Here is a 72,089-nt window from a genome sequence, read left to right as displayed (position 1 = left end):
GATCGTGGCCTCATTCGAGAAGAGACGCGTTTTCACTCCCTCCTGCAGGGAGGACACGCCTTCCTTCGAATATCTGATAATATCGACGTTCGTGCCCCATACGGCTAGACGCAGTTGCACTTCGTTTAGCAGAGAGGGATTGTGCATATCTCCGTCACTTGTAAAAGAAGGAATCGCCTACCTCCAATGTTTATGGGGAGCATATGGGGTAGGCGCTTTGCGCGAGCCCAGGATTAAGATTTACGCTAAGGCCTGAGAATACCGCGATCGTGGCCTCATTCGAGAAGAAACTTGCGTTTCCACTCCCTCCTGCGGGGAGGACACGCCTTCCTTCGAATATCTGATAATATCAACGTTCGTGCCCCATATGGCTAGACGCATTTTCACTTCCTTTAGCAGGGAGGGATTGTGCATATCTCCATCGCCTGTAAGAAAGAATCGCCTACCTCCAATGTTTACGGGGAGCATATGGGATAGGCGCTTTGCGCGAGCCAAGGATTAACGCTAAGGCCTGAGAATACCGCGATCGTGGCCTCATTCGAGAAGAAACTTTCGTTTCCACTCCCTCCTGCAGAGAGGACACGCCTTCCTTCGAATATCTGATAATATCGACGTTCGTGCCCCATACGGCTAGACGCATTTTCACTTCCTTTAGCAGGGAGGGATTGTGCATATCTCCGTCACCTGTAAGAAAAAATCGCCTACCTCTAATGTTTATGGGGAGCATATGGGATACGCGCTTTGCGCGAGCCCAGGGTCAAGATATACGCTAAGGCCTGAGAATACAGCGATCGTGGCCTCATTCGAGAAGAGACTTGCGTTTCACTCCCTGCTGCAGGGAGGACACGCCTTCCTTCGAATTTATAATAATATCGACGTTTGTGCCCCATACGGCTAGACGTGTTTTCACTTCCTTTAGCAGGGAGGGATTGTGCATATCTCCGTCACCTGTAAAAGAAAGAATCGCCTACCTCCAATGTTTATGGGGAGCATATAGGATAGACGCTTTGCGCGAGCCCAGGATTACGATTTACGCTAAGGCCTGAGAATACCACAATCGTGGCCTCATTCGAGAAAAGACTTGCGTTTCCATTTCCTTCGGCAGGGAGGACACGCCTTCTTTCGAATATCTGATAATATCGACGTTCGTGCCCCATACGGTTAGACGCATTTTCACTTACTTTAGCAGGGAGGGAATGTGGATATCTCCGTCACCTGTAAAAGAAGGAATCGACTACCTCCAATGTTTATGGGGAGCATATGGGATAGGCGCTTTGCGCGAGCCAAGGATTAACGCTAAGGCCTGAGAATACCGCGATCGTGGCCTCATTCGGGAAGAAACTTTCGTTTCCACTCCCTCCTGCAGGGAGGACACGCCTTCCTTCGAATATCTGATATTATCGACGTTCGTGCCCCATACGGCTAGACGCATTTTCACTTCCTTTAGCAGGGAGGGATTGTGCATATCTCCGTCACCTGTAAGAAAGAATCGCCTACCTCCAATGTTAATGGGGAGCACATGGGATAGACGCTTTGCGCGAGCCCAGGATTACGATTTACGCTGAGGCCTGAGAATACCGCGATCGTGGCCTCATTCGAGAAGAAACTTGCGTTTCCACTCCCTCCTGCAGAGAATACAGGCCTTCCTTCGAATATCTGTTAATATCGACGTTCGTGGCCCATACGGCTAGACGAATTTTCACTTCCTTTAGCAGGAAGGGATTGTGCATATCTCCGTCACCTGTAAGAAAAAATCGCCTACCTCTAATGTTTATGGGGAGCATATGGGATACGCGCTTTGCGCGAGCCCAGGGTCAAGATATACGCTAAGGCCTGAGAATACAGCGATCGTGGCCTCATTCGAGAAGAGACTTGCGTTTCCACTCCCTGCTGCAGGGAGGACACGTCTTCCTTCGACTATCTGATAATATCGACGTTTGTGCCCCATACGGCTAGACATGTTTTCACTTCCTTTAGCAGGGAGGCATTGTGCATATCTCCGTCACCTGTAAAAGAAAGATGCGCCTACATCCATTGTTTATGGGGAGCTTACGGAATAGACGCTTTGCGCGAGCCCAGGATTACGGTTTACGCTAAGGCCTGAGAATACCGCGATCGTGGCCTCATTCGAGAAGAGACTTGCGTTTCCACTCCCTCCTGCAGGGAGGACACGCCTTCCTTCGAATATCTGATAATATCGACGTTCGTGGCCCATACGGCTAGACGAATTTTCACTCCCTTTAGCAGGGAGGGATTGTGCATATCTCCGTCACCTGTAAGAAAGAATCGCTTGACTCCATTGTTTATGGGGAGCTTACGGAATAGACGCTTTGCGCGAGCCCAGGATTACGGTTTACGCTAAGGCCTGAGAATACCGCGATCGTGGCCTCATTCGAGAAAAAATTTGCCAGAATATCTGATAATATCGACGTTCGTGCCTCATACGGCTAGACGCATTTTCACTTCCTTTAGCAGGGAGGGATTGTGAATATCTTCGTCACCTGTCAGAAAGCATCGCCTACCTCCAATGTTTATGGGGAGCATATGGGATAGACGCTTTGTGCGAGCCCAGGATTACGATTTACGCTAAGTTCTGAGAATACCGCGATCGTGGCCTCATTCGAGAAGAAACTTGCCTTTCCACTCCCTCCTGCAGGGAGGACACGTCTTCCTTCGACTATCTGATAATATCGACGTTTGTGCCCCATACGGCTAGACGTGTTTTCACTTCCTTTAGCAGGGAGGGATTGTGAATATCTCTGTCACCTGTCGAAAAGAATCGCCTACCTCCAATATTTATGGGGAGCATATGGGATAGACGCTTTGCGCGAGCCCAGGATTACCATTTACGCTAAGGCCTGAGAATACCGCGATCGTGGCCTCATTCGAGAAGAGACGCATTTCCACTCCCTCCCGCAGGGAGGACACGTCTTCCTTCGACTATCTGATAATATCGACGTTTGTGCCCCATACGGCTAGACGTGTTTTCACTTCCTTTAGCAGGGAGGCATTGTGCATATCTCCGTCACCTGTAAAAGAAAGATGCGCCTACATCCATTGTTTATGGGGAGCTTACGGAATAGACGCTTTGTGCGAGCCCAGGATTACGGTTTACGCTAAGGCCTGAGAATACCGCGATCGTGGCCTCATTCGAGAAGAGACTTGCGTTTCCACTCCCTCCTGCAGGGAGGACACGCCTTCCTTCGAATATCTGATGATATCGACGTTCGTGGCCCATACGGCTAGACGAATTTTCACTCCCTTTAGCAGGGAGGGATTGTGCATATCTCCGTCACCTGTAAGAAAGAATCGCTTGACTCCATTGTTTATGGGGAGCTTACGGAATAGACGCTTTGCGCGAGCCCAGAATTACGGTTTACGCTAAGGCCTGAGAATACCGCGATCGTGGCCTCATTCGAGAAAAAATTTGCCAGAATATCTGATAATATCGACGTTCGTGCCTCATACGGCTAGACGCATTTTCACTTCCTTTAGCAGGGAGGGATTGTGAATATCTTCGTCACCTGTCAGAAAGCATCGCCTACCTCCAATGTTTATGGGGAGCATATGGGATAGACGCTTTGTGCGAGCCCAGGATTACGATTTACGCTAAGTTCTGAGAATACCGCGATCGTGGCCTCATTCGAGAAGAAACTTGCCTTTCCACTCCCTCCTGCAGGGAGGACACGTCTTCCTTCGACTATCTGATAATATCGACGTTTGTGCCCCATACGGCTAGACGCATTTTCACTTCCTTTAGCAGGGAGGGATTGTGAATATCTTCGTCACCTCTCAGAAAGCATCGCCTACCTCCAATGTTTATGGGGAGCATATGGGATAGACGCTTTGCGCGAGCCCAGGATTACGATTTACGCTAAGGCCTGAGAATACCGCGATCGTGGCCTCATTCGAGAAGAGACGCATTTCCACTCCCTCCTGCAGGGAGGACACGTCTTCCTTCGACTATCTGATAATATCGACGTTTGTGCCCCATACGGCTAGACGTGTTTTCACTTCCTTTAGCAGGGAGGCATTGTGCATATCTCCGTCACCTGTAAAAGAAAGATGCGCCTACATCCATTGTTTATGGGGAGCTTACGGAATAGACGCTTTGTGCGAGCCCAGGATTACGATTTACGCTAAGTTCTGAGAATACCGCGATCGTGGCCTCATTCGAGAAGAAACTTGCCTTTCCACTCCCTCCTGCAGGGAGGACACGCCTTCCTTCGAATATCTGATATCGACGTTCGTGCATCATACGGCTAGACGCATTTTCACCTCCTTTAGCAGGGAGGGATTGTGGATATCTCCGTCATCTGTAAGAAATAATCGCCTACCTCCAATGTTTATGGAGAGCATATGGGATAGACGCTTTGCGCGAGCCCAAGAATACGATTTACGCTAAGGCCTGAGAATACCGCGATCGTGGCCTCATTCGAGAAGAGACGCGTTTTCACTCCCTCCTGCAGGGAGGAAACGTCTTCCTTCGAATATCTGATAATATCGACGTTCGTGCCCCATATGGCTAGACGCATTTTCACTTCCTTTAGCAGGGAGGGATTGTGCATATCTCCATCACCTGTAAGAAAGAATCGCCTACCTCCAATGTTTACGGGGAGCATATGGGATAGGCGCTTTGAGCGAGCCAAGGATTAACGCTAAGGCCTGAGAATACCGCGATCGTGGCCTCATTCGAGAAGAAACTTTCGTTTCCACTCCCTCCTGCAGGGAGGACACGCCTTCCTTCGAATATCTGATAATATCGACGTTCGTGCCCCATACAGCTAGACGCATTTTCACTTCCTTTAGCAGGGAGGGATTGTGCATATCTCCGTCACCTGTAAGAAAGAATCGCCTACCTCCAATGTTTATGGAGAGCATATGGGATAGACGCTTTGCGCGAGCCCAGGATTACGATTTACGCTGAGGCCTGAGAATACCGCGATCGTGGCCTCATTCGAGAAGAAACTTGCGTTTCCACTTCCGTCTGCAGGGAGGACACGTCTTCCTTCGAATATCTGATAATATTTACGTTCGTGCATCGTACGGCTAGACGCATTTTCACCTACTTTAGCAGGGAGGGATTGTGGATATCTCCGTCAGCTGTAGGAAAGAATCCCCTACCTCCAATATTTATGGGGAGAATATAGGATAGGCGCTTTGCGCGAGCCCAGGATTAAGATTTACGCTAAGGCCTGAGAATACCGCGATCGTGGCCTCATTCGAGAAGAAACTTGCGTTTCCACTCCCTCCTGCAGGGAGGACACGCCTTCCTTCGACTATCTGATAATATCGACGTTTGTGCCCCATACGGCTAGACATGTTTTCACTTCCTTTAGCAGGGAGGCATTGTGCATATCTCCGTCACCTGTAAAAGAAAGATGCGCCTACATCCATTGTTTATGGGGAGCTTACGGAATAGACGCTTTGCGCGAGCCCAGGATTACGGTTTACGCTAAGGCCTGAGAATACCGCGATCGTGGCCTCATTCGAGAAGAGACTTGCGTTTCTACTCCCTCCCGCAGGGAGGACACGCCTTCCTTCGAATATCTGATAATATCGACGTTCGTGGCCCATACGGCTAGACGAATTTTCACTCCCTTGAGCAGGGAGGGATTGTGCATATCTCCGTCACCTGTAAGAAAGAATCGCTTGACTCCATTGTTTATGGGGAGCTTACGGAATAGACGCTTTGCGCGAGCCCAGGATTACGGTTTACGCTAAGGCCTGAGAATACCGCGATCGTGGCCTCATTCGAGAAGAAATTTGCCAGAATATCTGATAATATCGACGTTCGTGCCTCATGCGGCTAGACGCATTTTCACTTCCTTTAGCAGGGAGGGATTGTGAATATCTCTGTCACCTGTCAAAAAGAATCGCCTACCTCCAATATTTATGGGGAGCATATGGGATAGACGCTTTGCGCGAGCCCAGGATTACGATTTACGCTAAGGCCTGAGAATACCGCGATCGTGGCCTCATTCGAGAAGAGACGCATTTCCACTCCCTCCTGCAGGGAGGACACGTCTTCCTTCTTATATCTGATAATATCGACGTTTGTGCCCCATACGGCTAGACATGTTTTCACTTCCTTTAGCAGGGAGGCATTGTGCATATCTCCGTCACCTGTAAAAGAAAGATGCGCCTACATCCATTGTTTATGGGGAGCATTAGGGATAGACGCTTTGCGCGAGCCCAGGATTACGGTTTACGCTAAGGCCTGAGAATACCGCGATCGTGGCCTCATTCGAGAAGAAACTTGCCTTTCCACTCCCTCCTGCAGGGAGGACACGCCTTCCTTCGAATATCTGATAATATCGACGTTCGTGGCCCATACGGCTAGACGAATTTTCACTCCCTTTAGCAGGGAGGGATTGTGCATATCTCCGTCACCTGTAAGAAAGAATCGCTTGACTCCATTGTTTATGGGGAGCTTACGGAATAGACGCTTTGCGCGAGCCCAGGATTACGGTTTACGCTAAGGCCTGAGAATACCGCGATCGTGGCCTCATTCGAGAAGAAATTTGCCAGAATATCTGATAATATCGACGTTCGTGCCTCATACGGCTAGACGCATTTTCACTTCCTTTAGCAGGGAGGGATTGTGAATATCTTCGTCACCTGTCAGAAAGCATCGCCTACCTCCAATGTTTATGGGGAGCATATGGGATAGACGCTTTGTGCGAGCCCAGGATTACGATTTACGCTAAGTTCTGAGAATACCGCGATCGTGGCCTCATTCGAGAAGAAACTTGCCTTTCTACTCCCTCCTGCAGGGAGGACACGCCTTCCTTCGAATATCTGATAATATCGACGTTTGTGCCCCATACGGCTAGACATGTTTTCACTTCCTTTAGCAGGGAGGCATTGTGCATATCTCCGTCACCTGTAAAAGAAACATGCGCCTACATCCATTGTTTATGGGGAGCTTACGGAATAGACGCTTTGCGCGAGCCCAGGATTACGGTTTACGCTAAGGCCTGAGAATACCGCGATCGTGGCCTCATTCGAGAAGAGACGCGTTTCCACTCCCTCCTGCAGGGAGGACACGCCTTCCTTCGAATATCTGATAATATCGACGTTCGTGGCCCATACGGCTAGACGAATTTTCACTCCCTTTAGCAGGGAGGGATTGTGCATATCTCCGTCACCTGTAAGAAAGAATCGCTTGACTCCATTGTTTATGGGGAGCTTACGGAATAGACGCTTTGCGCGAGCCCAGGATTACGGTTTACGCTAAGGCCTGAGAATACCGCGATCGTGGCCTCATTCGAGAAGAAATTTGCCAGAATATCTGATAATATCGACGTTCGTGCCTCATACGGCTAGACGCATTTTCACTTCCTTTAGCAGGGAGGGATTGTGCATATCTCTGTCACCTGTCAAAAAGAATCGCCTACCTCCAATATTTATGGGGAGCATATGGGATAGACGCTTTGCGCGAGCCCAGGATTACGATTTACGCTAAGGCCTGAGAATACCGCGATCGTGGCCTCATTCGAGAAGAGACGCATTTCCACTCCCTCCTGCAGGGAGGACACGCCTTCCTTCGAATATCTGATAATATCGACGTTCGTGGCCCATACGGCTAGACGAATTTTCACTCCCTTTAGCAGGGAGGGATTGTGCATATCTCCGTCACCTGTAAGAAAGAATCGCTTGACTCCATTGTTTATGGGGAGCTTACGGAATAGACGCTTTGCGCGAGCCCAGGATTACGGTTTACGCTAAGGCCTGAGAATACTGCGATTGTGGCCTCATTCGAGAAGAAATTTGCCAGAATATCTGATAATATCGACGTTCGTGCCTCATACGGCTAGACGCATTTTCACTTCCTTTAGCAGGGAGGGATTGTGAATATCTTCGTCACCTGTCAGAAAGCATCGCCTACCTCCAATGTTTATGGGGAGCATATGGGATAGACGCTTTGTGCGAGCCCAGGATTACGATTTACGCTAAGTTCTGAGAATACCGCGATCGTGGCCTCATTCGAGAAGAAACTTGCCTTTCCACTCCCTCCTGCAGGGAGGACACGCCTTCCTTCGAATATCTGATAATATCGACGTTCGTGCCTCATACGGCTAGACGCATATTAACTTCCTTTAGCAGGGAGGGATTGTGAATATCTCTGTCACCTGTCAAAAAGAATCGCCTACCTCCAATATTTATGGGGAGCATATGGGATAGACGCTTTGCGCGAGCCCAGGATTACGATTTACGCTAAGGTCTGAGAATACCGCGATCGTGGCCTCATTCGAGAAGAAACTTGCCTTTCCACTCCCTTCTGCAGGGAGGACACGCCTTCCTTCGAATATCTGATAATATCGAAGTTCGTGCCTCATGCGGCTAGACGCATTTTCACTTCCTTTAGCAGGGAGGGATTGTGCATATCTCCGTCACCTGTAAGAAAGAATCGCTTGACTCCATTGTTTATGGGGAGCTTACGGAATAGACGCTTTGCGCGAGCCCAGGATTACGGTTTACGCTAAGGCCTGAGAATACCGCGATCGTGGCCTCATTCGAGAAGAGACTTGCGTTTCCACTCCCTCCCGCAGGGAGGACACGCCTTCCTTCGAATATCTGATAATATCGACGTTCGTGGCCCATACGGCTAGACGAATTTTCACTCCCTTGAGCAGGGAGGGATTGTGCATATCTCCGTCACCTGTAAGAAAGAATCGCTTGACTCCATTGTTTATGGGGAGCTTACGGAATAGACGCTTTGCGCGAGCCCAGGATTACGGTTTACGCTAAGGCCTGAGAATACCGCGATCGTGGCCTCATTCGAGAAGAAATTTGCCAGAATATCTGATAATATCGACGTTCGTGCCTTATGCGGCTAGACGCATTTTCACTTCCTTTAGCAGGGAGGGATTGTGAATATCTCTGTCACCTGTCAAAAAGAATCGCCTACCTCCAATATTTATGGGGAGCATATGGGATAGACGCTTTGCGCGAGCCCAGGATTACGATTTACGCTAAGGCCTGAGAATACCGCGATCGTGGCCTCATTCGAGAAGAGACGCATTTCCACTCCCTCCTGCAGGGAGGACACGTCTTCCTTCTTATATCTGATAATATCGACGTTCGTGCATCATACGGCTAGACGCATTTTCACTTCCTTTAGCAGGGAGGGATTGTGAATATCTTCGTCACCTGTCAGAAAGCATCGCCTACCTCCAATATTTATGGGGAGCATTAGGGATAGACGCTTTGCGCGAGCCCAGGATTACGATTTACGCTAAGGTCTGAGAATACCGCGATCGTGGCCTCATTCGAGAAGAGACGCATTTCCACTCCCTACTGCACGGAGGACACGCCTTCCTTCGAATATCTGATAATATCGACGTTCCTGCCTCATGCGGGTAGACGCATTTTCACTTCCTTTAGCAGGGAGGGATTGTGAATATCTCCGTCACCTGTCAAAAAGAATCGCCTACCTCCAATGTTTATGGGGAGCATATGGGATAGACGCTTTGTGCGAGCCCAGGATTACGATTTACGCTAAGTTCTGAGAATACCGCGATCGTGGCCTCATTCGAGAAGAAACTTGCCTTTCCACTCCCTCCTGCAGGGAGGACACGTCTTCCTTCGACTATCTGATAATATCGACGTTTGTGCCCCATACGGCTAGACGCATTTTCACTTCCTTTAGCAGGGAGGGATTGTGAATATCTTCGTCACCTGTCAGAAAGCATCGCGTACCTCCAATGTTTATGGGGAGCATATGGGATAGACGCTTTGCGCGAGCCCAGGATTACGATTTACGCTAAGGCCTGAGAATACCGCGATCGTGGCCTCATTCGAGAAGAGACGCATTTCCACTCCCTCCTGCAGGGAGGACACGTCTTCCTTCGACTATCTGATAATATCGACGTTTGTGCCCCATACGGCTAGACGTGTTTTCACTTCCTTTAGCAGGGAGGCATTGTGCATATCTCCGTCACCTGTAAAAGAAAGATGCGCCTACATCCATTGTTTATGGGGAGCTTACGGAATAGACGCTTTGTGCGAGCCCAGGATTACGATTTACGCTAAGTTCTGAGAATACCGCGATCGTGGCCTCATTCGAGAAGAAACTTGCCTTTCCACTCCCTCCTGCAGGGAGGACACGCCTTCCTTCGAATATCTGATATCGACGTTCGTGCATCATACGGCTAGACGCATTTTCACCTCCTTTAGCAGGGAGGGATTGTGGATATCTCCGTCATCTGTAAGAAATAATCGCCTACCTCCAATGTTTATGGAGAGCATATGGGATAGACGCTTTGCGCGAGCCCAAGAATACGATTTACGCTAAGGCCTGAGAATACCGCGATCGTGGCCTCATTCGAGAAGAGACGCGTTTCAACTCCCTCCTGCAGGGAGGACACGTCTTCCTTCGAATATCTGATAATATCGACGTTCGTGCCCCATATGGCTAGACGCATTTTCACTTCCTTTAGCAGGGAGGGATTGTGCATATCTCCATCACCTGTAAGAAAGAATCGCCTACCTCCAATGTTTACGGGGAGCATATGGGATAGGCGCTTTGCGCGAGCCAAGGATTAACGCTAAGGCCTGAGAATACCGCGATCGTGGCCTCATTCGAGAAGAAACTTTCGTTTCCACTCCCTCCTGCAGGGAGGACACGCCTTCCTTCGAATATCTGATAATATCGACGTTCGTGCCCCATACGGCTAGACGCATTTTCACTTCCTTTAGCAGGGAGGGATTGTGCATATCTCCGTCACCTGTAAGAAAGAATCGCCTACCTCCAATGTTTATGGAGAGCATATGGGATAGACGCTTTGCGCGAGCCCAGGATTACGATTTACGCTGAGGCCCGAGAATACCGCGATCGTGGCCTCATTCGAGAAGAAACTTGCGTTTCCACTTCCGTCTGCAGGGAGGACACGTCTTCCTTCGAATATCTGATAATATCTACGTTCGTGCATCATACGGCTAGACGCATTTTCACCTACTTTAGCAGGGAGGGATTGTGGATATCTCCGTCAGCTGTAGGAAAGAATCCCCTACCTCCAATATTTATGGGGAGAATATAGGATAGGCGCTTTGCGCGAGCCCAGGATTAAGATTTACGCTAAGGCCTGAGAATACCGCGATCGTGGCCTCATTCGAGAAGAAACTTGCGTTTCCACTCCCTCCTGCAGGGAGGACACGCCTTCCTTCGACTATCTGATAATATCGACGTTTGTGCCCCATACGGCTAGACATGTTTTCACTTCCTTTAGCAGGGAGGCATTGTGCATATCTCCGTCACCTGTAAAAGAAAGATGCGCCTACATCCATTGTTTATGGGGAGCTTACGGAATAGACGCTTTGCGCGAGCCCAGGATTACGGTTTACGCTAAGGCCTGAGAATACCGCGATCGTGGCCTCATTCGAGAAGAGACTTGCGTTTCCACTCCCTCCCGCAGGGAGGACACGCCTTCCTTCGAATATCTGATAATATCGACGTTCGTGGCCCATACGGCTAGACGAATTTTCACTCCCTTGAGCAGGGAGGGATTGTGCATATCTCCGTCACCTGTAAGAAAGAATCGCTTGACTCCATTGTTTATGGGGAGCTTACGGAATAGACGCTTTGCGCGAGCCCAGGATTACGGTTTACGCTAAGGCCTGAGCATACCGCGATCGTGGCCTCATTCGAGAAGAAATTTGCCAGAATATCTGATAATATCGACGTTCGTGCCTTATGCGGCTAGACGCATTTTCACTTCCTTTAGCAGGGAGGGATTGTGAATATCTCTGTCACCTGTCAAAAAGAATCGCCTACCTCCAATATTTATGGGGAGCATATGGGATAGACGCTTTGCGCGAGCCCAGGATTACGATTTACGCTAAGGCCTGAGAATACCGCGATCGTGGCCTCATTCGAGAAGAGACGCATTTCCACTCCCTCCTGCAGGGAGGACACGTCTTCCTTCTTATATCTGATAATATCGACGTTTGTGCCCCATACGGCTAGACATGTTTTCACTTCCTTTAGCAGGGAGGCATTGTGCATATCTCCGTCACCTGTAAAAGAAAGATGCGCCTACATCCATTGTTTATGGGGAGCATTAGGGATAGACGCTTTGCGCGAGCCCAGGATTACGGTTTACGCTAAGGCCTGAGAATACCGCGATCGTGGCCTCATTCGAGAAGAAACTTGCCTTTCCACTCCCTCCTGCAGGGAGGACACGCCTTCCTTCGAATATCTGATAATATCGACGTTCGTGGCCCATACGGCTAGACGAATTTTCACTCCCTTTAGCAGGGAGGGATTGTGCATATCTCCGTCACCTGTAAGAAAGAATCGCTTGACTCCATTGTTTATGGGGAGCTTACGGAATAGACGCTTTGCGCGAGCCCAGGATTACGGTTTACGCTAAGGCCTGAGAATACCGCGATCGTGGCCTCATTCGAGAAGAAATTTGCCAGAATATCTGATAATATCGACGTTCGTGCCTCATACGGCTAGACGCATTTTCACTTCCTTTAGCAGGGAGGGATTGTGAATATCTTCGTCACCTGTCAGAAAGCATCGCCTACCTCCAATGTTTATGGGGAGCATATGGGATAGACGCTTTGTGCGAGCCCAGGATTACGATTTACGCTAAGTTCTGAGAATACCGCGATCGTGGCCTCATTCGAGAAGAAACTTGCCTTTCTACTCCCTCCTGCAGGGAGGACACGCCTTCCTTCGAATATCTGATAATATCGACGTTTGTGCCCCATACGGCTAGACATGTTTTCACTTCCTTTAGCAGGGAGGCATTGTGCATATCTCCGTCACCTGTAAAAGAAAGATGCGCCTACATCCATTGTTTATGGGGAGCTTACGGAATAGACGCTTTGCGCGAGCCCAGGATTACGGTTTACGCTAAGGCCTGAGAATACCGCGATCGTGGCCTCATTCGAGAAGAGACACGTTTCCACTCCCTCCTGCAGGGAGGACACGCCTTCCTTCGAATATCTGATAATATCGACGTTCGTGGCCCATACGGCTAGACGAATTTTCACTCCCTTTAGCAGGGAGGGATTGTGCATATCTCCGTCACCTGTAAGAAAGAATCGCTTGACTCCATTGTTTATGGGGAGCTTACGGAATAGACGCTTTGCGCGAGCCCAGGATTACGGTTTACGCTAAGGCCTGAGAATACCGCGATCGTGGCCTCATTCGAGAAGAAATTTGCCAGAATATCTGATAATATCGACGTTCGTGCCTCATACGGCTAGACGCATTTTCACTTCCTTTAGCAGGGAGGGATTGTGCATATCTCTGTCACCTGTCAAAAAGAATCGCCTACCTCCAATATTTATGGGGAGCATATGGGATAGACGCTTTGCGCGAGCCCAGGATTACGATTTACGCTAAGGCCTGAGAATACCGCGATCGTGGCCTCATTCCAGAAGAGACGCATTTCCACTCCCTCCTGCAGGGAGGACACGCCTTCCTTCGAATATCTGATAATATCGACGTTCGTGGCCCATACGGCTAGACGAATTTTCACTCCCTTTAGCAGGGAGGGATTGTGCATATCTCCGTCACCTGTAAGAAAGAATCGCTTGACTCCATTGTTTATGGGGAGCTTACGGAATAGACGCTTTGCGCGAGCCCAGGATTACGGTTTACGCTAAGGCCTGAGAATACTGCGATCGTGGCCTCATTCGAGAAGAAATTTGCCAGAATATCTGATAATATCGACGTTCGTGCCTCATACGGCTAGACGCATTTTCACTTCCTTTAGCAGGGAGGGATTGTGAATATCTTCGTCACCTGTCAGAAAGCATCGCCTACCTCCAATGTTTATGGGGAGCATATGGGATAGACGCTTTGTGCGAGCCCAGGATTACGATTTACGCTAAGTTCTGAGAATACCGCGATCGTGGCCTCATTCGAGAAGAAACTTGCCTTTCCACTCCCTTCTGCAGGGAGGACACGCCTTCCTTCGAATATCTGATAATATCGAAGTTCGTGCCTCATGCGGCTAGACGCATTTTCACTTCCTTTAGCAGGGAGGGATTGTGCATATCTCCGTCACCTGTAAGAAAGAATCGCTTGACTCCATTGTTTATGGGGAGCTTACGGAATAGACGCTTTGCGCGAGCCCAGGATTACGGTTTACGCTAAGGCCTGAGAATACCGCGATCGTGGCCTCATTCGAGAAGAAACTTTCGTTTCCACTCCCTCCTGCAGGGAGGACACGCCTTCCTTCGAATATCTGATAATATCGACATTTGTGCCCCATACGGCTAGACATGTTTTCACTTCCTTTAGCAGGGAGGCATTGTGCATATCTCCGTCACCTGTAAAAGAAAGATGCGCCTACATCCATTGCTTATGGGGAGCTTACGGAATAGACGCTTTGCGCGAGCCCAGGATTACGGTTTACGCTAAGGCCTGAGAATACCGCGATCGTGGCCTCATTCGAGAAGAGACTTGCGTTTCCACTCCCTCCTGCAGGGAGGACACGCCTTCCTTCGAATATCTGATAATATCGACGTTCGTGGCCCATACGGCTAGACGAATTTTCACTCCCTTTAGCAGGGAGGGATTGTGCATATCTCCGTCACCTGTAAGAAAGAATCGCTTGACTCCATTGTTTATGGGGAGCTTACGGAATAGACGCTTTGCGCGAGCCCAGGATTACGGTTTACGCTAAGGCCTGAGAATACCGCGATCGTGGCCTCATTCGAGAAGAAATTTGCCAGAATATCTGATAATATCGACGTTCGTGCCTCATACGGCTAGACGCATTTTCACTTCCTTTAGCAGGGAGGGATTGTGAATATCTCTGTCACCTGTCAAAAAGAATCGCCTACCTCCAATATTTATGGGGAGCATATGGGATAGACGCTTTGCGCGAGCCCAGGATTACGATTTACGCTAAGGCCTGAGAATACCGCGATCGTGGCCTCATTCGAGAAGAGACGCATTTCCACTCCCTCCTGCAGGGAGGACACGTCTTCCTTCTTATATCTGATAATATCGACGTTCGTGCATCATACGGCTAGACGCATTTTCACTTCCTTTAGCAGGGAGGGATTGTGAATATCTTCGTCACCTGTCAGAAAGCATCGCCTACCTCCAATATTTATGGGGAGCATTAGGGATAGACGCTTTGCGCGAGCCCAGGATTACGATTTACGCTAAGGTCTGAGAATACCGCGATCGTGGCCTCATTCGAGAAGAGACGCATTTCCACTCCCTACTGCACGGAGGACACGCCTTCCTTCGAATATCTGATAATATCGACGTTCCTGCCTCATGCGGCTAGACGCATTTTCACTTCCTTTAGCAGGGAGGGATTGTGAATATCTCCGTCACCTGTCAAAAAGAATCGCCTACCTCCAATATTAATGGGGAGCATATGGGATAGACGCTTTGCGCGAGCCCAGGATTACGATTTACGCTAAGGCCTGAGAATACCGCGATCGTGGCCTCATTCGAGAAGAGACGCATTTCCACTCCCTCCTGCAGGGAGGACACGTCTTCCTTCGAATATCTGATAATATCGACGTTCGTGCATCATACGGCTAGACGCATTTTCACCTCCTTTAGCAGGGAGGGATTGTGGATATCTCCGTCACCTGTAGGAAAGAATCCCCTACCTCCAATGTTTATGGGGAGAATATAGGATAGGCGCTTTGCGGAAGCCCAGGATTACGATTTACGCTAAGGCCTGAGAATACCGCGATTGTGGCCTCATTCGAGAAGAGACGCATTTCCACTCCCTCCTGCAGGGAGGACACGTCTTCCTTCGAATATCTGATAATATCGACGTTCGTGCCTCATGCGGCTAGACGCATTTTCACTTCCTTTAGCAGGGAGGGATTGTGGATATCTCCGTCACCTGTAAGAAAGAATCACCTACCTCCAATGTTTATGGGGAGCATATGGGATAGACGCTTTGCGCGAGCCCAAGATTACGATTTACGCTAAGGCCTGAGAATACTGCGATCGCGGGCTCATTCGAGAAGAAACTTTCGTTTCCACTCCCTCCTGCAGGGAGGACACGCCTTCCTTCGAATATCTGATAATATCGACGTTCGTGCCCCATACGGCTAGACGCATTTTCACTTCGTTTAGCAGGGAGGGATTGTGCATATCTCCGTCACCTGTAAAAGAAGGAATCGCCTACCTCCAATGTTTATGGGGAGCATATGGGATAGGCGCTTTGCGCGAGCCCAAGATTACGATTTACGCTAAGGCCTGAGAATACCGCGATCGTGGGCTCATTCGAGAAGAGACGCGTTTTCACTCCCTCCTGCAGGGAGGACACGCCTTCCTTCGAATATCTGATAATATCGACGTTCGTGCCCCATACGGCTAGACGCATTTTCACTTCGTTTAGCAGGGAGGGATTCTGCATATCTCCCTCACCTGTAAAAGAAGAAATCGCCTACCTCCAATGTTTATGGGGAGCATATGGGATAGACGCTTTGCGCGAGCCCAAGATTACGATTTACGCTAAGGCCTGAGAATACCGCGATCGTGGCCTCATTCGAGAAGAGACGCGTTTTCACTCCCTCCTGCAGGGAGCACACGCCTTCCTTCGAATATCTGATAATATCGACGTTCGTGCCCCATACGGCTAGACGCATTTTCACTTCCTTTAGCAGGGAGGGATTGTGAATATCTTCGTCACCTGTAAGAAAGAATCACCTACCTCCAATGTTTATGGGGAGCATATGGGATAGACGCTTTGCGTGAGCCCAAGATTACGATTTACGCTAAGGCCTGAGAATACTGCGATCGTGGGCTCATTCGAGAAGAGACGCGTTTTCACTCCCTCCTGCAGGGAGGACACGCCTTCCTTCGAATATCTGATAATATCGACGTTCGTGCCCCATGCGGCTAGACGCATTTTCACTTCGTTTAGCAGGGAGGGATTGTGCATATCTCCGTCACCTGTAAAAGAAGAAATCGCCTACCTCCAATGTTTATGGGGAGCATATGGGATAGACGCTTTGCGCGAGCCCAAGATTACGATTTACGCTAAGGCCTGAGAATACCGCGATCGTGGCCTCATTCGAGAAGAGACTTGCGTTTCCACTCCCTCCTGCAGGGAGCACACGCCTTCCTTCGAATATCTGATAATATCAACGTTCGTGCCCCATATGGCTAGACGCATTTTCACTTCCTTTAGCAGGGAGGGATTGTGCATATCTCCATCACCTGTAAGAAAGAATCGCCTACCTCCAATGTTTACGGGGAGCATATGGGATAGGCGCTTTGCGCGAGCCAAGGATTAACGCTAAGGCCTGAGAACACCGCGATCGTGGCCTCATTCGAGAAGAAACTTTCGTTTCCACTCCCTCCTGCAGGGAGGACACGCCTTCCTTCGAATATCTGATAATATCGACGTTCGTGGCCCATACGGCTAGACGCATTTTCACTTCCTTTAGCAGGGAGGGATTGTGCATATCTCCGTCCCCTGTAAGAAAGAATCGCCTACCTCCAATGTTTATGGGGAGCATATGGGATACGCGCTTTGCGCGAGCCCAGGGTTAAGATTTACGCTAAGGCCTGAGAATACCACGATCGTGGCCTCATTCGAGAAGAGACTTGTGTTTCCATTTCCTTCTGCAGGGAGGACACGCCTTCTTTCGAATATCTGATAATATCGACGTTCGTGCCCCATACAGCTAGACGCATTTTCACTTACTTTAGCAGGGAGGGAATGTGGATATCTCCGTCACTTGTAAGAAAGAATCACCTACCTCCAATGTTTATGGGGAGCATATGGGATAGGCGCTTTGCGCGAGCACAGGATTAGGATTTACGCTGAGGCCTGAGAATACCGCGATCGTGGCCTCATTCGAGAAGAAACTTGCGTTTCCACTTCCTTCTGCAGGGAGGACACGCCTTCCTTCGAATATCTGATAATATCGACGTTCGAGCCCCATACGGCTAGACGCATTTTCACTTCGTTTAGCAGGGAGGGATTGTGCATATCTCCGTCACCTGTAAAAGAAAGAATCGCCTACCTCCAATGTTTATGGGGAGCATATGGGATAGGCGCTTTGCGCGAGCCCAGGATTACGATTTACGCTGAGGCCTGAGAATACCGCGATCGTGGCCTCATTCGAGAAGAAACTTGCGTTTCCACTTCCTTCTGCAGGGAGGACACGCCTTTATTCGAATATCTGATAATATCGACGTTCGTGCCCCATACGGCTAGACGCATTTTCACTTCATTTAACAGGGAGTGATTGTGCATATCTCCGTCACCTGTAAGAAAGAATCGCCTACCTCCAATGTGTATGGGGAGCATATGGGATATGCGCTTTGCGCGAGCCCAGGATTACGATTTACGCTGACGCCTTAGAATACCGTGATCGTGGCCTCATTCGAGAAGAAACTTGCGTTTCCACTCCCTACTGCAGGGAAGACACGCCTTCCTTCGAATATCTGATAATATCGACGTTCGTGCCCCATACGGCTAGACGCATGTTCACTTCATTTAACAGGTAGTGATTGTGCATATCTTCGTCACCTGTAAGAAACATACGCCTTCCTTCACTCTTTAAGGAGACTATATATGACAGATGTATTGCGCGTGCCGAAGATTACGATTTCCGTTAAGACCTCAGAATAGCGCCGATCGTGGCCTCATTCGAGAAGTACTTTGTTTCCACTCCATTCAGCAGGGACAGCATGAATTCCTTCGTTGATCTGATAATAGTGACGTTCTTGGCCCCACACGAGTAGGATTTTCACTTCCTTCAGCAGGGAAGCTGTGTGCTTCTCCGCCACCTGTATGAAACATGCGTCTGCTTTCACTCTTTATGGATATTATATGGAACAGATGCGTTGTGCGTTCCGAAGATTACTATTTTGGTAAATACCTCAGAATAGCGCCGATCATGGCCTCATTCGAGAAGAACTTTGTGTTTCCACTCCATCCAGCAGGGACAGCATGAATTCCTTCCATGATCTGATAATAGCGACGTTTGTGGCCCCATAGGAGAAGGATTTTCACGTCATTCAGCAGGTAAGACATGTGCATCACCGCCACCTGTATGAAACATGCGCCTACCTTCACTATTTACGGAGAGTATATAGGACAGATGTCTTGCGCGTGCCCAAGACTGCCATTTGCGTTAAGAACTGAGAATAGCGCCGACCGTGGCCTCATTCGGCAAGAACCTTGCGTTGCCACTCCCTCCAGCAGGAAGAGGAAGACTTCCTTCGAAGACCTGATAATGGATGTTTTTAGCATACCGTAGGCTTATTACCGGAGACGTATACCGTATTACCGTAAGACGTATTTCGGCGCATACAGGAACACTGCCACAAACGTGTTTTAGCTGGACATATACGGTATGCGTTTACGCGAGACGAAAACGTACGACGGGGTGATGTGATGATGACCGCGATCATAAAAAAACGAATTATTGTTACGCTCAGAATAAAGACATAACACGTCACCAGTTCTAAAGTGTAAATGCTAATGTTTTAATTTTATTGGTGATAAAAATACAAGTGGTTTTTAATTGACGATGTTATTTCTATCGGGCAAGTCTAAACAATCCACGCCACGGTTGTATTTGGGCTGCTTCTTTCAGGTCGTTCTGTTGATACCGTTAGTGCAGTCAGTGGTCCTCGCTTTCGTGTTTATTTTGTGCGTTTTTTGCGTGTGAAGCACGAAGGCGTTCATCACGCCCTACAGCTTGCTTCATGATCAACTGCTTTTAAGTTCGCTGACATGGAAAGAGATTGAAGCCATGTATTGGCTTCAAATGGAGCCCCGTGCTCGGAGGAACTTGTGTGAGCATGGCTTTCCTAACATCTAAGACATGGACTTCACAGTTATTTTCGGGAACTTTCGATTTCAAAAGGAAGACCTGCGCGAGCTGGAATCAGCAGAGCTGATTCCAAGCTGTCTACAGTGTGCAGCGGGTCAGGGTCTCTGGCTCAGAAGCGCTGTGCATGACCTTCCGGCGGATCGCCTACCCTAACCTGCTCTGCGACTTGAAGCAGATGTTCAACCGGCACAGCTCAGTAATTTTTCTTCTTCGACGGGCGCTCGAAGTTAGCGGACGTCTTTTCTAGCTCTCCCCTCTTCCGGACACTAGGCCTAAGGCTTCGCGGCGCTGCGGGGTCTCCCTGTGGAGGCCACAGACACCATGAACGAGCGACGGCCTGCGTTCGGCGGTGGCGATGAGCAACGCAGTGCAGGCCGCTCACGCTCACGTTCATGGAGGCGAACGCCATCCAGAGCAAGGTCGTCCAGCACAATTCAGCGAATGCAGGCCAAGATCGCTGATCTGCGGGACACGGTGAGGTGCCTGACCGCAGCGCTCATCACAACCTCGGAGAACCTCGAGTCCGTCATCGGGACCTTGGACGTGTCGCGGGCGGACCCACGCGTTCAAATCTTGAGGGACGCCATGGCGCTTGCTCACCAGACGTAGGAATCCATGGCGGCTCCCTCGCCACCATTTCTGGACAATCCTGCGCTTTCTGCCGCCATTGCTACTCCTGGGCAACCGGCTGTGATGCCCTTTCCCCCTGATGCTGCTGCTGCGGACTCACCGTGGACACCTGCAGCCGAGGAGAGCATGTGCACCCCGATGGACGAGTCTGTTCTCCGGAAACGGCGACGCTCAAAAGGGTCCGATGAGGAGAGGGACGCTGAAACCAACTGGGACATTGCGGTGGCCAAGCGGGAAGCTCGAAGCCCCCCCCCCCCTCCGTCACTGTTCTCTCTCCCTCCACACTTGAAGGAGCAGGGCCTGCCGAGGACGAGCCCCATGGAGCCCACCTCCAGCCTGCTGCTGATGCTGCTGCTCGGGCGACGGCGTCCGGAAAAAAACCGGGTGCGACCTCACCAAATCCCACCGCACGAGTCCAGGCTGCGGCTGGGGCTTTTTCTGCTCGCAGCGAGCGCGCCCAACTCCGTGGCGCGCCGCAGCAATACGCCGCCGACAGCGGCGACGCTGATGCTGGAGCCAGCCTGGCCCCGTGGCGCGAAATCACTACCAAGGCGCAGCGGCGTCTAAGAGCTGCCCTGGAGCGAGTCGCGGCTGCCATGGAGTTCCTGTCCAGCCTGGTGGGGACGGGCTGTTTCGGCCGGCGAACCGGGGCACAGCCTTCACCGGGGAACAGGGCTGGGAGTTGGCCGAGGACACCGAATCCCGTCCGGGTTAGCAAGCAAATGTGATGGCAGTGGACGCCGAGAGCAGAGATGCTCTCCAGGTCCTGCTAGCCACAGCCGTCATGCGCGGCGTGGCTGTCTGTGCCAAGGAGCCTCCTCCACGCAACCAAAGCACTGGCCTAGTGTTCGGTGTGGACGGGTGCAGGATGGCGGAGGAGCTGATGGCGGCGGCTGAGTCAACGGTGCCAATGTTTCGGCGTCTCTGTCGGGCATTACACTAGCGCTCCGTTTTGCGGCGCCGACACCACTGGCGTTCATCACCTTATTCGTGCGCAGGCTCGCGGTCCGCCGCTGCCGTCCCCTGGCCGCTCCAGTGTGCCCAAGTGCGCCAACGTGGGGCATGCCACTGAGGTCTGTCATGCTCCTGCACGATGCACTCGCTGCGGCGGGCCGCACGAGCCCGGTAACTAGGCGAGCAAGCCCCGCTGCATTCACTGCGGGGGGGGGGGGGGGGGGGGGGGGGGCGGCCCTCAGACATTGATAAAGCGTGCCCGGATTGGCAGCGGGAGTGTCACGTAAAGTGGCCACATCCATGGCACCGATGTCGAGGCGGGTTGTCCCAGCCGTCGTCCAGGCTGAAACAGCGGCCCCAGCCCAGCAACGTCAGCAGACGCCGCGCGCGCTTTCTTAAGCGCAGGCCGTCAGGGGAGCACCCCAGCAGCAGCTACCACCGAAGCAACGGCAGCGCCGGCAGCGGCGGCGGCAATCCGGTTGCGTTGCCAGGCGTCGCGTAAAGCGCGGCCCGAGCCTGCTGCCGCTTCTCATGGCCAGCCCCTTGACGCACGGGACGCGGAGATCGCGCACCTAAAGCTGGAGTTGCGCGCCCTCAGCGAACTTTTCCCGGAGGGCACCGATGGACACCGGGCTTGCTTAGAAGCAGCGGGTGCTCCCGCACAGATAAGCCAGCATGATGGCTAGCCACCGGTCTCCCTCCCGCATACCATCCATCCTGCAGTGGAACGTGCGCTAACTTGCGGCACGGTACGCCGAAATGCGAGTTCGCTTCGCACAGGACTCGCCGGAAGTTATCGCGCTGCAGGAGACGTAAGCACGTTCACATAAGGGGAGCCCCAGCTGGGGGCTACCTGGCTATATTGGCTACCACTCAGCCACCATGTGCGAGGAACCCACCTGTGCCGCAGTTCCCTGTTGTCACAAATCTCGTCGGCCCGGGAAATAAAGGCCCGCTATATAAGTGCGGTAGGACGAACAGCACACCCTCGCCGGTCGGCGGCGGCGACATCTGAGGCCCAGGAGTGCGTGGTGGGGACAGTGCGCGTCAGTGACGTCAGTGCGCGTCGGTGGCTGTGCACTGATCTGTAGTGATTTTAACGCCCACCATAGTGCGTGGGGCAGTGCGCGTCACTCCGCGCGTGGAGATGACCTGCACGATGCAGCAACGCAGCTGGGACTCACCCCCTTGGACACCGGCGAGCCCACCTATCGACGACGCGGAACAACCGGGTCTTGCATCGACGTTGCCTTCGCATCCAGAGTCATCGAGGCGACATCGCGCCGATCACCATCTCTCTGGGGCTCGTATCATTACTCCATCCTAATCAAACCCACGTTGTAGGCGCGCCTCAAACCTGCCTAGTCCATTACCAACTGAAGTGCGTTCAGGCGGGCAGTCGACGAGGCTGTGGCCACTGGCGCAGATTTATTTTCGAGTCAAGACCGATGCGCTCTCGCAGCCACCCAACGAGCAGAGGCAAGGGCAGGGCAGCGCACACCTGATAAGAGGCTGCTCAATCTGCGCGAGAAGAGAGATCGCGCAAAGCGGCGGGCGCGACGGATTGACAGAGCCGCCTACTGGACTGTCTACAACCGCTTGGACGCGGCAGTGCGCCGCCACGCCAACAAGCTATTCCGCCGGCAGTGGGCTTCACTATACCAAAGGTTGGAGGAAGATGTCAGCTCGCGGAGGCTGTTTGACACCTTGCGGCGCATCAACGAACCACAGGCAAACCGTCAACCGCTGGCCGTCCTCGCAATCTCCAGCGGGCTCAGCTTTATAGAGTTGGCAGAGCGGTTTGCCGATCGGTTCGCGCCACACAGCCCCGCAAACGCAGCTAACATAGCTGCTCCTGAGAGCCCAAGAATCGACGCCAGTTCCTCGCCTGTTGCCTCGGAATGTCCATGTGATGCGCCGTTCACCGCGGCGGAACTGAAGAATGCGCTGCAGCGCTGCCGCCGCCGCTCGGCGTCCGGACCGAACGGGGTGACAGTCCAGAGGCTGCGAAACCTGAATGCGCAGCAACGACAGGTCCTCCTACAGCAGATCAACCTGGTGTGGGAACGCGGGGAGCTGCCGAAGGATTGGCGAACCACGGTCGTATGTCCCATCCGAAAGGCAGGGCGCCCACCTACGGAGCTGAGCGGATACCGGCCAGTGGCATTAACATCGGCGGAAGGTAAGCTCATGGAGCATATGGCGCTGCAGCCAGCGTCTAAACCGGCGGGCTGCGGAGGCCGATTTGTTTGACGAGCGGCAGACAAGTTTCCGTGGGATGCGGTGCACTGCCGATTCTATATCGGACGTTGCTGCAGCGCTGGAGCACGCCAGGCCGGAAGGCCAAGTTGTGCTGCTGCTACTACTGGACGTCTCGGGCTCTTTTGACAACGTTCACCGCGCACCAACTGTCGCGGTGCTTGAGGGGTCTGGTGTGAGCGGGCGCCTTTTGCGATACGTTCATGGCTTCCAGAGCGGGCGCACCATGCGCGTACGAATAGGGAGTAAGCTCTCCAAGCCTCGCCCAGTAGACATGGGGGTGCCGCTGGGCTCTGTCATCACCATTTCAGTTTAATGTGGTCATGTCGGTGGTGACGGCCTCCCTCCCCACGAGCGGCCGACACTATGAGTACGCGTCCATATATGCAGACGACAAAACTCTGTGGTTCCGGGAACCACCGGGCGAGGTGTTCTTCGTGCTGGGGTGCCTTCAGGGAGCCCTGACCGCAATCGATGCCAGCCTGCGCGGCCTTGATTTGTCGCTGAGCGCGGAAAAATCGGTGGCCATGGCCTGCGTTTCGCGCACGCTCGTGCACCTGATGCCGGTGTCACTGGACGGGACTCCGATTCCTTGGCGGTAATCGGTGCGGTACCTTGGCCTGGACATCGACTGGCGCCTTTCCTTCCGCCCCGCGGCGACCAAGGCCTATCTGCAGATGAAGAGAATCACCGCGGCCGTGCACGAGCTCACCGCTCGAGGCCAGAGTATCTCCAGCAAGCCGCGCTGCGGCTATACAATGTTGCAGCTTTGGGGGCGGTGCTATATGCGCTGCCGCTCGTCACGGTGCGTAAGCCGTGCGCAAGTCCCTGCCCGTGTGCCTAGGCGTTCCCAGAAACTCGCAGTGCGCCGCAACGTTGGCCGAGGCAGGGGCGTGGCCACTTGAGCTCCAAGCAGCACGCAGGGCACTGAATCACATCGACCGGCTTCACCGCGCACTGGACGGCGGCACGCTGCTGCAGCGTATGCGCTCGCACACGCACTCACGAATGGGGGCGGCGATGATTGAGTATGAGCAATTTACTCAATGCCCACCTCCCTACGCCTCCTACTCGCCCTGCCCTGCTGCCTCGGAGGTACAGCGAGAGATCGTCGGCATTGCGGAAAAGCGGAGCACACCCCTCTGTGCTGTGGACCAGCTGGCCAGAGCCGTCATACACGAGGAGCTCCAGGACCATCTCCTCGAGTACACCGACGGCTCAGTGGCCTGCGACAGCTGCTCCCTAGCAGCGGCGGCTACCATGCCCGCCCTGCGACTGCACAGCCAGCACCGCACAACCTTCCTGGGCTCCTCCACCACGGCGGAGTTGATGGGGATCCGGCTCGTGCTGGACCTGCTGTTCACCCTCGGCCCTCCGCCGCCCAGGAGTGCTCTGCTGTGCGACTGCCGCACCGGCCTCAGCCGCTTGCAATTCAATGGCCGCGGTTCTCCACTAGTGCGGGAAATTCGCTCGCGCATCGAGCGCCTCGCGCACAGAGGATTTGCCGTGCATGCACTGTGGGTGCCCGGTCACTGCGGCATCGCCGGCAACGAAGAAGCTGACGACCTCGCGACCGCTGCACGTCAACCTCCTGCCAGTGATCTGCCCCTTGCGATGGAGGACGTGCGTGCGGCCATCCACGACCATCTCCAAAAGGAGCACTCCGACCCACGCACCGCAGGAGGTGAGCGCATCGACAGTATCACCGGCTGTCGCGCTTACACGGCCACAACGTGTTATGGTCCTCCGCGCGCGCATTGGCTGCGTGTGGCCCGGAGAACGACGGGACCGTCACGGAATTGCGACGAGTGATGTGTGTGACCGATGCGGTGCAGTGGAAACACTAGAACACCTGCTCCTTCACTGTGCCGCGTTCGCCGATGCTCGTCGCAATATGTTTGCGGCATATAGGGCGCCGGGTGTAATACATCGAACATTATATTATGCACTGCCTAGAGTACAACGCGGAATGTTATGTGATGTTCGCTTATTTCAAGAAGACAGGAACCCGTCACAGTACAGTTCAGGACATTGTCTACCCTAGTGGAAGCCAGACATGCAGAAGGGAGGCTGCACGCCTTCTTTTAACATTTCTGCAGGACACGGATCTTGTTTCTAAATGGTGACAGCAAGATCGGACTATGGCCAACTGTTATTGAATGTGTGCGTAGATGGCGTTTTCCGGAGTGGACTACGTTATACTGTGAGTGAATGTGTGTATGGATTGTTGCACTACAATGGCCTATGTTTTACTGTGACTGAATATGTGCATAGATGGTGACATCTGGAGTGGACTGTGAAGTGGACTGTGTGGATTGATTGTTTGCATAGATGGTGACTGTGGGAGAGAATGTGTGCTATTACAAGAGACTGTGCGCATAGCGGGGTAGTTGCGACAGGCTTTATGACATTGTTAATATAGAAGGGACGCTACGGTGGAGCAATTTCCGGCAGATAAATCAAGGCTATAACCCCACCTGTAGCATTTAACACCTCAACTCAACTCACTCCATCAAGACGCTAATGTGGCCGCAGGGCAGTGCGCGCACACGTTAGAGTACTTTGGTGAGCCTCTGTGCATTCCTCGAACACACGGGATTGACGTCCCGTCCGTTCTCCGTCAGGTAGTTACGCGCAGTGACCGAACGCTTCGCGAGTTCTACATTGAACGATTAATAACTGGACGCCCCACTCCAGTTGTAGCCAACACAATGTTGTGCGCTTCTTTTAATTCCTCCAAAATGAACTAATCACGCGCACAACTGGACACATTTCTTATTTTCTAAAAAGTTTTTATATACTACATCTTCTCCTATCCTCTCTTCTTGTCCCTTCACCTCTTTCATTTAATTTCTCGCTTCTGCCCGCTATCCTTTACGCTGCCCCAACTCAGGTGCTTCAGTATTGATGGCAGATGCCGGGACTAGCAAAAATATTTTCCTTCTTTTTTACTAACATTTTAATAAAAAAAACTACTACTACCACCACCACAGCTCAGTAATATCGAGCATTGTTCCTAAGGCATTGGCGCACATAGAGTACTACCTTGCGCACCTTCTGGCAGACCTGACCACCCACAAGTGCCTCAATCTGCAATCCCTTGAGCTCTTCTCCTCCCAGGTAAGTACGGCATGGTAGCGGAAATATGGCAATTGTCGCGCAAAATTTTGACTGTATATGAAATGAATGAATTCAGTTTGATAAAAAGGTTACAAGGCAAAGCGGACTAACGCGACACGTCTGAGCGGACATTTTAGAATGATTTTTTTTGCTGTCGGATAAAGCGCGCGAGCTTTCGTGCTTTCCATTAGAGCGCAGCGCATTCAGCCGGTGTTCTCCGATGAGTGTTGCATGCCGCCGGCCATTACTTTGAAGCATGCTACTCGTGTCCACACAAGCACTCCTGTGTTAGGGTATGTCTACCCTTCCTCGGCAGCAGCCTTTATACTCTGGGCAAGCGCACATGTGCGGACGCTAAGTGTCTTGAAGCGGGTTAAAATCCGTTATGTAATACCTCGGCATATGTGGGACCCCACCTCATCAACAGCTCAGCAGAGACGCACCTATGAAATTACCAATGTAGATGATAGCCTCCAAGAATGCATGTGCTTGTATGAATCCTCCTGAGAGCAGTGTAACAAGATGCTGATTGCTTAAGCAATATGCTACAGTAAAGTTAACTAGGTGTACCACGGGTTACGCTGAAAGGTTATTTTATTGTGATCACTTCAAGGTGGCTTTTAGCAAGCGTTGCTTGTAGCCACCCCAGTTTCTCCTTCTCAGGCCGTGCATGCAAAAGGTGCTCCTTTGCATAACTTCTGGACTTGCATCGATTGTAGAGCACGCCAGATTTGTAGACCATCGGTGGGGCAGCAGAATTAATTTTCCGGGCACAAACGGGGCCATGTGGAGAAATACCAGGCTGTGATATGTGCCAACGGCGAAATCTGCCAGCTTAGTGGGCCCTTCAAAGGGCGGCGGCACGACGCAGGTAAGTCTGCTCATCCCTGTTTTAATTACAGAACCTAGCCCTAGTTTATTTCCATATTCAGTGGTTCATTTGCACAGGTAAAGCCTAATATATGCTGTTCATGCTCAAAACAAGAAATACATGGCAGGAAAATTTACGAGCGATTAAACGCTACTGAGATCCAGAAAACTAGTGTAATGTGTTATTAACACATTGTCAGGACATGAAATAGGGGAGGCCATCCGTAAAACATAAAATTACAATATTTAATATGTTAGAGAGAGGAGCCTTTCTTTACGAAAGCAGAAATTGCTGGCCCATTGTGATTATTCCCAATAGTATATAACATCATAGAAACTTGGCCCTGACACTGACAAAATTTTCCAAGGGCATATATTCTTATGCTAAAAAGAATAGTGCCATCGTAGCAAAGAAAATGGTGGCAGCCCTTATGGCCTTTTAAAGGGCTACTGACCACTCCCGTATGAAATATTTCGCTGGTTTGGTTTAGGTTAGGTTTAGGGGGTTTACCATCCCAAAACTCGGGCCACCAGGAACGCCGTAGTGAAGGGCTCCAGAAATTTCGACCGCCTGGGGTTCTTTAATGTGCACTGACATCGTGCAGTACACGGGCGTCTATAATTTTGTCTCTATTGTAATTCGACCGCCGCAGCCGGGATCGAACCTGCACCTTTCGGTTCAGCAGCCGAGCACGGTAACCACTGAGCCACCGCGGCAGCTGAATATATTTTTTACTCTGGTGACTGCGAGGCACCACCCACAGAACATGCGGCTGGAAACATTTTTTTTCAAATTCGAAAAGACTAATTCTTAACGTAGTTACAGTCGCTGCAATCAACCAGGTTTTCGATGCTCCTCTCCTTCCGTTCCCTCCTGGAGATTTTTCACTCTCCCACTGGCCATCTAGCCTCTGCAAGGCAAAATCCCCTTCCTCCTCCACGTATCTTCTTTCTCATAACTCTCCTCTCTCCTCCTTTATTTTTGGATTTTATTTTTGAATTGCTTGCAATTTCGGGTCCCGTCTCTTTTGGGGCTCCATGGTGAGTGACTGGTGCTGTAGCTGAAAAAAATGAACATTCTTCCACGCCTTCTGATGTTCTTGTGCTTTCCTAGCTGTCTTGCAGAAATGGACTGCCTTTTTTAACCTTAAGTCCTCTCCATGTAGCAGCCTTTCTCGAAGATTTTTTGAGAGATTCTAAGGACAATTTGATCTTTGGATCATCGAATCCCCAAGGCAGCTGAAGTTGCAAGTTTAGAACTTGAGCTCCAGGCCGCAAAAAAAAAATTGTAGCGCAAGGCAGTGTGCGGCACTGGAGAAATGCGAAGGCATTTGCCTTTATATGTCAGCAATGTTTTATTGGGAGTAATCGATGTCTGACATTAGTAACATCCCCAACACACATTACTGTCGTACACACCACAACGTGATCACTTCGTGCCCCTCTAACATGCTTGAGTCAACGGCCTTTTGTGGTGTATGTGTTGCATGCCCGCCTGGCACACAGAGGCCCAGGGTTCAAACGACAATGGCAGCGAATTTCTTTTTTTGCATGGCCGTTTTCATGCATTCTTCATCTGAGGGCACGCTCTGCCAAAAGTCTCTGCTGACAAGTCCTGTACGTGCCACTCATGAGGTAAAAAACGCTTACGTTCTATTTATGTCCCCATGCGGAAAATGTACATTTTGGACGTCCCATTTGCTCTGGAAGTACAGTATTTCTCGAACGTATTTATGAACCTGTCGTAATCCTCTTAGTCCGCTGGGTCGCACTGGTATGTATTGAACATTTTGCTTCGGACCGGCGACATGAATTAAGATGAGTACCTTCTGTTCCTTAGAGAGTGACTTCTCTGTTTCTATACCCTGGAGATAAAGCTCGAGGTGTTACTATCCCTTCCCATACCTTCCTCATTCCAGAGCAACCCTTCTCCTCCTTCCGTGGTAACTACCTACGATTTGGTTCCCGTGGCAACCACCTTCTGGTTGCACCTTCTTGCACTCTTGCCGTACCCTGCTCGTTCCACATTAATCACCTTCTGGCTGCGCATTCTTCCGCTGTCACCACACTCTCTCAAAGTGTTGAGCACTCAAACATTTGCGTTACGCATTCGTAACTGTGCTGCAAGTTGTTTGGGTTAAACATAATAGTATTTAATGCGGCAGCTGTTCATGCTCCTCGAACAGTGAAAAGAGAAGTTGTTGCTGATATGTTTGTGAATTTCCCCTAAGTTACAGGTATCGTCAAAGAGACGCAGTTATAACCGAATCTTCAGATCACCATGGGTCACAAATATCTAATCTATGGGCATCCGCCTTATCCACTGCGGCCGTTGCTGTGCAAGCCCTTTGGAGGTGCCGTCCTGCAGCCACATCACGTTGCCTTACACAACGTCATGAGTAGTGTAAGACAGGCCGTCGAGGGGGGGTTTGGGGGAGTGTCTCAAGACTTTGCTTTTGTTGATTACCATAAAAACCAAAAGTTGAGACGGCAACAACTTGGTCGAATGTATAAGGTTGCCATACTGCTCACCAATTTCCGCACATGTTTGTAAGGTAGTCAGGTTTCGAGTTATTTTGATGTCTCACCACCCCAGCTGCATGAATACCTTGTACGGTTTTAAGATAACTGATTCATATTGCTGTTGGGTAACACGTATGTCTCAAATAATAAATTGTAATTTACAGTTCACGATCTGACACATAAATGTCGCCTTATAGCAGCGTGATTCATAGTTACCTTAGAACCAAATTCGTATGAAATCGCACAGTAGGACAACGGAGGAAGAAAAGAATTCAAAAACCATTCGATGCAATGCTCAACTACTGCATATATCTTACATTGAACGGGGACTTGTATATGAAAAATTGACTTTGGTTTGGTATAGGAGGTGTAATGTTCCAAAGCAACTTAAAGGGTCACTGAAGCACTTTTTTGAAAATCTGGCTTGCAGAGGCGTCCGGCTGTTTTCATGCTGCGTACTCGAATATCGATCCGAAATTTAGCAAAGCTATATTGTCCATGAGACCAAGCCAGATCCACGCATAAGGCTGCTGCTTCAATCAAAGCATGTTCAGTAGACGCGGGGAAATATTAATCACTCCCTCGGAACCACTCCGTCTTCCTAGATGTGTAGTTTCAGTTCAGTGACGTGGCGGTCAACAGTATGTGTGTTTCAAAGCAAAACTGCCAACAACTTAACGGATAAATGGAGTAAGGCTGCGAAATTTCATATTTTCTTACAAAAGCTTGATTGTCGTTCATTTATCTCTTAAATTGGCATCCGAAACCCGAGCGACCTCTGTCGAACGTTTTCATTTTTATCTTGTAGCTCTTATTACTGACAAGGCAGCAACAGGTAGAAAAGATGCTGCATATTAACAACTTCGATGCTTGTTTGCTTGGACGCGTGGAACCGAACATTGGTAAGTAATCCCCGTGAAGTCTGGCCGCGCCTGTGCTGAGGAGAGTGGCACGTCCTTGAGCCTCTATAAAACATCCACAGGGCTCCAAGACCATGTCATGTGCGTGCCATGCGGGAAAGTGGCTCGCAGAGCCACCACGACCTCCAAGTCTCCGATACTTCAGTAGGCTCTTTTAATTGCCGGTCCGCACACAGTCGTGCCGCTAATGGGTTACAATACGAGTAGCACGGAGGCATGTAGTGGGTCCCCTTGCATTAAAAAAAGGGAGACACACAAATGCACCCAGGCGCTGAAGCTTTCCGACCGTGCCATCACGGGGCCACTTTCCGAGGACCAATCGCTCCAAACACTTCACGCAAAGCTGCGCACAAAAATAGAGCTGATCTCTCATAAAGCAATGCAATCAGAAGTAGCAGCTCTTACCTCCATTGTTATCTTTTAGTAGAGGTGCTTCTTAGCAATGGTGACACGCATCTCATACGCGAGAAAATCCTAGGAGCGGTCTCGTGGTTCACCCATGCCTCCTTGAGAGAAAGCAATATAGATCGCATTGTTTCAATCAAATCTCGTGAGGCGCTCGCGTCACACGTGACTTTGCGAGATTCCGGTAAATTGGACGGCAGACCCCATACGCCTGCGGAGTCCGCCTCAAACTCCTGAACCTTCCGGTAAAGTGCGCACATGCGCAGTAGGCATCCGGTAATACGGTATACGTCTCCGGTAATACGTCTACGGTATGCAAAAAACGTCTAGTACCGACGTTCGTGGCGCCATACGAGTAGGATTTTCACTTCCTTCAGCATGGAAGGCAAGTGCATCTTCGCCACCTCTATGAAACATGCGCCTACCATCACTCTTTATGGAGAGTGTATGGAGAGATGCCTTGCGCGTGCCCAAGACTACAATTTCCGTTAAGACCAAAGAATAGCACCGATCGTGGCCTCACTCGAGTAGAAACTTGTGTTTCCAGTCTCTCCAGCAGCGACACTACGTCTTCCTTTGAAGAGCTGATAATGGCGACATTCGTGGCCCTATACGTGTAAAATTTTCACTTCCTTCAGCAAGGAAGGTATGTGCATCTCCGCCACCTGTATGAAACATGCGCCTTCCTTGACTCTTTATGGAGAGTATATGGGACAGATGCTTTGCGCGTGACCCATGTTACGATTTCCGTTAAGACCTGAGAATAGCGGTCATCGTCGCCTAATACGAAAAGAAACTTTTGTTTAATCTCCATCCAGCAGGGAGAGCGCGCCTTCCTTCGAAGATTTGAAAATGGCGACGTTCGTGGCCCCATACAACTAGCCAACGCTTTACTTCCCTCACCATCGTAATAATTTATTCCGCTCTTAAAGGCCTCGGGCGAAGTATTACCAAAGAGGGGGAGGTAACGCATAAAAAGAACACCAGAATTGATCGCCTCAACACAAGCATAAAAAAGTCCAAAGGCTCATGTGCATCTCCGCCACCTGTAAGAAAAATGCGCCTAACGTCACAGTTTATGGATGGTATACGGCACAGGCGCCTTATGCGTGCCCAGCAATACGATTTCTTTAAGACCTGAGCATAGCGCCGATCGTGGCCTCATACGAGAATTAACGCTTTTCCACTCACTATAGCAGGGAGAGCATGCTTTCAATCGAAGATCTGATAATGGCGACCTTCGTGGCCCCATACGAGTAGGATTTTCACTTCCTTCAGCAGGAAAGGTATGTGCATTTTCGCCAAATGTACGAAACATGCGCCTACCATCACTCTTTATGGAGAGTATATTGGAGAGATGCCTTGCGCGTGTCCAAGACTACGATTTCCGTTAATACCTGAGAATGGCACCGACCGTGGCCTCACTCGAGTAGAAACTTGCATTTCCAGTCTCTACAGCAGCGACACTACGCCTTCATTCGAAGACCTGATAATGGCTACATTCGTTGCCCCATACGAGTAAGATTTTCACTTCCTTCCGCAGGCAAGGTATGTGCATCGCCGCTACCTGTATGAAACATGCGCCTACCTTCACTCTTTATGGAGAGTATATGGGACAGATGGCTTGCGCGTGCCCAAGATTACGATTTCCATTAAGACCTGAGAATAGCGCCGATAATGGCCTCATTCGAGAAGAAACTTGCATTTCCCCTCCCTCCAGCAGGCAGAGCACGCCTTCTTTGGAAGATCTGATAATAGGGAGGTTCGGATCCCCATACGACTAGGCGCATTTTCACTTGATTCAGCAGGGAGGGATTGTGCATATCTCCGTCACCTGTAAGAAAGAATCGCCTACCTCCAATGTTTATGGGGAGCATATGAGATAGGCGCTTTGCGCGAGCCCAGGATTAAGATTTACACTAAGGCCCGAGAATACCGCGATCGCGGCCTCATACGAGAAGAAACTTGCGTTTCCACTCCCTCCTGCAGGGAGGACACGCCTTCCTTCGAATATCTGATATCGACGTTCGTGCCCTATATGGCTAGACGCATTTTCACTTCCTTTAGCAGGGAGGGATTGTGCATATCTCCGTCACCTGTAAGAAAGATTCACCTACCTCCAATGTTTATGGGGAGAATATGGGATAGGCCCTTCGCGCGAGCCCAGGATTAAGATTTACGCTAAGGCCTGAGAGTACCGCGATCGTGTCCTCATTCGAGCAGAAACTTGCGTTTCCACTCCCTCCTGCAAGGAGGACACGCCTTCCTTCGAATATGATAATATCGACGTTCGTGCCCCATACGGCTAGACGCATTTTCACTTCCTTAAGCAGAAAGGGATTGTGCATATCTCCGTCACCTGTAAGAAAGAATCGCCTACCTCCAATGTTTACGGGGAGCATATGGGATAGGCGCTTTGCGCGAGCCCAGGATTAAGATTTACGCTAAGGCCTGAGAATACCGCGATCGTGGCCTCATTCGAGAAGAAACTTGCGTTTCCACTCCCTAATGCGGGGAGGACACGCCTGCCTTCGAATATCTGATAATATCAACGTTCGTGCCCCATATGGCTAGACGCATTTTCACTTCCTTTATCAGGGAGGGATTGTGCATATCTCCATCACCTGTAAGAAAAAATCGCCTACCTCCAATGTTTATGGGGAGCATATGGGATAGGCGCTTTGCGCGAGCCCAGGATTAAGATTTACGCTAAGGCCTGAGAATACCGCGATCATGGCCTCACTCGAGAAGAGACTTGCGTTTCCACTCCCTCCTGCATGGAGGAGACGCCTTCCTCGAATATCTGATAATATCAACGTTCGTGCCCCATATGGCTAGATGCATTTTCACTTCCTTTAGCCGGGAGGGATTGTGCATATCTCCATCACCTGTAAGAAAGAATCGCCTAGCTCCAATGTTTACGGGGAGCATATGGGATAGGCGCTTTGCGCGAGCCCAGGATTAAGATTTACGCTAAGGCCTGAGAATACCGCGATCGTGGCCTCATTCGAGAAGAAACTTGCGTTTCGACTCCCTAATGCGGGGAGGACACGCCTTCCTTCGTATATCTGATAATATCAACGTTCGTGCCCCATATGGCCAGACGCATTTTCACTTCCTTTAGCAGGGAGGGATTGTGCATATCTCCATCACCTGTAAGAAAGAATCGCCTAGCTCCAATGTTTACGGGGAGCATATGGGATAGGCGCTTTGCGCGAGCCCAGGATTAAGATTTACGCTAAGGCCTGAGAATACCGCGATCGTGGCCTCATTCGAGAAGAAACTTGCGTTTCCACTCCCTAATGCGGGGAGGACACGCCTTTCTTCGAATATCTGATAATATCAACGTTCGTGCCCCATATGGCTAGACGCATTTTCACTTCCTTTAGCAGGGAGGGATTGTGCATATCTCCATCACCTTTAAGAAAGAATCGCCCAGCTCCAATGTTTACGGGGAGCATATGGGATAGGCGCTTTGCGCGAGCCCAGGATTAAGATTTACGCTAAGGCCTGAGAATACCGCGATCGTGGCCTCATTCGAGAAGAAACTTGCGTTTCCACTCCCTCCTGCGGGGAGGACACGCCTTCCTTCGAATATCTGATAATATCAACGTTCGTGCCCCATAAGGCTAGACGCATTTTCACTTCCTTTAGCAGGGAGGTATTGTGGATATCTCCGTCACTTGTAAGAGAGAATCGCCTACCTCCAATGTTTACGGGGAGCATATGGGATAGGCGCATTGCACGAGCCCAGGATTAAGATTTACGCTAAGGCCTGAGAATACCGCGATCGTGGCCTCATTCGAGAAGAGACGCGTTTCCACTCCCTCCTGCAGGGAGGACACGCCTTCCTTCGAATTTATGATAATATCGACGTTTGTGCCCCATACGGCTAGACGCATTTTCACTTCCTTTAGCAGGGAGGGATTGTGGATATCTCCGTCACTTGTAAGAAAGAATCGCCTACCTCCAATGCTTATGGGGAGCATATGGGATATGCGCTTTGCGCGAGATCAGGATTGCGATTTACGCTAAGGAATGGGAATACCGCTATCGTGGCCTCATTCGAGAAGAAACTTGCGTTTCCACTCCCTCCTGCAGGGAGGACAGGCCTTCCTTCGAATTTACGATAATATCGACGTTCGTGCCCCATATGGCTAGACCCATTTTCACTTCCTTTAGCAGGGAGGGATTGTGCATATCTCCGTCATCTGTAAGAAAGTATCGCCTAACTCCAATGTTTATGGGGAGCATATGGGATAGGCGCTTTGCGCGAGCCCAGGATTAAGATTTACACTAAGGCCTGAGAGTACCGCGATCGTGGCCTCATTCGAGCAGAAACTTGCGTTTCCTCTCCCTCCAGCAAGGAGGACACGCCTTCCTTCGAATATCTGATAATATCGACGTTCGTGCCCCATACGGCTAGACGCATTTTCACTTCCTTTAGCAGAAAGGGATTGTGCATATCTCCGCCACCTGCAAGAAAGAATCGCCTACCTCCAATGTTTATGGCGAGCATATGGGATAGGCGCTTTGCGCGACCCCAGGATTAAGATTTACGCTAAGGCCTGAGAATACCGCGATCGTGGCCTCATTCGAGAAGAAACTTGCGTTTCCACTCCCTCCTGCGGGGAGGACACGCCTTCCTTCGAATATCTGATAATAATGTAACGTGAAGATGTGCACACCAAAAGGGAAAAATATATTTACAGGGAAACAGCTTACAGCCACGCAGCCGAACAACCGGGCACGCGAAGCCCAGCCGCAGAAACGCCCTTCGTCCTCTTCGCGTTCCAAGCGCGAGCGCACCAAGCACGAGCGTTCCAAGCACAAGCACAACCGTAGCATAACTCCCGGCGGCAAAAGCACCGTCCCGGTGCTAAGTGGATGATGTAGCAGGCGTGTGGTACGGTTTGAGACGGACTACATGAACGACGTCAGTCAAAGGGCTAGTGGACGACGTCGGAGCATGAAGAGGTGTAATCTCGTAGGTCACGTCGGTCACCTGACGGAGAACTCGATAAGGGCCACTGTACTGACGCAGAAGTGTCTCAGAGAGACCTACACGGCGAGAAGGAGACCAAAGGAGGACGAGTGAGCCCGGCGGATAGTGTACTGGGCGATGCCGGCGGTCGTAAACTGACTTCTGGTAGGTCTGAGATGCGGTGAGCCGGTCTCGGGCGATTTCACGGGCCATAGTTGCTCGGGAGATGGCGTCACGTGCATACTCTGTGGTCGAGGCAGTAGAACTCGGCAGTAATGTATCCAATGGCAGCGCAGGATGCCGACCAAACAGAAGGTAGAAAGGAGAATAGCCGGTGGTATCATGCCGCGACGAATTATAAGCAAATGTTACATAAGGCAAGGCAACGTCCCAATCGCGGTGGTCGGGCGAGACATACATGGATAGCATATCGGTCAGAGTCCTGTTGAGGCGCTCGGTAAGCCCGTTCGTCTGGGGATGGTAAGCTGTAGTGAGCTTATGCTGCGTGCCACAGGACCGGAGGATATCGTCAACTACTCGGGACAAAAAGTAGTGGCCGCGGTCTGTCAGCAATTGGTGTGGAGCGCAGTGGTGAAGGATTACGTTCTGCAATAGGAAGTCGGCGACATCGGTTGCGCAACTTGTTGGTAACGCACGCGTGATAGCGTACCGGGTCGCATAGTCGGTCGCGACAGCAATCCAACGGTTGCCGGAGCAGGACGTCGGAAAAGGTCCGAGAAGGTCGAGTCCAACACGGTAGAATGGTTCGAGAGGTACGTCAATAGGCTGTAGAAGGCCAGCAGGCAACGTTGATGGTCTCTTCCTGCGTTGACAGAGGTCGCAGGAGGCAACGTAACGCCGAACAGAGCGGTACAGACCAGGCCAAAAGAAGCGGCGTCGGACCCGATCGTATGTGCGGGAGACGCCGAGGTGGCCTGCGGTCGGTAGGTCGTGTAGTTCCGCTAGGACAGATGAACGGAGACGGTGGGGAACGACTAGGAGGAGCGGAGGTCCGTCAGGACGAAGGTTGCGGCGGTATAGGACGCCATCCTGAATGACGAACAGTTTCAATGAAGGATCTCGGCTGGCACAGTTGAGGCGATCAATGAGAATACGCAAGGAAGAGTCTTGTCGCTGCTCGTCCGCGATGTTAATCAGATCGGAGATAGCGAAGAGGCACGGGCCGAGGTCGTTGTCTCCAGGATCAGGCGGCTCTACAGGGTGCCGAGACAGGCAGTCGGCGTCTTGATGGAGACGCCCTGACTTGTAATGAACAGTGTAAGAATACTCTTGGAGGCGCAACGTCCAACGTCCGAGCCGGCCTGTGGGGTCTTTCAGTGAAGACAGCCAACAAAGGGCGTGGTGATCGGTCACTACGGAGAATGGACGGCCAAACAGGTACGGTCGGAACTTAGCTACAGCCCAAACAAGAGCTAGACACTCGCGCTCTGTAATTGAGTAATTTCGCTCAGCTGTAGAAAGGAGGAGGCTGGCATATGCAATAACGCGTTCTTGCCCTTGGTGACGTTGGGCTAGCACGGCGCCAATCCCATAACCGCAGGCGTCTGTGCGAACTTCAGTCGGAGCCGACGGATCAAAATGGGCCAGAATAGGTGGGGAGGTGAGTAAGTCGACTAGCGAAGAAAAGGCCTCCTCTTGGGCAGGGCCCCAGGCAAAAGGGGTGTCTTTCTTTAGAAGGTCGGTCAGGGGGCGAGCGGTGCCGGCAAAATTTTTGATGAAACGGCGGAAGTACGAGCAGAGGCCGACGAAGCTGCGCACATCCGTAGACGACTGGGGAATAGGGAAGTCCTTGACGGCTTTAACTTTAACAGGATCCGGGCGGACACCAAAAGCGTCGACTAGATGTCCGAGAATGGTGAGTTGGCGGCGACCGAATTGACATTTCGACGAATTGAGCTGTAGCCCGGCTCTACGGAAGACAGAAAGAATGCTCGCCAGTCTGTCGAGGTGCGTGGTAAACGTGGGCGAAAAAACCACAACATCGTCGAGGTAACATAGACATGTGGACCATTTAAAGCCGCGAAGCAAGGAGTCCATCATTCTTTCGAAGGTAGCTGGCGCATTACAGAGACCGAATGGCATAACTTTAAACTGATATAAGCCGTCCGGTGTGACGAATGCCGTCTTTTCGCGGTCATTGTCATCAACAGAGATTTGCCAATACCCGGACCGAAGGTCAATTGAAGAGAAAAATTTGGCTCCGTGAAGGCAGTCCAAAGCATCGTCTATTCTTGGGAGTGGATAGACGTCTTTTTTTGTTATGTTGTTTAGGTGCCGGTAATCAACGCAAAAGCGCCAGCTGCCGTCCTTCTTTTTAACCAGCACAACTGGTGAGGCCCAAGGGCTCGACGAGGGCTCTATGATGTCTTTACTGAGCATCTTGTCCACCTCTTGCTGTATGATGGTGCGTTCTGTACTGGACACTCTGTAGGGTCGTCTGTGAATAGGAGCTGCGTCACCGGTGTTGATGCGATGCGTGACCACAGATGTTCGAGCCAAAGGGCGGTCATCGAAGTCAAAGATGTCGCGAAAAGACGACAGAAGATACCGAAGGTCGTGAGCTTGCCCTGGTAAGAGGTCAGCAGCAATCATTTTTGCATATTCATCAGGTGGTGGGACGTCAGAGTCGCGGCAGTTCGACGAGGGTGGGACGCTTCTCACCGCCGATACGACGCATTCGGCAGCAGGGCACAGCGTGGCGAGCGACATACCTTGTGGGAGCGGCTGAACGTAAGAGGCAAAGTTGAGAACCGGAAGGGACGCTTGATTTGCCGACATGGTGACAACTGTATGCGCAAGGGCAACACTGCGTGTAAAGGGCACATCAGGAACCGGAGTAATGATGTAGTCACCATCGGGAACTGGCGGGACAGAGGAGAAACGGACATAAGTGGCGGCATCGGGGTCCAGGCGGACAAAGTCGGCGGTGCGCAGTCGGTGAACAATTGGATCCGGTGGCTCTGAAGGAACAGGTAGAGCGAGTTGAACGATGCTTGTGGCGCAATCTATAAGGGCGGAATGGTCGGTGAGAAAGTCAAGGCCGAGAATGATGTCATGAGGGAAGTGTTCGAGGACAGTGAAGAGCACAGAAGTATGGCGGCCGGCTATTGAAACACGAGCAGTACACATTCCGACGACAATAGACATACCGCCATCTGCAACACGGACCACAGTTGAGGGGGCAGGAGTGAGCACTTTAATTAGGCGACGGCGAAGACGAGCATTCATGACTGAGACGTGCGCTCCAGTGTCGATCAGAGCGGTAACAGGGACCCCGTCCACGTCGACGTTAAGGATGTTCCGATGAGCATGAAGAGTTAAAGGAGGGTTTTCTGGTCGGGTCGTCAGAGCAGCATCACCCCCAGACGCTGCAGCCATCAGTTTTCCGACCGGGAGCGGGCATATGAGGCCGGCGACGAAGGGCGGCGAGGTCGGGGCGATGGAGATCGACGGCGCTGAGGTGACGACGAACGGTTGGTAAGCGGGGTCTGAGCGTGGTGGCCAGAAGAGGTCGTTTCCGAGGGCGAGGGAGAGCGGCGGGAATATGCAGAACCCGGCGGGTAGCGGCTGTAGGTCGAGGACGGACGGCTTCGGCAGTGTCGAGATATGTGGCCAACTCGGGAGCAGTTAAAGCAGATGGGCCTGTCATCAGGTGTTCTCCATTCATCTGGATTGCGGCTGCGTCGAGGGTAGTATGCACGTTCAGAACCGAGCTCCGGGGACATGCGGCGAGCATATGGGGCACTAACTGAGCAAACAGGTTGAATCCCAAGATTGGCAAATTCTTTGCGAACGACAGCCTGTATAAGGGATACTGCTGGAGTACTGTCTGTTGCGGGTGGATGAAACGCAACGGGGGACATTGCCTCTACTTCTTGGCGCACAAGTCGTGTCAGGCTCTCAGATGTCGGCAGACGGCTCGGTGGAGTCGAGTCTACACAGGACGACGTCGCAGTCGTATTCGGCAACCGCGTGAACTGCGGAGAAATTCGGCGGCTCTTCGCTTGTTCGAACCGGCGGCATTCCTTGATGATTGCGTCAACCGTTCCGCAGTCCTTGTATACAAGAAGGTTAAAGGCGTCATCTGCGATGCCTTTGAGCACGTGACCTACTTTGTCGCACTCTGACATAGTGGCGTCGACTTTCATGCAGAGAGCTAATATGTCCTGAATGTATGATACATAGGACTCTGTGGACGTTTGTGCACGGCATGCGAGCTCCTTCTTCGCAGCGAGCTGACGACCGAATGGCTTACCAAACAGGTCACAAAGCTTGCGCTTGCAGAGATCCCAGCTGGTGAGTTCATCCTCGTGGGTCTCGAACCATACCCTGGCAGTGCCAGTCAGGTAGAAGATGACGTTGGCCAACTTTAGGGTCGGGTCCCACCTGTTGTGTGTGCTCACGCGCTCGTACATTGCGAGCCAGTCCTCCACGTCGACGCCGTCCGTTCCGTTGAAGGTCCCAGGATCTCTCGGATGGGCAATGATGAACGCCGGGTTGGCGGACGCCGACGGAGCGGCCCCTTCGCTGGTCATGGTTGAAGAGCCGGCAAGCTGACGACCGCTGCGGAGTTCCGTGCTTGCTGTGGCTGTACCCCGGACCTCACACCAATAATGTAACGTGAAGATGTGCACACCAAAAGGGAAAAATATATTTACAGGGAAACAGCTTACAGCCACGCAGCCGAACAACCGGGCACGCGAAGCCCAGCCGCAGAAACGCCCTTCGTCCTCTTCGCGTTCCAAGCGCGAGCGCACCAAGGACGAGCGTTCCAAGCACAAGCACAACCGTAGCAATATCAACGTTCGTGCCCCATATGGCTAGACGCATTTTCACTTCCTTTAGCAGGGAGGGATTGTGCATATCTCCATCACCTGTAAGAAAGAATCGCCTACCTCCAATGTTTACGGGGAGCATATGGGATAGGCGCTTTGCGCGAGCCCAGGATTAAGATTTACGCTAAGGCCTGAGAATGCCGCGATCGTGGCCTCACTCGAGAAGAGACTTGCGTTTCCACTCCCTCCTGCAGGGAGGACACGCCTTCCTCGAATATCTGATAATATCAACGTTCGTGCCCCATATGGCTAGACGCATTTTCACTTCCTTTAGCAGGGAGGGATTGTGCATATCTCCATCACCTGTAAGAAAAAATCGCCTACCTCCAATGTTTACGGGGAGCATATGGGATAGGCGCATTGCACGAGCCCAGGATTAAGATTTACGCTAAGGCCTGAGAATACCGCGATCGTGGCCTCATTCGAGAAGAGACGCGTTTCCACTCCCTCCTGCAGGGAGGACACGCCTTCCTTTGAATTTATGATAATATCGACGTTTGTGCCCCATACGGCTAGACGCATTTTCACTTCCTTTAGCAGGGAGGAATTGTGCATATCTCCATCTGCTGTAAGAAAGAATCGCCTACCTCCAATGTTTATGGGGAGCATATGGGATAGGCGCATTGCGCGAGCCCAGGTTAAGATTAACGCTAAGGCCTGAGAATACCGCGATCGTGGCCTCATTCGAGAAGAGACGCGTTTCCACTCCCTCCTGCAGGGAGGACACGCCTTCCTTTGAATTTATGATAATATCGACGTTTGTGCCCCATACGGCTAGACGCATTTTCACTTCCTTTAGCAGGGAGGGATTGTGGATATCTCCGTCACTTGTAAGAAAGAATCGCCTACCTCCAATGCTTATGGGGAGCATATGGGATATGCGCTTTGCGCGAGATCAGGATTGCGATTTACGCTAAGGAATGGGAATACCGCTATCGTGGCCTCATTCGAGAAGAAACTTGCGTTTCCACTCCCTCCTGCAGGCAGGACAGGCCTTCCTTCGAATTTATGATAATATCGACGTTTGTGCCCCATACGGCTAGACGCATTTTCACTTCCTTTAGGAGGGAGGAATATTGGATATCTCCGTCACTTGTAAGAGAGAATCGCCTACCTCGAATGTTTATGGGGAGCATATGGGATAGGCGCTTTGCGCGAGCCCAGGGTTACGATTTACGCTAACGCCTGAGAATACCACGATCATGGCCTCGTTCGAGAAGAGACTTGCGTTTCCACTTCCTTCTGCAGGGAGGACACGCCTTTATTCGAACATCTGATAATATCGACGTTCGTGCCCCATACGGCTAGACGCATTTTCACTTCCTTTAGCAGGGAGGGATTGTGGATATCTCCGTCACTTGTAAGAGAGAATCGCCTACCTCGAATGTTTATGGGGAGCATATGGGATAGGCGCTTTGCGCGAGCCCAGGGTTACGATTTACGCTATGGCCTGAGAATACCACGATCATGGCCTCATTCGAGAAGAAACTTGCGTTTCCACTTCCTTCTGCAGGGAGGACACGCCTTTATTCGAATATCTGATAATATCGACGTTCGTGCCCCATACGGCTAGACGCATTTTCACTTCCTTTAGCAGGGAGGGATTGTGGATATCTCCATCACTAGTAAGAAAGAATCGCCTACCTCCAATGTTTATGGGGAGCATATGGGATAGACGCTTTGCGCGAGCCCAGGATTACGATTTACGCTAAGGCCTGAGAATACCACGATCATGGCCTCATTCGAGAAAAGACTTGCGTTTCCACTTCCTTCTGCAGGGAGGACACGCCTTCTTTCGAATATCTGATAATATCGACGTTCGTGCCCCATACGGCTAGACGCATGTTCACTTTATTTAACAGGGAGTGATTGTGCATATCTCCGTCACCTGTAAGAAACATACGCCTTCCTTCACTCTTTAAGGAGACTATATATGACAGATGCATTGCGCGTGCCGAAGATTACGATTTCCGTTAAGACCTCAGAATAGCGCCGATCGTGGCCTCATTCGAGAAGTACTTTGTTTCCACTCCATTCAGCAGGGACAGCATGAATTCCTTCGATGATCTGATAATAGCGACGTTCGTGGCCCCACACGAGTAGGATTTTCACTTTCTTCAGCAGGGAAGCTGTGTGCTTCTCCGCCACCTGTATGAAACATGCGTCTGCTTTCACTCTTTTTGGATATTATATGGAACAGATGCGTTGTGCGTTCCCAAGATTACTATATTGGTAAAGACCTCAGAATAGCGCCGACGTGGCCTCATTCGAGAAGAACTTTGTGTTTCCACTCCATCCAGCAGGGACAGCATGAATTCCTTCCATGATCTGATAATAGCGACGTTTGTGGCCCCATACGAGAAGGATTTTCACGTCATTCAGCAGGTAAGACATGTGCATCACCGCCACCTGTATGAAACATGCGCCTACCTTCACTCTTTACGGAAAGTATATAGGACTGATGTCTTCCGCGTGCCCAAGACTACCATTTGCGTTAAGACCTGAGAAAAGCGCCGACCGTGGCCTCATTCGAGAAGAACCTTGCGTTGCCACTCCCTCCAGCAGGAAGAGCAAGACTTCCTTCGAAGACCTGATAATGGATGTTTTTAGCATACCGTAGACTTATCACCGGAGACGTATACCGTATTACCGTAAGACGTATTTCGGCGCATACAGGTTCACTGCCACAAACGTGTTTTAGCTGGACATATACGGTATACGTTTACGCGAGACGAAAACGTACGACCGGGTGATGTGATGATGACCGCGATCATAAAAAAACAGATTATTGTTACGCTCAGAATAAATACATAACACGTCACCAGTTCTAAAGTGTAAATGCTAATGTTTTAATTTTATCGGTGATAAAAAATACAAGTGGTTTTTAATTGACGATGTTATTTCTATCCGGCAAGCCTAATCAATCCACGCCACGGTTGTATTTGGGCAGCTTCTTTCAGGTCGTTCTGTTGATACCGTTAGTGCAGTCAGTGGTCCTCGCTTTCGTGTTTTTTTGTGCGTTTTTTGCGTGTGAAGCACGAAGGCGTTCATCACGCCCTACAGCTTGCTTCACGATCAACTGCTTTTAAGTTCGCTGACATGGAAAGAGATTGAAGCCATGTATTGGCTTCAATTGGAGCCCCGTGCTCGGAGGAACTTGTGTGAGCGCGGCTTTCCTAACATCGACGCCATGGATTTCACAGTTTTTTTCGGGAACTTTCGATTTCAAAAGGAAGACCTGCGCGAACTGGAATCAGCAGAGCTGATTCCAAGCGGTCTGCAGTGTGCAGCGGGTCAGGGTCTCTGGCTCAGAAGCGCTGGGCATGACCTTCCGGCGGATCGCCTACCCTAACCGGCTCTGCGACTTGAAGCAGATGTTCAACCGGCACAGCTCAGTAATTTTTCTTCTTCGACGGGCGCTCGAAGTGAGTGGACGTGTTTTCTAGCTCTCCCCTCTTCCGCACGCTAGGCCTAAGGCTTCGCGGCGCTGCGGGGTCTCCCCATGGAGGCCACAGACACAATGAACGAGCGACGGCCTGCGTTCGGCGGTGACGATGAGCAACGCAGTGCAGGCCGCTCACGCTCACGTTCACGGAGGTGAATGCCATCCAGGGCAAGGTCGTCCAGCACCATTCAGCGAATGCAGGCCAAGATCGCTGATCTGCGGGACAGGGTGAGGTGCCTGACGGCGGTGCTCATCACAACCTCGGAGAACCTCGAGTCCGTCATCGGGACCTTAGACGTGTCGCGGGAGGACCCACGCGTTCACGCCTTGAGGGACGCCATGGCGCTTACTCACCAGACGTAGGAATCCATGGCGGCTCCCTCGCCACCATTTCTGGACAATCCTGCGCTTTCTGCCGCCATTGCTACTCCTGGGGAATAGGCTGTAATGCCCTTTCCCCCTGATGCTGCTGCTGCGGACTCACCGTGGACACCTGCAGCCGAGGATAGCATGTGCACCCCGATGGACGAGTCTGTTCTCCGGAAACGGCGACGCTCAAAAGGGTCCGAGGAGGAGAGGGACGCTGAAACCAACTGGGACATTGCGTTGGCCAAGCGGGAAGCTCGAAGCCCCCCTCCTCCCCTCCGTCACTGTTCCCTCTCCCTCCACACTCGAAGGAGCAGGGCCTACCCAGGACGAGCCCCATGGAGCCCACCTCCAGCCTGCTTTTGATGCTGCTGCTGGGGCGACGGCGTCCGGAAAAAAAACCGGGTGCGACCTCACCAAATCCCGCCGCACGAGACCAGGCTGCGGCTGGGGCTTTGTCTGCTCGCAGCGAGTGCGCCAAACTCCGTGGCGCGCCGCAGCAATACGCCGCAGACAGCGGCGACGCCGATGCTGGAGCCAGCCTGGCCCCGTGGCGCAAAATCACTACCAAGGCACAGCGGCGTCTTAGAGCTGCCCTGGAGCGAGCCGCGGCTGCCGTGGAGTTCCTGTCCAGCCTGGTGGGGACGGGCTGTTTCGGCCGGCGATCCGGGGCACAGCCTTCACCGTGGAATAGGGCTGGGAGTTGGCCGAGGAGATCGAATCCCGTCCGGGTGTCCTCACCGTCCGGGTTAGCAAGCAGCGGAATGTGATGGCAGTGGACGCCGAGAGCAGACATGCTCTCCAGGTCCTGCTAGCCACAGCCGTCATCCGCGGCGTGGCTCTCTGTGCCAAGGAGCCTCCTCCACGCAACCAAAGCACTGGCCTAGTGTTCGGTGTGGACGGGTGCAGGATGGCGGAGGAGCTGATAGCGGTGGCTGAGTCAACGGTGCCAATGTTTTGGGCGTCTCTGTCGGGCAGCACACTAGCTCTCCGTTTTGCGGCGCCGACACCACCGGCGTTCATCACCTTAATCGTGCGCAGGCTCGTGGTCCGCCCCTGCCGTCCCCGGCCGCTCCAGTGTGCCCAAGTGTGCCAGCGTGGGGCATGCGACTGAGGTCTGTCATGCTCCTGCACGATGCACTCGCTGCGGCAGGCCGCACGAGCCTGGTAACTAGGCGAGCAAGCCCCGCTGCATTCACTGCGGGGGGGGGGGGGGGGGGGGGACACTCAGACATTGATAAAGCGTGCCCGGATTGGCAGCGAGAGCGTCACGTAAAGTGGCCACATCCATGGCACCGATGTCGAGGCGGGTTGTCCCAGCCGTCGTCCAGGCTGAAACAGCGGCCCCAGCCCAGCAACGTCAGCAGACGCTGCGCGCGCTTTCTTAAGCGCAGGTCGTCAGGGGAGCACCCCAGCATCAGCTACCACCGAAGCAACGGCAGCGCCGGCAGCGGCAGCGGCAATCCGGTTGCGTTGCCAGGCGTCCCGTAAACCGCGGCCCGAGCCTGCTGCCGCTTCTCATGGCCAGCCCCTTGACGCACGGGACGCGGAGATCGCGCACCTAAAGCTGGAGTTGCGCGCCCTCAGCACACTTTTTCCGGAGGGTACCGATGGACACCGGGCTTGCTTAGAAGCAGCGGGTGCTCCCGCACAGATAAGCCAGCATGATGGCTAGCCACCGGTCTCCCTCCCGCATGCCATCCATCCTGCAGTGGAACGTGCGCTCACTTGCGGCACGGTACGCCGAAATGCGAGTTCGCATCGCACAGGATTCGCCGGAAGTTATCGCGCTGCAGGAGACGTACGCACGTTCACATACGGGGAGCCCCAGCTGGGGGCTACCTGGCTACATTGGCTACCACTCAGCCACCATGTGCGAGGAACCCACCTGTGCCGCAGTGCCCTGTTGTGACAAATCAGATCGCCCTGGGAAATAAGGTCCGCGATATACGTGCGGTAGGACGTCCAGCACACATTTAGACGAATTATTCAAGTGGTTGCAATATAAAAAATTTCAGTTGAATGAACAGAAAATAAACTATAGAGTGTTTAAACCAATTATAGGGAGGAGAAAAAATACGTCTGCCTCATTTTTTCGGAGTATGGATCAGCGAAGACTTATTTTCGACCCCTCATGTGTACCACCTCCGAATGAACGAACCGTTAGAACTTTGAGAAAAATATCCTCCTTTATGCCTGTATCTTTAAAATAATCCCTCTATTATAGGTTATGCTATTCAAAACTATTGTAAAGTATTCTTCTGTAGGGAAACCCGACGAAAGGAACTATGAAAGACTGCATTGCTTGCAAAACTGTGTCCTCCAGAATTTTTTTAACTGCACCGACCCTATCAGAATGTTGCCAACTCAACTGCTCTTTCTTTGATGCTTTGCCGGGAATTAAAGGGTATATGCAGTTTATAGCAGCAAATATGAAGAGAAAAACTTCACTATTTACGCACCTGTTACATTAAGAAAATTGAAGCCCTAGACCTAGAGGTAAAATTTGAGGACAAATTATGGTAAACAGCATCTAGAATATGAAATGAGAGAATTGTTATAAGCTACGCAGTTTGAATTTATGTCTGCGCGTGAAAGCGTTTATGCGTCAATGCTCGTCGATTCTGTTTTCGGGTCAAGCCGTGCGACAAACCTGATAAATGTACTTTCTTCGTCATTATGCCACTTCGAACTCAAGAACTGTTAGCGACATTTTGTAATAAATTAATTAATGTTATATGTGATCAAGCCATAAAATCATGAAACTCAACCACTCCAAGTCCAAAGGTCCAACCAAAGTGGTCCACTGAAAACAACGATTAGTAGAGTGTGCGAGCTGCTATTAAGCTCTTCTCTTTTAAAAGTCTTGATATCAAGTATTCCAATTGTATGGCGTAGCACTTCAAGGTGTTGCCTTTGTTTCGGGGGGCAGGAACAAAGTGAGACAAATGCCTTCTGCAGCTGCCACTCGCAGGATGTAATTTCCTGGGAAAAAAAATTGAGTGACTTCCTATAGAAGGGGGTTACGCACATCTGCTCCACAAACTACTAGTAACGACGTACCTTACACTCGATTAGTTAGGTGTGTGAACCTTACGCATGCCCAGGATTACGGATTACGTCAGAGCACGCCTTCCTTCGAAGATGAGATAATGACGACGTTCGTGGCCCCAAACTACTAGACGCGTTTTTCCTTCATCAGGGAAGGCCTGTGCATCTCCGGCACCTGTATGAAACATGCGCCCATCTTCAGTTTTTGTGGAGAGTTTATAGGACAGACGCCTTGGGCGTGCCAAAAATTAGGGATTCCGTTAAGACCTGAGAATGGCGGCATTCGTGGCCTTATTCGAGAAGAAACCTGGGTTTCCATGCCCTCCTGTAGAAAGAGCACGCCTCCCTTCGAAGATCTATCTGATAATATCGACGTTGGTGTCCCATACGGCTAGACGCATTTTCACTTCCTTTAGCAGGGAGGGATTGCGCATATCTCCGTTACCTGTAAGAAAGAATCGCCTACCTCGAATATTTATGGGGAGCATATAGGATAGGCGCTTTGCGCGAGCCCAGGGTTACGATTTACGCTAAGGCCTGAGAATACCACGATCATGGCCTCATTCGAGAAGAGACTGGCGTTTCCACTTCCTTCTGCAGGGAGGACACGCCTTTATTCGAATATCTGATAATATCGACGTTCGTGCCCCATACGGCTAGACGCATTTTCACTTCCTTTAGCAGGGAGGGATTGTGAATATCTCCGTCACTTGTAAGAGAGAATCGCCTACCTCGAATGTTTATGGGGAGCATATGGGATAGGCGCTTTGCGCGAGCCCAGGGTTACGATTTACGCTAAGGCCTGAGAATACCACGATCATGGCCTCATTCGAGAAGAAACGCGTTTCCACTTCCTTCTGCAGGGAGGACAAGCCTTTATTCGAATATCTGATAATATCGACGTTCGTGCCCCATACGGCTAGACGCATTTTCACCTCCTTTAGCAGGGAGGGATTGTGGATATCTCCATCATTTGTAAGAAAGAATCGCCTACCTCCAATGTTTATGGGGAGCATATGGGATAGACGCTTTGCGCGAGCCCAGGATTACGATTTACGCTAAGGCCTGAGAATACCACGATCATGGCCTCATTCGAGAAAAGACTTGCGTTTCCACTTCCTTCTGCAGGGAGGACACGCCTTTTTTCGAATATCTGAAAATATCGACGTTCGTGCCCCATACGGCTAGACGCATGTTCACTTCATTTAACAGGGAGTGATGGTGCATATCTCCGTCACCTGTAAGAAACATACGCCTTCCTTCACTCTTTAAGGAGACTATATATGACAGATGCATTGCGCGTGCCGAAGATTACGATTTCCGTTAAGACCTCAGAATAGCGCCGATCGTGGCCTCATTCGAGAAGTACTTTGTTTCCACTCCATTCAGCAGGGACAGAATGAATTCCTTCGATGATCTGATAATAGCGACGTTCGTGGCCCCACACGAGTAGGATTTTCACTTTCTTCAGCAGGGAAGCTGTGTGCTTCTCCGCCACCTGTATGAAACATGCGTCTGTTTTCACTCTTTTTGGATATTATATGGAACAGATGCGTTGTGTGTTCCCAAGATTACTATATTGGTAAAGACCTCAGAATAGCGCCGAGCGTGGCCTCATTCGAGAAGAACTTTGTGTTTCCACTCCATCCAGCAGGGACAGCATGAATTCCTTCCATGATCTGATAATAGCGACGTTTGTGGCCCCATACGAGAAGGATTTTCACGTCATTCAGCAGGTAAGACATGTGCATCACCGCCACCTGTATGAAACATGCGCCTACCTTCACTCTTTACGGAGAGTATATAGGACTGATGTCTTCCGCGTGCCCAAGACTACCATTTGCGTTAAGACCTGAGAAAAGCGCCGACCGTGGCCTCATTCGCGAAGAACCTTGCGTTGCCACTCCCTCCAGCAGGAAGAGCAAGACTTCCTTCGAAGACCTGATAATGGATGTTTTTAGCATACCGTAGACTTATTACCGGAGACGTATACCGTATTACAGTAAGACGTATTTCGGCGCATACAGGTTCACTGCCACAAACGTGTTTTAGCTGGACATATACGGTTTACGTTTACGCGAGACGAAAACGTACGACCGGGCGATGTGATGATGACCGCGATCATAAAAAAACAGATTATTGTTACGCTCAGAATAAATACATAACACGTCACCAGTTCTAAAGTGTAAATGCTAATGTTTTATTTTATCGGTGATAAAAAATACAAGTGGTTTAATTGACGATGTTATTTCTATCCGGCAAGCCTAATCAATCCACGCCACGGTTGTATTTGGGCAGCTTCTTTCAGGTCGTTCTGTTGATACCGTTAGTGCAGTCAGTGGTCCTCGCTTTCGTGTTTTTTTGTGCGTTTTTTGCGTGTGAAGCACGAAGGCGTTCATCACGCCCTACAGCTTGCTTCACGATCAACTGCTTTTAAGTTCGCTGACATGGAAAGAGATTGAAGCCATGTATTGGCTTCAATTGGAGCCCCGTGCTCGGAGGAACTTGTGTGAGCGCGGCTTTCCTAACATCGACGCCATGGATTTCACAGTTTTTTTTCGGGAACTTTCGATTCCAATAGGAAGACCTGCGCGAACTGGAATCAGCAGAGCTGATTCCAAGCGGTCTGCAGTGTGCAGCGGGTCAGGGTCTCTGGCTCAGAAGCGCTGGGCATGACCTTCCGGCGGATCGCCTACCCTAACCGGCTCTGCGACTTGAAGCAGATGTTCAACCGGCACAGCTCAGTAATTTTTCTTCTTCGACGGGCGCTCGAAGTGAGCGGACGTGTTTTCTATCTCTCCCCTCCTCCGCACGCTAGGCCTAAGGCTTCGCGGCGCTGCGGGGTCTCCCCATGGAGGCCACAGACACAATGAACGAGCGACGGCCTGCGTTCGGCGGTGACGATGAGCAACGCAGTGCAGGCCGCTCACGCTCACGTTCACGGAGGCGAATGCCATCCAGGGCAAGGTCGTCCAGCACCATTCAGCGAATGCAGGCCAAGATCGCTGATCTGCGGGACAGGGTGAGGTGCCTGACGGCGGCGCTCATCACAACCTCGGAGAACCTCGAGTCCGTCATCGGGACCTTGGACGTGTCGCGGGAGGACCCACGCGTTCACGCCTTGAGGGACGCCATGGCGCTTACTCACCAGACGTAGGAATCCATGGCGGCTCCCTCGCCACCATTTCTGGACAATCCTGCGCTTTCTGCCGCCATTGCTACTCCTGGGGAACCGGCTGTAATGCCCTTTCCCCCTGATGCTGCTGCTGCGGACTCACCGTGGACACCTGCAGCCGAGGAGAGCATGTGCACCCCGATGGACGAGTCTGTTCTCCGGAAACGGCGACGCTCAAAAGGGTCCGAGGAGGAGAGGGACGCTGAAACCAACTGGGACATTGCGTTGGCCAAGCGGGAAGCTCGAAGCCCCCCTCCTCCCCTCCGTCACTGTTCCCTCTCCCACCACACTCGAAGGAGCAGGGCCTACCCAGGACGAGCCCCATGGAGCCCACCTCCAGCCTGCTGCTGATGCTGCTGCTGGGGCGACGGCGTCCGGTAAAAAACCGGGTGCGACCTCACCAAATCCCGCCGCACGAGACCAGGCTGAGGCTGGGGCTTTGTCTGCTCGCAGCGAGTGCGCCAAACTCCGTGGCGCGCCGCAGCAATACGCCGCAGACAGCGGCGACGCCGATGCTGGAGCCAGCCTGGCCCCGTGGCGCAAAATCACTACCAAGGCACAGCGGCGTCTTAGAGCTGCCCTGGAGCGAGCCGCGGCTGCCGTGGAGTTCCTGTCCAGCCTGGTGGGGACGGGCTGTTTCGGCCGGCGAACCGGAGCACAGCCTTCACCGTGGAATAGGGCTGGGAGTTGGCCGAGGAGACCGAATCCCGTCCGGGTGTCCTCACCGTCCGGGTTATCAAGCAGCGGAATGTGATGGCAGTGGACGCCGAGAGCAGAGATGCTCTCCAGGTCCTGCTAGCCACAGCCGTCATCCGCGGCGTGGCTCTCTGTGCCAAGGAGCCTCCTCCACGCAACCAAAGCACTGGCCTAGTGTTCGGTGTGGACGGCTGCAGGATGGCGGAGGAGCTGATAGCGGTGGCTGAGTCAACGGTGCCAATGTTTTGGGCGTCTCTGTCGGGCAGCACACTAGCTCTCCGTTTTGCGGCGCCGACACCACCGGCGTTCATCACCTTAATCGTGCGCAGGCTCGCGGTCCGCCCCTGCCGTCCCCGGCCGCTCCAGTGTGCCCAAGTGTGCCAGCGTGGGGCATGCCACTGAGGTCTGTCATGCTCCTGCACGATGCACTCGCTGCGGCAGGCCGCACGAGCCTGGTAACTAGGCGAGCAAGCCCCGCTGCATTCACTGCGGGGGGGGGGGGGGACACTCAGACATTGATAAAGCGTGCCCGGATTGGCAGCGAGAGCGTCACGTAAAGTGGCCACATCCATGGCACCGATGTCGAGGCGGGTTGTCCCAGCCGTCGTCCAGGCTGAAACAGCGGCCCCAGCCCAGCAACGTCAGCAGACGCGGCGCGCGCTTTCTTAAGCGCAGGTCGTCAGGGGAGCACCCCAGCATCAGCTACCATCGAAGCAACGGCAGCGCCGGCAGCGGCAGCGGCAATCCGGTTGCGTTGCCAGGCGTCCCGTAAAGCGCGGCCCGAGCCTGCTGCCGCTTCTCATGGCCAGCCCCTTGACGCACGGGACGCGGAGATCGCGCACCTAAAGCTGTAGTTGCGCGCCCTCAGCACACTTTTTCCGGAGGGTACCGATGGACACTGGGCTTGCTTAGAAGCAGCGGGTGCTCCCGCACAGATAAGCCAGCATGATGGCTAGCCACCGGTCTCCCTCCCGCATGCCATCCATCCTGCAGTGGAACGTGCGCTCACTTGCGGCACGGTACGCCGAAATGCGAGTTCGCATCGCACAGGATTCGCCGGAAGTTATCGCGCTGCAGGAGACGTACGCACGTTCATATACGGGGAGCCCCAGCTGGGGGCTACCTGGCTACATTGGCTACCACTCAGCCACCATGTGCGAGGAACCCACCTGTGCCGCAGTGCCCTGTTGTGACAAATCAGATCGCCCTGGGAAATAAGGTCCGCGATATACGTGCGGTAGGACGTCCAGCACACATTTAGACGAATTATTCAAGTGGTTGCAATATAAAAAATTTCAGTTGAATGAACAGAAAATAAACTATAGAGTGTTTAAACCAATTATAGGGAGGAGAAAAAATACGTCTGCCTCATTTTTTCGGAGTATGGATCAGCGAAGACTTATTTTCGACCCCTCATGTGTACCACCTCCGAATGAACGAACCGTTAGAACTTTGAGAAAAATATCCTCCTTTATGCCTGTATCTTTAAAATAATCCCTCTATTATAGGTTATGCTATTCAAAACTATTGTAAAGTATTCTTCTGTAGGGAAACCCGACGAAAGGAACTATGAAAGACTACATTGCTTGCAAAACTGTGTCCTCCAGAATTTTTTTAACTGCACCGACCCTATCAGAATGTTCCCAACTCAACTGCTCTTTCTTTGATGCTTTGCCGGGAATTAAAGGGTATATGCAGTTTATAGCAGCAAATATGAAGAGAAAAACTTCACTATTTACGCACCTGTTACATTAAGAGAATTGAAGCCCTAGACCTAGAGCTAAAATTTGAGGACAAATTATGGTAGACAGCATCTAGAATATGAAATGAGAGAATTGTTATAAGCTACGCAGTTTGAATTTATGTCTGCGCGTGAAAGCGTTTATGCGTCAATGCTCGTCGATTTTGTTTTCGGGTCAAGCCGTGCGACAAACCTGATAAATGTACTTTCTTCGTCATTATGCCACTTCGAACCCAAGAACTGTTAGCGACATTTTGTAATAAATTAATTAATGTTATATGTGATCAAGCCATAAAATCATGAAACTCAACCACTCCAAAGGTCCAACCAAAGTGGTCCACTGAAAACAACGATTAGTAGAGTGTGCGAGCTGCTATTAAGCTCTTCTCTTTTAAGTCTTGATATCAAGTATTCCAATTGTATGGCGTAGCACTTCAAGGTGTTGCCTTTGTTTCGGGGGGCAGGAACAAAGTGAGAAAAATGCCTTCTGCAGCTGCCACTCGCAGGATGTAATTTCCTGGGAAAAAAAATTGAGTGACTTCCTATAGAAGGGGGTTACGCACATCTGCTCCACAAACTACTAGTAACGACGTACCTTACACTCGATTAGTTAGGTGCGTGAACCTTACGCATGCCCAGGATTACGGATTACGTCAGAGCACGCCTTCCTTCGAAGATGAGACAATGACGACGTTCGTGGCCCCAAACTACTAGACGCGTTTTTCCTTCATCAGGGAAGGCCTGTGCATCTCCGGCACCTGTATGAAACATTCGCCCATCTTCAGTCTTTGTGGAGAGTTTATAGGACAGACGCTTTGGGCGTGCCAAAAATTAGGGATTCCGTTAAGACCTGAGAATGGCGGCATTCGTGGCCTTATTCGAGAAGAAACCAGGGTTTCCATGCCCTCCTGTAGAAAGAGCCCGCCTTCCTTCGAAGATCTATCTGATAATATCGACGTTGGTGTCCCATACGGCTAGACGCATTTTCACTTCCTTTAGCAGGGAGGGATTGCGCATATCTCCGTCACCTGTAAGAAAGAATCGCCTACCTCGAATGTTTATGGGGAGCATATGGGATAGGCGCTTTGCGCGAGCCCAGGGTTACGATTTACGCTAAGGCCTGAGAATACCACGATCATGGCCTCATTCGAGAAGAGACTGGCGTTTCCACTTCCTTCTGCAGGGAGGACACGCCTTTATTCGAATATCTGATAATATCGACGTTCGTGCCCCATACGGCTAGACGCATTTTCACTTCCTTTAGCAGGGAGGGATTGTGAATATCTCCGTCACTTGTAAGAGAGAATCGCCTACCTCGAATGTTTATGGGGAGCATATGGGATAGGCGCTTTGCGCGAGCCCAGGGTTACGATTTACGCTAAGGCCTGAGAATACCACGATCATGGCCTCATTCGAGAAGAAACTTGCGTTTCCACTTCCTTCTGCAGGGAGGACACGCCTTTATTCGAATATCTGATAATATCGACGTTCGTGCCTCATACGGCTAGACGCATTTTCACCTCCTTTAGCAGGGAGGGATTGTGGATATCTCCATCACTCGTAAGAAAGAATCGCCTACATCCAATGTTTATGGGGAGCATATGGGATAGACGCTTTGCGCGAGCCCAGGATTACGATTTACGCTAAGGCCTGAGAATACCACGATCATGGCCTCATTCGAGAAAAGACTTGCGTTTCCACTTCCTTCTGCAGGGAGGACACGCCTTCTTTCGAATATCTGATAATATCGACGTTCGTGCCCCATACGGCTAGACGCATGTTCACTTCATTTAACAGGGAGTGATTGTGCATATCTCCGTCACCTGTAAGAAACATACGCCTTCCTTCACTCTTTAAGGAGACAATATATGACAGATGCATTGCGCGTGCCGAAGATTACGATTTCCGTTAAGACCTCAGAATAGCGCCGATCGTGGCCTCATTCGAGAAGTCCTTTGTTTCCACTCCATTCAGCAGGGACAGCATGAATTCCTTCGATGATCTGATAATAGCGACGTTCGTGGCCCCACACGAGTAGGATTTTCACTTTCTTCAGCAGGGAAGCTGTGTGCTTCTCCGCCACCTGTATGAAACATGCGTCTGCTTTCGCTCTTTTTGGATATTATATGGAACAGATGCGTTGTGCGTTCCCAAGATTACTATATTGGTAAAGACCTCAGAATAGCGAAGAGCGTGGCCTCATTCGAGAAGAACTTTGTGTTTCCACTCCATCCAGCAGGGACAGCATGAATTCCTTCCATGATCTGATAATAGCGACGTTTGTGGCCCCATACGAGAAGGATTTTCACGTCATTCAGCAGGTAAGACATGTGCATCACCGCCACCTGTATGAAACATGCGCCTACCTTCACTCTTTACGGAGAGTATATAGGACTGATGTCTTCCGCGTGCCCAAGATAACCATTTGCGTTAAGACCTGAGAAAAGCGCCGACCGTGGCCTCATTCGCGAAGAACCTTGCGTTGCCACTCCCTCCAACAGGAAGAGCAAGACTTCCTTCGAAGACCTGATAATGGATGTTTTTAGCATACCGTAGACTTATTACCGGAGACGTATACCGTATTACAGTAAGACGTATTTCGGCGCATACAGGTTCACTGCCACAAACGTGTTTTAGCTGGACATATACGGTATACGTTTACGCGAGACGAAAACGTATGACCGGGTGATGTGATGATGACCGCGATCATAAAAAAACAGATTATTGTTACGCTCAGAATAAATACATAACACGTCACCAGTTCTAAAGTGTAAATGCTAATGTTTTAATTTTATCGGTGATAAAAAATACAAGTGGTTTTTAATTGACGATGTTATTTCTATCCGGCAAGCCTAATCAATCCACGCCACGGTTGTATTTGGGCAGCTTCTTTCAGGTCGTTCTGTTGATACCGTTAGTGCAGTCAGTGGTCCTCGCTTTCGTGTTTTTTTGTGCGTTTTTTGCGTGTGAAGCACGAAGGCGTTCATCACGCCCTACTGCTTGCTTCACGATCAACTGCTTTTAAGTTCGCTGACATGGAAAGAGATTGAAGCCATGTATTGGCTTCAAATGGAGCCCCATGCTCGGAGGAACTTGTGTGAGCGCGGATTTTCTAACATCGACGCCATGGATTTCACAGTTTTTTTCGGAAACTTTCGATTTCAAAAGGAAGACCTGCGCGAACTGGAATCAGCAGAGCTGATTCCAAGCGGTCTGCAGTGTGCAGCGGGTCAGGGTCTCTGGCTCAGAAGCGCTGGGCATGACCTTCCGGCGGATCGCCTACCCTAACCGGCTCTGCGACATGAAGCAGATGTTCAACCGGCACAGCTCAGTAATTTTTCTTCTTCGACGGGCGCTCGAAGTGAGCGGACGTGTTTTCTAGCTTTCCCCTCTTCCTTACGCTAGGCCTAAGGCATCGCGGCGCTGCGGGGTCTCCCCATGGAGGCCACAGACACAATGAACGAGCGACGGCCTGCGATCGGCGGTGACGATGAGCAACGCAGTGCAGGCCGCTCACGCTCACGTTCACGGAGGCGAATGCCATCCAGAGCAAGGTCGTCCAGCACCATTCAGCGAATGCAGGCCAAGATCGCTGATCTGCGGGACAGGGTGAGGTGCCTGACGGCGGCGCTCATCACAACCTCGGAGAACCTCGAGTCCGTCATCGGGACCTTGGACGTGTCGCGGGAGGACCCACGCGTTCACGCCTTGAGGGACGCTATGGCGCTTACTCACCAGATGTAGGAATCCATGGCGGCTCCCTCGCCACCATTTCTGGACAATCCTGCGCTTTCTGCCGCCATTGCTACTCCTGGGGAACCGGCTGTAATGCCCTTTCCCCTGATGCTGCTGCTGCGGACTCACCGTGGACACCTGCAGCCGAGGAGAGCATGTGCACCCCGATGGACGAGTCTGTTCTCCGGAAACGGCGACGCTCAAAAGGGTCCGAGGAGAAGAGGGACGCTGAAACCAACTGGGACATTGCGTTGGCCAAGCGGGAAGCTCGAAGCCCCCCTCCTCCCCTCCGTCACTGTTCCCTCTCCCTCCACACTCGAAGGAGCAGGGCCTACCCAGGACGAGCCCCATGGAGCCCACCTCCAGCCTGCTGCTGATGCTGCTGCTGGGGCGACGGCGTCCGGAAAAAAACCGGGTGCGACCTCACCAAATCCCGCCGCACGAGACCAGGCTGCGGCTGGGGCTTTGTCTGCTCGCAGCGAGTGCGCCAAACTCCGTGGCGCGCCGCAGCAATACGCCGCAGACAGGGCGACGCCGATGCTGGAGCCAGCCTGGCCCCGTGGCGCAAAATCACTACCAAGGCACAGCGGCGTCTTATAGCTGCCCTGGAGCGAGCCGCGGCTGCCGTGGAGTTCCTGTCCAGCCTGGTGGGGACGGGCTGTTTCGGCCGGCGAACCGGGGCACAGCCTTCACCGGGGAAAAGGGCTGGGAGTTGGCCGAGGAGATCGAATCCCGTCCGGGTGTCCTCACCGTCCGGGTTAGCAAGCAGCGGAATGTGATGGCAGTGGACGCCGAGAGCAGAGATGCTCTCCAGGTCCTGCTATCCACAGCCGTCATCCGCGGCGTGGCTCTCTGTGCCAAGGAGCCTCCTCCACGCAACCAAAGCACTGACCTAGTGTTCGGTGTGGACGGGTGCAGGATGGCGGAGGAGCTGATAGCGGTGGCTGAGTCAACGGTGCCAATGTTTTGGGCGTCTCTGTCGGGCAGCACACTAGCTCTCCGTTTTGCGGCGCCGACACCACCGGCGTTCATCACCTTAATCGTGCGCAGGCTCGCGGTCCGCCCCTGCCGTCCCCGGCCGCTCCAGTGTGCCCAAGTGCGCCAGAGTGGGGCATGCCACTGAGGTCTGGCATGCTCCTGCACGATGCACTCGCTGCGGAAGGCCGCACGAGCCTGGTAACTAGGCGAGCAAGCCCCGCTGCATTCACTGCGGGGGGGGGGGGGGGGGGGGGACACTCAGACATTGATAAAGCGTGCCCGATTGGCAGCGAGAGCGTCACGTAAAGTGGCCACATCCAAGGCACCGATGTCGAGGCGGGTTGTCCCAGCCGTCGTCCAGGCTGAAACAGCGGCCCCAGCCCAGCAACGTCAGCAGACGCTGCGCGCGCTTTCTTAAGCGCAGGTCGTCATGGGAGCACCGCAGCATCAGCTACCACCGAAGCAACGGCAGCGCCGGCAGCGGCAGCGGCAATCCGGTTGCGTTGCCAGGCGTCCCGTAAAGCGCGGCCCGAGCCTGCTGCCGCTTCTCATGGCCAGCCCCTTGACGCACGGGACGCGGAGATCGCGCACCTAAAGCTGGAGTTGCGCGCCCTCAGCACACTTTTTCCGGAGGGTACCGATGGACACCGGGCTTGCTTAGAAGCAGCGGGTGCTCCCGCACAGATAAGCCAGCATGATGGCTAGCCACCGGTCTCCCTCCCGCATACCATCCATCCTGCAGTGGAACGTGCGCTCACTTGCGGCACGGTACGCCGAAATGCGAGTTCGCATCGCACAGGATTCGCCGGAAGTTATCGCGCTGCAGTAGACGTACGCACGTTCACATACGGGGAACCCCAGCTAGGGGCTACCTGGCTGCATTGGCTACCACTCAGCCACCATGTGCGAGGAACCCGCTTGTGCCGCAGTGCCCTGTTGTGACAAATCAGATCGCCCCGGGAAATAAGGTCCGCGATATACGTGCGGTAGGACGTCCAGCACACATTTAGACGAATTATTCAAGTGGTTGCAATATAAAAAATTTCAGTTGAATGAACAGAAAATAAACTATAGAGTGTTTAAACCAATTATAGGGAGGAGAAAAAATACGTCTGCCTCATTTTTTCGGAGTATGGATCAGCGAAGACTTATTTTCGACTCCTCATGTGTACCACCTCCGAATGAACGAACCGTTAGAACTTTGAGAAAAATATCCTCCTTTATGCCTGTATCTTTAAAATAATCCCTCTATTATAGGTTATGCTATTCAAAATTATTGTAAAGTATTCTTCTGTAGGGAAACCCGACGAAAGGAACTATGAAAGACTACATTGCTTGCAAAACTGTGTCCTCCAGAATTTTTTTAACTGCACCGACCCTATCAGAATGTTGCCAACTCAACTGCTCTTTCTTTGATGCTTTGCCGGGAATTAAAGGGTATATGCAGTTTAGAGCAGCAAATATGAAGAGAAAAACTTCACGTTTTACGCACCTGTTACATTAAGAGAATTGAAGCCCTAGACCTAGAGGTAAAATTTGAGGACAAATTATGGTAAACAGCATCTAGAATATGAAATGAGAGAATTGTTATAAGCTACGCAGTTTGAATTTATGTCTGCGCGTGAAAGCGTTTATGCGTCAATGCTCGTCGATTTTGTTTTCGGGTCAAGCCGTGCGACAAACCTGATAAATGTACTTTCTTCGTCATTATGCCACTTCGAACTCAAGAACTGTTAGCGACATTTTGTAATAAATTAATTAATGTTATATGTGATCAAGCCATAAAATCATGAAACTCAACCACTCCAAAGGTCCAACCAAAGTGGTCCACTGAAAACAACGATTAGTAGAGTGTGCGAGCTGCTATTAAGCTCTTCTCTTTTAAAAGTCTTGATATCAAGTATTCCAATTGTATGGCGTAGCACTTCAAGGTGTTGCCTTTGTTTCGGGGGGCAGGAACAAAGTGAGACAAATGCCTTCTGCAGCTGCCACTCGCAGGATGTAATTTCCTGGGAAAAAAAATTGAGTGACTTCCTATAGAAGGGGGTTACGCACATCTGCTCCACAAACTACTAGTAACGACGTACCTTACACTCGATTAGTTAGGTGTGTGAACCTTACGCATGCCCAGGATTACGGATTACGTCAGAGCACGCCTTCCTTCGAAGATGAGATAATGACGACGTTCGTGGCCCCAAACTACTAGACGCGTTTTTCCTTCATCAGGGAACGCCTGTGCATTTCCGGCACCTGTATGAAACATGCGCCCATCTTCAGTCTTTGTGGAGAGTTTATAGGACAGACGCCTTGGGCGTGCCAAAAATTAGGGATTCCGTTAAGACCTGAGAATGGCGGCATTCGTGGCCTTATTCGAGAAGAAACCTGGGTTTCCATGCCCTCCTGTAGAAAGAGTACGCCTTCCTTCGAAGATCTATCTGATAATATCGACGTTGGTGTCCCATACGGCTAGACGCATTTTCACTTCCTTTAGCAGGGAGGGATTGCGCATATCTCCGTCGCCTGTAAGAAAGAATCTTCTACATCCAATGTTTATGGGGAGCATATGGGATAGACGCTTTGCGCGAGCCCAGGATTGCGATTTACGCTAAGGCCTGAGAATACCACGCTCATGCCCTCATTCGAGAAGAGACTTGCGTTTCCACTCCCTCCTCCAGGGAGACCACGCCTTCCTTCGAATATCTGATAATGACGACGTTCCTGGCCCCATACGACTGGAGGCATTTTCACTTCCTTCCTCAGGGAGGGCATGTGCACATCTGTGTAGCCTTTAAGAAAGGCGCGTCTATTTCCAATGTTTATGAGGAGTGGATGAGATAGATGTTTGCGCGAGCCCAGAATTACGATTTACGCTAACGCCTGAGAATAGCGCGATCGTGGCCTCATTCCAGAAGAAATCTGCGTTTCTACTTCCTCCAAGAGGGAGAGCAGGCCTTCTTTCGAAGTTGTGATAGTCGCGACACTCGTGGCTTCATAGGACTAGACGGGTTTTCATTTCCTTTAGCAGGAATGGCATGTGAATATCTCCGCCACCTATAAAAAAGATGCGCCTAACTTTAATGTCTATGGGAGTATATGGGATAGACGCTGCGTACGAGCCCAGGCTTAGGATTTACGTTAAGACATGAGACCAGTGGAGATCGTTGCCTCGTTCAAGAAGAAACTTGCGTTTCCACTCCCTTCAGCAGAGAGAGCACGCCTTCCTTCGAAGATCATAAAATGACGAATTTCTTGGCCCCATTTGGCGAAATGCATGTTCACTTGAGTCAGCAGGGACGGCATGTGCATATCACCGTAACCTGAAAGAAAGAAGCGCCTACCTTCAATGTTTATGGGGAGTATATGGGGTAGACGCTTTGCGCGAGCCCAGTATTGCCATTTACGCTAAGGCCTAACCTTAGCGCAATAGTGGCCTCATTCGAGAAGAAACATTTATTTCCACTCCTTCCTGCAGGGAGGACACGCCTTAATTCGAAGATCTGATAATATCGACGTTCGTGCCCCATACGGCTTGACGTATTTTCACTTGCCTTAGCAGGGAGGGCATGTGCATAAAGGAAAAAGGCCTCTCCCATGTCTCTTCAATGAACCCTGACTTTTGCCTGTTGCGCCCACCGTATAGTCCTAAACTTCTTAATATACATTTATTCTTAATTTTACATTCAATTATATCAAGAAACCTTGTTACAAAACGAATTTAAACGGAGCGGTTTAAAAATTACTTTCGCTTAATTAATCTGCGCAACCTGCGAGAACGATGCGCCTACCTCCAATGTTTTCCAGGTTCAGCGGCAATCATCATGCAGCATTTGCGGCAGCCTCAGAAGCGCTGGGCACCAGCCATCATCCACGAAGCAATGAAGTCTATGGTTGCTACCTACGATCGAGGCGTTCAGCGCCAAAGAGGAGCTGCCTGCCCACCTACTGGATGTGCACGTTAAATTCTAAATAGCATGACTGTGCCACATTTAGTGAAAAGTGCTTCCCTCCTGCTTTTTTTCGTGCATCAGGGTTCAGATAGCTTTGTTTGTACCGTTGCGACATAAAATGCCTGAGCTGATGCAGGATGAGGAACCTGCCCGGGGCATTCTTGCTGAATATTTTCATACAATGTGTCTTAATATATCTTGCTCACGACGGATAACCTGTTGGCACAATCTCATCAAATACGTTTTATTCAGGATGGGCAACCTGTCGCGGGCATACTTGACAAGTACTCTACGAATACCCTAATGTTATGCGTTCTTGTTCACTCTTGCACAGTATGGTTTACCTGTATAGATATAGTTGCCAAATTGTCCAAGATGCTGCGTCTTTCTTTGATGTTGCACATGATGAACGATCCCATGCGCTTTCTTCTACAATTTTTATAGGGAGAATATGAGATAGACGCTTTGGCTAGCCCAGGTTTACGATTTCCGTGATGACCTGAGAATAGCGCCGATCGTGGTCTCTTTCGAGAAGAACCTTGCATTTGCACTCCCTCCAGCATGGACACCACGCCTTCCTTCGATCTGATAATGGCGACGTTCGTGGCCCCATACGAGTAGGGTTTTCACTTCCTTCAGCAGGGAAGGCAAGTGCATCTCCGCCACCTGTATGAAACATACGCCTACCTTCACTCTTTACGGACAGTATATAGGACAGATGTCTTGCGCGTGCCCAAGACTACGATTTGCGAGAAGACCTGAGAATAGCACCGATCGTGGCCTCATTCTAGAAGAACCTTGCGTTTCCACTCCCTCCAGCAGGAAAAGGAAGCCTTCCTTCGAAGACCTGATAATGGACGCTTTTAGCATTTCGCAGACGTATTACCGAAGACATTTACCGTATTACCGTAAGACGTATTTCGGCGGATACCGGATCACTGGCACAAACGTGTTTTAGCTGGACATATACGGTATACGTCTACGCGAGACGAAAACATACGACCGGGAGATGTGATGATGACCGCGAACATAAAAACACAGATTATTGTTACGCTCAGAATAAAGACACAAATAACACGTCACCAGTTCTAAAGTGTAAATGCTAAAGTTTTAATTTTATTGGTGATAAACAATACAAGTGGTTTTTAATTGATGATGTTATTTCTCTCCGACAAGCCTAATCAATCCACGCCACGGTTGCATTTGGGCTGCTTCTTTCAGGTCGTTGTATTGAGACCGTTAGTGCAGTGAGTGGTGCTCGCTTTCGTGTTTGCTTTTGTGCGTGTGAAGCACGAAGGCGTTCATCACGCCCTACAACTTGCTTCATGATCAACTGCTTTTAAGTTCGCTGACATGGAAAGAGATTGATGCCATGTATCGGCTTCAAATGGAGCCCCGTGCTCGGAGGAACTTGTGCGAGCGCGGCTTTCTTAACATCGACGCCATGGACTTCAGTTATTTTCGGGAACTTTAAATTTCAAAAGGAGGACCTGCGCGAGCTGGAATCAGCTGTGCTGATTCCAAGCGAGGTCTACAGTGCGCAGCGGGTCAGGGTCTCTGGCTCAGAAGCGCTGTGCATGACCTTGCAACGGCTCGCCTACCCTAACCGGCTGTGCGCCTTGAAGCAGATGTTCAACCGGCGCAGCTCAGCAGTGTTTCTTCAGCGGCGGGCGCTCGAAGTGAGCGGACGTGTTTTTTAGCTCTCCGCTCCTTCGGACGCTGGGCCTAAAGCTTCGCGACTCTGCGGGGTCTCCCCATGGAGGCCACAGACACCGTGACCTAGCGGCGGCCTGCGTAAGGCGGTGACGATGAGCAACGCAGGGCAGGCCTCTCACGCTCACGTTCACGGAGACGAACGCCATCCAGAGCAAGGTCGTCCAGCACCATTCGGAGAATGCAGGCAGAGATCGCTGATCTGCGGGACATGATGAGGTGCCTGACGGCGGTGCTCATCACCTCGGAGTACTTCGAGTCCGTCATCGGGACCTTGGACGTGTCGCGGGCGGACCCACGCGTTCAAGCCTTGAGAGACGCCATCGCGCTTGCTCACCAGACGCAGGCCTCCATGGCGGCTCTCTCGCGACAATTTCTGGCCACCCCTGCGCTTTCTGCCGCCATTGCTACTCCTGGGGAACCGGCTGGGATGCCCTTTACCACTGATGCTGCTACAGCGGGCTCACTGTGCACACCTGCAGCCAAGGAGACCATGTGCACCCCGACGGACGAGTCTGTTCTCCGGAAACGGTGGGGCTCAAAAGGGGCCGAAAAGGAGAGGGACGCGGAAACCAACAGGTACATTGCGGTGGCCAAGCGGGAAGCTCAGAGCCCCCCACCGTCACTTTTCCCTCTCCCTCCACACTAGAAGGATCAGGGCCTGCCCAGCACGAGCCCCATGGAGCCCACCTCCAGCCTGCTGCTGATGCTGCTGCTGGGGCGACGGCGTCCGGAAAAAACCGGGTGCGACCTCACCAATTCCCGCTGCACGAGACCAGGCTGCGGCTGGGGCTTTGTCTGCTCGCAGCGAGCGCGCCCAACTCCGTGGCGCGCCGCAGCAATGCGCCGCAGACAGCGGCGACGCTGATGCTGGAGCCAGCCTGGTCCCGTGGCGCATCATCCCCAATAAAGCGCAGCGGCGTCTTAGAGCTGCCCTGGAGCGAGCCGCGGTTTCCGTGGAGGTCCTGTCCAGCCTGGTGGGGACGGTGCTGTTTCGACCGGCGAACCGGTGCACCGCCTTCACCGGGGAACAGTGCTGTGAGTTGGCCGAGGAGATCGAATCCCGTCCGGGCGTCCTCGCCATCCGGGTAAACATGCGGCAGAATGTGATGGCAGTGGACGGCGAGAGCAGGGATGCTCTCCAGGTCCTGCTAGCTACAGCCGTCATTTGCGGCGTGCCGGTCTGCGCCAAGGAGCCTCCTCCTCGGAACCAAAGCTCCGGCCTTGTGTTCGGTGTGGACGGGTTCAGGATGGCGGAGGAGCTGATAGCGGCGGCGGAGTCAACGGTGCCATTGGTGTCGGCGTCTCTGTCGGGCAGCACACTCGCTCTCCGTTTTCCGGCGCCGACACCACCGGCGTTCATCACCTTATTCGAGCGTAGGCTCGAGGTCCGCCCCTGCCGTCCCCGGCCGCTCCAGTGTGCCAAGTGCGCCAGCCGGGGGCATGCCACTGAGGTGTGTCGTGCTCCTGCCCGATGCACGCGCTGCGGCGGGCCACACCAGCCTGGTACCTGCACGAGCAAGCCCCGCTGCATTAACTGCGGGGGCGGCTCTGCCATTGACCCAGCGTGCCCGCACTGGCAGCGAGAGCGTCACGTAAAGTGGCCACATCCATGGCACCGACGTCCAGGCGGGTTGTCCGTGCCGTCGACCAGGCTGAAACAGCGGCCCCAGCTCAGCAACGTCAGCAGACGCCGCGCTCGCTTTCTTATGCGCAGACTGTCAGGGGAGCACCCCAGCAGCAGCTACCACCGAAGAAACGGCAGCGCCGGCAGCGGCAGCGACGATCCGGTTGCGTTGCCCGTCGCCCCGATCAGCGCGCGTCGAGCCTGCCGGCGCTTCTCAATGCCAGCGCCCTGACGCACGGGACGCGGAGATCGCGCGCCTAAAGCTTGGGTTGCGCGCCCTCAGCGCACTTTTCCCTGAGGGCACCGATGGACACCGGGCTTGCTTAGAAGCAGCGGGTGCTCCCGCACAGATAAGCCAGCATGATGGCTATCCGCCGGACTCCCTACGGGATACCATCCATCCTGCAGTGGAACGTGTGCTCACTTCCGGTGCCGTACGCCGAAATGCGAGTTCGCATTACACAGGATTCACCGGAAGTTATCGCGCTGCAGGAGACGTAAACACGTCCACGTACGGGAGCCCCAGCTGGGGCTACCTGGCTACATTGGCTACCACTCAGCCCCCACGTGCGAGGAACCCACTTGTGCCGCAGTGCCCTGTTGTGACAAATCTCATCGCGTCGGGAAATAAAGGTCCGCTATATACGTGCGGTCGGACGTCCAGCACACCCTCGTCGGCTCGGCGGCGGCGACATCTGAGGCCCAGAAGTGCGTGGTAGCGACAGTGCGCGTCGGTGGCTGTGCCACGCGTCAACTGATCTGTAGTGATTTTAACGCCCACCATAGTGCGAGGGGCAGTGCGCGTCACTCCGCGCGTGGAGATGACCTGCACGACGCAGCAACGCAGCTGGGACTCACCCCCTTTAACACCGGCGAGCCCACCTATCGACGACGCGGAACAACCGGGTCCTGCATCGACGTTGCCTTCGCATCCAGAGGCATCGAGGCGGCATGGCGCCGATCACCATCTCTCTGGTGCTCGGATCATTTCTCCATCCTAATCGAACCCACGTTGGAGGCGCGCCTCAAACGTGCCTAGTCCATTACCAACTGAAGTGCGTTCAGGCGGGCAGTCGACGAGGCTGTTGCCACTGGCGCAGATTTATTTTCGAGTCTTGTCCGAAGCGCTCTCGCAGCCACCCATCGAGCAGAGGCAAGGGCAGGGCAGCCCACACCTGATATGAGGCTGCTCAATCTGCGCGAGAAGAGAGATCGCGCAAAGCGACGGGTGCGACGGACTGACAGAGCCGTCGACTGGACTGTGTACAACCGCTTGGACGCGGCAGTGCGCCGCCACGCCAACAAGCTATTCCGCCGGCAGTGGGCTTCACTATACCAAAGGTTGGAGGAAGATGTCAGCTCGCGGAGGCTGTTTGACACCTTGCGGCGCATCAACGAACCACAGGCAAACCGTCAACCGCTGGCCGTCCTCGCAATCTCCAGCGGGCTCAGCTTTATAGATTTGGCAGAGCGGTTTGCCGATCGGTTCGCGCCGCACAGCCACGCAAACGCAGCTAACATAGCTGCTCCTGAGAGCCCAAGGAGCGACGCCAGTCCCTCGCCCGTTGCCTCGGAATGTCCATGTGATGCGCCGTTCACCGCGGCGGAACTGAAGAATGCGCTGCAGCGCTGCCGCCGCCGCTCGGCGTCCGGACCGAACGGGGTGACAGTCCAGAGGCTGCGAAACCTGAATGCGCAGCAACGACAGGGCCTCCTACAGCAGATCAACCTGGTGTGGGAACGCGGGGAGCTGCCGGAGGATTGGCGAACCGCGGTCATTTGTCCCATCCGAAAGGCAGGACGCCCACCTACGGAGCTGAGCGGATACCGCCCAGTGGCATTAACATCGGCGGCAGGTAAGCCCATGGAGCATATGGCGCTGCAGCGTCTGAACGAGCGGGCTGCGGAGACCGATTTGTTTGACGAGCGGCAGACGGGTTTCCGTGGGATGCGGTGCACGGCTTATTCTATATCGGACGTTGTTGCAGCGCTAGAGCATGCCAGGGCGGAAAGCCAAGTTGCGCTGCTGCGACTTCTGGACGTCTCGGGCGCTTTAGACAACGGAAAGGCAGGGCGCCCACCTACGGAGCTGAGCGGATACCGCCCAGTGGCATTAACATCGGCGGCAGGTAAGCCCATGGAGCATATGGCGCTGCAGCGTCTAAACGAGCGGGCTGCGGAGGCCGATTTGTTTGACCATCCCCAGGATTCTGGACCATGCGCCTCGAAAAACCGGTCGCGCCATCTCCCGACAGCCGGCGGCGCGGCGGCGCGTAACTCAATGGCGACGAAAAATAAAAATTGATATTTCGTCGCGCATAACAGTTAGAAATTAGCTCTCTAGCCTAGATGTTAAATGCATCTTAAAGTTTCATTTAGTCGAGTTTCATCGATGTAGCTTACATATTGCGTTTGCCATGAGCAATGATCTATGACAGCATGGAGCCTATGGCGAGGTCCTGAAAAATACCCCACTTGACTTCAATTTATCGCTCACTACAGCCCTATTTTAAAATATATCGACAAGCTCTAGCAGGATCACGTAGGGTAATGTCCTACCTTTAAGGAAGTATAAGGTATTTTACATTTCAATGGCGTAAAAGTCTTCCTGCGCTATTTCACTATTGATCATGCATCATCAGCTTTTTCATGAAACGTGTGGCGCCCTCTCTCGGTGCGTTGGAAAGGCACACGTCCCTGCTCGCGGCCGGGCTCGAGTAGCGGAGGCGGCTCGATTCCGGCCGTGCCCTGCTACAGTGTCCCTGCTTTGGTAGGTTGCTTTGGGAGGTTGAGCCTGCCGTACGAATGCGCAGTTTTATCAAAAGTGCCCCCATCGGAGGGAGGCTATGACCATGGGCTGCTACATAAAATGCTACAAGAAAGCGTGTGCCTTCTATGAGGTATATAGAGGAAATTATAAGAAGACTTTTTTGCTTGACAGGTACATTTTTCATTAAGCGCGTACAGTGACCACACCGGCATAGGTTATAGTGGAATTGCGTACGCAATAACAGTGCAAAGCAATGAAGCTTCTAGGTACTTTTGTTCAAGCAGTGAAATTTGTAATTCCCGGACGCTCATACTTAGAGCTCACTCACAGATACTTGTATATGGTTCTTGCACTGTGCATTCAAAATTGTAAAATCGTGTCTTAATGTCTACATTCCAACACTCATGTTATTACCCTCAATAGCAGAAAGCTCTTCCAATCTTTTGTCGATGTGGTGCAAGTGCAGCAAGGATGCGTTGAAGTGAATGTTGCATGTGTTGCACATAAGAGGCGGCAAACCTGATGCTGCGTTTTATGCCCGTAGGTTATTTGTCCAATGTAACAATTAGTAGTGTGGTAGTTCACATTTTTGTCTAGGTTGGTAAAGTGCTTCTTACGATTCGATCGTTCGCCGTCGAGAAGGGGTTTACCATTGCTGTAATCGATGCTAGTTTCGGCAATTCTGTCAAAGATGTACGTGAAGGATGAACCGCTAACGAAGACTTCATAGAGTGGCATGCTGGGAACTATTCTGAAGAGTGTGCCATCAGTTCGGCAAGCCAGTAACTACGCCGTTACCCAGAGCAGCAATCAAGAGTCAAACTCTAGTTAAATGTTCTTGATTATAATTTAAATCTGCTAAGAAATGAACAGAAGTTATCGTCGGATAACACGATGTTTAAAAGATTACTGGTTTTCTCCAGTACGGTGACTCGGCGCTCCACCCAACCCGTTTGTGCAATGCGCCGCTAGCGCGATTCATTAGCGACAGGACGCTACATGCTCGCGGCCCTGAATATGCAGTGAATTTACCGTGTTGCGAATATGTGCAACAATACCCATAAGCACTTTCGCACGAGTGGCGCGAACATATTTTTTTTTTGCATAAGTTCCAACCTACCCTCGTTTTTTTTTCTGCCGCTCTCATATCTACTTTTCGCTATCCTCTCTCTTTGCTTTTAATTCCACCCGTTGCAGTTCCAGTGCTTGAGGGATTAGATAGCAATCGCTGGGCCGGCAACATTTTTAGCTTCCTTTTTGTATTCTCGTCAGTTGTTGTTGCCTCTGAAGCTGTTGGCAAACTACTACTTCTTGGATGTGTGACTCCCGGGGAGTTAGCGCGGCTTTTTAAGCGCACAAACCGCGGGAGTCAGAAGAGGGAGCCGTTTCCACGGAACGATCCAGCGACTTTTAAATGTGCCATGCATCTCCATGTTCCTGGTGCTGGCTCCCTTCCCCTGTCGAGCGGACAGAGAGAATTTCAAGCCGTGGAGAGAAGGGGTTGGGGGGCGATGAAAGAACAACTTAAACCGCGAAGAAAAGTTCGGGGAACCTGAAATAGCTTCAAGCCATGAAGAAAAGAGCCACCGAGAGCCCGGCGATCCTTCCATTGTTATAAACCGGACCCCCCTTCCAACGCGTACACGAGCGCCCGCGCGCTGATGCCGACATCTAGCACGGACGCCTCACCTAGGCTTGCTGGCGTCTCCTGCAGTGCGCATGCGCAGACCGGTTTCGGCTTACGCTAAGAGCGCGGACGCTGAGCGCGTACGCCCAGGAAGGGCCATTCGAGTTGGCGCCTCTAGGCCTTTTTTGGGGTGGGATGACTGTCTTTGAAGTGGCACAGGAGGCCTCCGATAATGATGTCCGGCTTGTGTGTAGTTTGCATCCCTTCCTTTCTGAGAACACTGGCCAAGGTTTCGCAGACACCCTTTACGTACTAACTGCATACGCGTTTTTGCCACCAGCGTGTCTTTAGCATAAGCATATCGAGTTGTTTTCGTTGCATCCTTTTCAGTTTTAGATGATACATCGAGTGAAGAATCTTGGGTATCCATTGCCTGGAAATGTTTTCTTTTGCTGATGATGAGTTTTAATGGCGCACTGGCAACCTCGCACCAAGCGCAATGGGTTGAAGTGTTTTCTTCAACACAATGTTAGGTGGAAGACCATTTTCCGAGCACTTCAACTCAAAGAAACCAAGCGCCAGGCTTCGAGAAAACTTCTACCCATTGGAAATCAGTGGGTACACGGCGACACTGCGGAAAGAATCGCACACCGTCCTCGAGCCGCATGCTCAAAGCGATGTGTCATTGCTGTTGTCGCTGATTTTAGAACAAATATGCAAGAATTGGGAATCGTCTTAACCAAAACTTGCTTGAATTCCACCCTACCCTTAGGGCACAATTTTCAGCACTGTTCCTCCCAAAAAGGCTACGGGAACAAGACGCACAACACGCAGCATCAAACGGATGAAGAACGTGGAGAGGCGGTAACGGAAAGAGCCAAGGATGATTTGAGCAGGTGCATAGGTACGGAGAAATTCTTTTTCAAGAGCTACACGGGCAGCCGGTAGCAGGGTGGTAAGAGGGAGGAAGAAAAGGACAGTGGGGAGGGGTCTCCTGCTGTGCCTTTGCCTGCCTTTCTTGTTTTTTCTCCTTTTACTTTTCCTCGAGTCGTGGAGCGCCGTCCATGGTTGCTTTTTGGAAGCGCTATGTTTCTGTTCCCTGTGGTGCGAAGCACGAGCTGCACGACATAGTCAGCGCCTCTGCGAAAAGGGCACGGAAAGGTCATGGACGCACTCTTGCCTCCAGGCTGTCACAAAAAAAACTTACAACCGCTAATGTGTCAGTCCTGACAAAGGGTTTCTCCACACGCAGACAAAAATCTCCCAAAAAGACATCAGAATTTCTGCAGAAGATTCGTTACTGCCTTCCGCCGAACTAAGGAATTCCACCAGCCTTCTTAAAAGCACAGCGCATGGCACAGGTAGACAGTGCCACCAAAATCAATTTCGGACGAGTTAGCGTGGACAATTTTCAATTCTCCGAAAATAAGAATGGTTTAGCCGGGGCGAACACATGTGCATGTGCATGGAAGAAACACACGCCAGAAGTGGAAACGTTTTGCATTCCATACGTGAAAGGCGTGAGTGAGACGCTGGCACGCATTCTCGGTAAAGAAGGGTGCTAACAACGCACAGTCTATTGAGTGGCTTTACGACTACCACCATCGGACGCCTTCTCCCCCCCCCCCCCCAAACGGCCGTCACCCAAAAGAAAGGGCCCAAGAGGTTGTATACCAAATGTCCTGCTCGGTCTTCCCGGAATCGTACATAGGGGAAACGAAGAACTTCGCCGAAATAATGAGGCAACACAAAGCGGACGTCCGACAAATGAACCGTGACCTCAGCGCTGCGGCCGAACACTGCGAGGCATGCGACCACCGAATGGACGTTGACGGCACTAATGTACTGGAAACCGAAGCTAACCCGCACAGGAGGCTTCTACTTGAGTCGTGGCACA

The 72,089-nt window shown here is 51.8% G+C and overlaps 1 pseudogene; it reads left to right on the top strand.

Moving 5' to 3' along the window:
* Window positions 1-19,197: 19,197 nt before the first annotated feature.
* On the top strand, window positions 19,198-45,129 carry LOC144123821 (uncharacterized; annotated as a pseudogene).
* The last annotated feature ends 26,960 nt before the right edge of the window (window positions 45,130-72,089 follow it).

The sequence above is a fragment of the Amblyomma americanum genome, chromosome 3, assembly GCF_052857255.1.
Source record: "Amblyomma americanum isolate KBUSLIRL-KWMA chromosome 3, ASM5285725v1, whole genome shotgun sequence".
In the NCBI taxonomy this organism is placed as follows: Eukaryota; Metazoa; Arthropoda; class Arachnida; order Ixodida; family Ixodidae; genus Amblyomma; species Amblyomma americanum.
The sequence above is the reverse complement of the archived record's forward strand: the minus strand, read 5'-3'. Positions and strand labels throughout refer to the sequence as shown.